The sequence below is a fragment of the Mauremys reevesii genome, linkage group 6, assembly GCF_016161935.1.
Source record: "Mauremys reevesii isolate NIE-2019 linkage group 6, ASM1616193v1, whole genome shotgun sequence".
NCBI lineage: Eukaryota > Metazoa > Chordata > Testudines > Geoemydidae > Mauremys > Mauremys reevesii.
The window spans coordinates 113,082,991-113,155,079 of NC_052628.1; the positions used below are offsets into that span (position 1 = coordinate 113,082,991).

The window sequence follows — 72,089 nt, forward strand, 5'->3', positions numbered from 1 at the left end:
GTTTTATAGAAAATACCAACACAACATTTAAATGTTAGGTAGTTGCTACCAAGTCTTCAGTAGAAGCTAGGTGCTCTGTTTGAAGAAAGAAAGAATGTTTTCCCAGTGTTAAGTTTGACTGAATAAACTCTGGGAACTTCTAAACCTGGAAAATTGACTTACCAATACAATTACAACATTGGTGATTATTTTATAATTTGACTGTTCCATCCACTCTTCAGCATTCAGACAGTTGAGTTAAATATTACATAATTTTGTAATTCTTTTTCTGCTTTGTATCATGTTATTTATTTCCGATGCCTGTGTGCATCGTTACCTGTACATAGCCTGTATTGAGATGAAATTGTAATAAATAGTAATCAGAATATATATATATATATATATATATATATATATATATATATATATATATACACACATAAAATAACACTTCATAAAAACAGAGGGGTATTTTTGTTGTCCACATGTGCTGTTTTCCTACGACTGCAAACACTGAGGGCCCAATCCTGTGATGGGCTGAGAGCCCCCAGTAACAATGGAGCACCTTCACCTCCCACTTGGGAGAGAGTGTTGAGGGTGCTCAGCACCTCGCAGGGGGTACTCCACACTTCTCAGGATCAGGCCCTATCACTGGAAATGCTCAGTATCCATCTACTTTCAAATTTAAACATGGAATAGATATTTTAAAGAGAGGAGGAAAATATCACTGACCTATATAAGTGTAACATCTATTGTGTCCCCTTTTTACACAAAAACTTCTGCACAAGCTGATTGTTCACAGATCTGTGTCATAGGAGAGCACTTAGCTCTTCAGAGATTTACAGAGTCTCATATCAGGGCACTTGGTTGGTAATTTGGGTTCTGATTGGTCACCCTGGACCGAGGGCCTTCGAGAGAAATTTGGGGCCCTGGTACATCACGTTCACTAGGGCCCCACCCCTCCCATTTCACCTCAGTTACAGATGTTTTGAGGGCCTCCCTGAGCGTGGGGCCTGGTACAATTGTCCTCCCCTTGTCCCCCTCTCATCAGCCCTGCTACACCACTACAGCCGGTGGGATATTAGCCATTGACTTCAGTCGGAGCTGGATCAAGCCCTATGGCTGTACTTCCTCGTGGTGTGAATCATCTTGCACAGAAGATGTTATTTGGGTTATCTGTTTGAATTACCCTGAGTTTTTCTTGCAGTAACTACTCGTGTGTACAGCCCCATTTAACTCAACGGACATAGAGCTAGGTTTGTGTGGTTTGCAGTGACTTTTTAAGCAATACACAAACTTTTCTTTTTGTTTAATGTTCGTGTGTGGAAAATTTTCATTGTTACAACCAATCCTAAATAGAACTACTTCATGTGTTTGTGAATCTATCCAAGTTTATAAGCGTTGGCAGGACTGGGGCCCTATGAGTTCACAGTATGATTTTCAGCAACTTTGTAAAATGCTGCATGTAACATTTTCAACCAGATCATCCCAAAGCATGATAGATCCCATAAGGCATCATGCTGCTACCTAGTTCATTTTTAATTGGCTTGAGGGCTCAGCAGCTCCATTAATTGCTCAGCACCCTGCAGGACTGGGTCCTATGTAACTTCCAATACAAATGTGGCGCTCATATAACATTGAATGTCACGGCAGGGTCATGGGCAGCCAGGCCTAGTAATCGGAGGCAGAGTCCGCAGTCATGAGACAGGAGTCAAGAGTCAGGATATCGGAAGATCAAAAGCAAGAGAGAAACTGGAGATCAGAACCACTCATCGGGAACCGGAGACAGGGCAGCTCAGGCTATTAGGGGGTCAGAGGCAGGCGACAAACTGGAGGTCAGGAACCACAAGTCAAGCCGGGTCTGGATGCCAGGAAATCAAGCAGCAAGAGCAGGAAGTGTGGGGTGAGGCGAGCCCAGTTGTTCAGACAGCTGCTGGTTTAAGTAGAGCCAATCAACTGTCCCGGGACTCCACCAATTGGACCTCAGGGGCAGAGCCTTACACTGGGGTGAGGCTTCATGGGTCCCAGGTAAGTCATTGTTAGCAGGCTACTGGGGGAGGGTTGGAGTGTGGTTGTTTCCATGAACTCTGTGTATGTGGGTTTGAGACCGATCAGTCATGATAATAAAACAGACCTTTTTGGGGGTGAGGGGAGATAGGTGGCAATGCAGTTTTGGCCAAATCCATTAAACATTGTTGTCGAGGTATGTCTGTAAATCCCAAGTACCTGACAAATCGTCTGAGAACACTGCAACTTGTATTTCACATCGCACAGTACATCCATTTCCCAGTAGACAAATACCCACATCACAAGAACCATTTGCATAAATGACACTGATCAAGATGCCATCAGCACAACTGACACAAATCAAAGCCTTTCTAGAAGTCTGACCAGACGTTCAATGAGCTATGGAAAACTATCACTGCAGAGGTGGTCCATCCAAGATAGGGGTCAGAGCTATTGACAAAGCAACAGAGGGATGCTTACAGTGGTGTTGTCCATGATCATCTTCTTCTGCAAGTAAACAGCCCAATCCAAAGCCCTCTGAAGTCACCAGGAGTCTTCCCATTAACTTCATTAGGCGTTGGACCAAACCCAAAGATATGTCCTCAATAGCCACAGCTGTCAGTCCTACAGTTTTCCTAAGCACTGTCACACAAACATTGTACAAACTCAACTGATCATACAGCTGACTTCTATTTAGAATAACCTGGACTCAGAAAATGTTCATTATAATGTCCTTTAATCCTAGCAGTCTACATTAGTATAACATAGATGAGTAACAATGGCAACTTTTCTACAAATGAATATGCAATAGATAGAGTGAATGGTAACAAATTCACATTTCCTAAAAGGCCTGTGATCTGTCCCTTTCTATAATTTCTAATACCAATTTTTAACATGTTAATTCAGTGAAAGTGTAATGCCAAATATATAATGCATGATGCAATGGTGTAGATCAAAGTGTTTCAGGAACATACATGGTATTCAGATCAATGGGGCGTTGGCTGAACAGCAGAGGGACTCAGTGTATTAAAGCATGGTACAATGCTGTGGTTGACTTGGAGTTTGAGTTTATTGGTGGTTATATTATAAAATTAGGAATGTATGCAAATTTAACATTTAAAGTTTAGATAAATGGAAAAATATACTTTAAAAAAAGAATTAAGTCAGACTATATATTGTAATCTCACTCAATAAAGTCAGTTGCTATTACTATTGCGTGTGCTTTCCAATTAAGAAATTTCAGTATCAGCAATACCTTTTAATTTTAATCAAAGTGATCACACAGTACATATTTAATATAAAAATATGCTAATTACATGGGGCATGAGCCAGTAAATTACCCAGTTAATTTCAATTGATTTATACTGGTTTAAGTACACTTACTTTAGGGTTTTGCACTGGTGTATCCAGACTGATTTGGAATAAATTTAGTTAAGCCGGTGAAACTTTCCTAAGAGAAAATCTGACTGAGGGAAAATCTGCTGCCATTTAAAATAAATCTGTAGTCTGGAAAAAAGAAAAACTGCAGAGTCCCAAACAGCATACAGCACACATTGTACAGCATACTTCGCATTCAGAGAAAATAACTTCTGACAGAGCTGGAATGAGAAGCCACTTGTGTAAACCCATCTCCATCAGCAAACATGGAGATTTATAGAGAGGGCTTGTCTACACTTACAGCTCTGCAGTGATGCAGCTGTGCCTCTCTAGGGCTTAGTGAAGACACAGCCTATGACAACGGGAAAGCTTCTGCCATTGGCTTAGGTACTCCACCTCCCTGAGAGGTGGTATCTGTGTCTGATGGGAGACACCCTACTGTCAACATAGCACTGTCTACACCGGGGGTTAGGTCGGTATAACTATGTCGCTCAGGGTGTGGATTTTGATCCAGGAGAGTCAGACCAGCATTCCAGAGAGCTCCTGCAGCAGCCTCAGACATGAACTGTTTAAACATTTTTTCTTCTATTTAATAATCCCCAGCTCTTTTCATCCCTTGATCTCAAAGCACTTTGCAAAGGTGGTTAGTATCATCCATGCTTTACAGATGGGGAAACTGAGGCGCAGACAGGTGAACTGATTTACACAAAGTCACTCCAATAGCTAACAACAGAAGCCAGACACCCTGAGTTCTTTTAGTCCAATGCTTTATCCACTAGGCCAGATTGTTCCATCCTACTCTACCTGGCCGTTAGTTCTAGCAAAGTCCACATTTCAATCCCTCCTTTCAAAACATTAAACAAATTAATCCCATGAGGCTTATCACCACCCTGGCACTAAATAGCATGGCCTCCCCTTTCTCCTTCTCACCATGAGAGGAGTTAATATGCTGGCATCTCCAGCCTGCTGCTTGTGCCAAGTCTGATAATGGGGGCTGTTTGCAGGGCTTTCCCCCCCAAAACCAAGCGACAGCTGTACAGGTCTGATCCCTGTCTCTGGATAGCTGGTGACTCAGAAGAATCCATTTAATTCCTTAATTATCCACACATTTGTCATTGCCAGTGATTTGTTTTATCTTTTTATTTTTGTTCCCGTCAGACTAAGGGAGAGAGCTTTGATTAATGACTGTCCATACATCCGGAGAGGCTGTGCGGGAGCAGCATCTATTTTCTTGCTTTGCCTCTAGGTGTGGCATGGCAATGGAAGCTTTCAAATATCCCAGTCCCTCCTGGATCACATGACAAATTTGCCAGGTAGATCTAAAAGACTGAAAACAAGGAGAAACTGGAACTACTAAACATCTACCCATGCCCTTTAAGCTGGGCTGGAGAGAGGATCGTTGGGCAAGACTCCTGGAATCAAACTAAAAGTAGTTCCATCAGGGTCTTGAGAGATCGTGGTAGTGATGGGTGCTCTCTCCTGGATGGCAATATTCTGCTTTCCTTCCAGCCAGTATGTCACCATGTCTCCTTTCCCCTACGGAGGAAAATAAGTCAAGGTGTAAAAATAATACCACCTAGCTCTTATATAGTGCTTTTCATTAGTAGATCTCAATGTGCTTTATAAAGGAGGTCAGTATCATTAGCCCATTGTACAGAAAGGGAAACTGAGGCCTGGAGAGACAAAATTACTTGCCAAGATCCCCCCAGTGGGCCTGTGGCAGAGCTAGAAATAGAACTCAGGTCCCCTGAGTCCCAGTCCAATGCTCTAGCCATTACTACTGTGTCTATTAATGATGGAAAAAACACTTCATCTCTGAGAAAGTGTCACTAATTTTAATTATGGGCCTGTCAACACTACAAATACAAATGAATCAGGGGATGCCATTATCACAGTCTTTTCTTCTCATCCACTTACAAGACAATGACAATCTGTAGTGTGGGTTGGATCTAATTGTGTTTTTACCATATCCCATTACTGAGCTCAAAGCCTTAGCTAAAGTCCTGAGGCCAGGCCAGACCTTTAGCCTGGTTGTGAGACATGGTTACAACATGGTTAGGTCCTACCCGCAGTACAAACTGTAATTGTGTTGTCATTGGGTCAGTGGGAAATTGTGTGGTAACTTGGTCCCAGGATTCAATTGTCCATGTGGTATAGATAGGCATGGGACTGTTTCAGAGCGAGGCCATGGAAATGAATTGTTTTTGCAAAACAAAACTGTGGGACACTTTGACATTTTCCTGCATGATTCACATGGCAGGATAATTAGCCAGACAGATATGGACCCAAAATGAAAAAAATGGGTTCTGGATTTCACACCCTTCAAAGTCCAGGGCCAAGAGTTTTCTATCAGCCCCTTTCCAGAGCGAGAGAAGCTGCCTGCAACGTTCAGTTTTGGATCTGGCTTCAGATTCCTCCCAAATGTTGTGATTATTCAAGGTCCATTTTCACCACAAAGAGAAAATCCCACCGAGAATGAAATTACTTCCCCAAATGGGAGCCGTTAGGATTGACAGATTCCAAACACAACGTTTGTGTTTGTTTATTGTTTATCGCTATTTTCAAGTCTCATGTTTGATTTGAAGCAGGCAGGCAGGGCGGCTTGCCAAGCCGTGACTCTGAGTGTGGCTCCCATGTTTGGGCCCTCGCTCCCAGAGTTGGCTGGGCCTGGGAGCAACTTATGTCACCCTGGAGCAAACTCTGCCGAGTGATCCTTCCATGGAACTCCATCCAGGAGGCACCGCTCAGACTCAGTAAAGCCCTTCTTTGAGCGAGGAAGGTATGAAGGGTTAAACCAATGGCATTCCAGAAGACAATTCACACTTCCCTCTCTGAAAAGCTGAGCACAAATGCTGTATATTTACCTTGACTTGCAAATTCCCACGACAGACTAATATGTACTCTCCAATCTGCTCCAACAGCTGGTACGTATTTGAACTGCATTGTATTTTAAGAGCTGGAAGGGGGGGAATTGCCATATTATTGTAACCATTTATCCACTGAAGACATAGCCAGCAATGAATAGCAACTAAACTTCCATCTGCCCCCGCCCCCACCGCCCGGCTGCATCATTATTATTGAATGACACCTAGCTCGTTTCATTTCTTGGCTGTCACTACCATGTTATTTGAAATGCTCACAGATTAACTGAAAGGTCCTTGGTCTCTTTGTAAGTCATCTCAGGACACATACGTGACTGTCAACAAACACTTCACATCACATCCTGTATCAGATATTATTTTTCGGCTCTTTATAGCTGCCTGGCTGGAGTTGCTTGACAAGTGACCCTTTCATCTCACAGGGACGAAATCCATATGGAGTTTTAGCCAGTGGCCACTGAACAGCCACTGCCTTCTTGGTGTGCACACTTTTGAATGAAGACTAAAGCTAAGAGAAATTTCCACCCACCCACTGCCTCCAAGCCTATAAATAAATAAAAAGAGCGGGGAGGTGCCATTTCCTGTAACTGTATAAATATTTCTACTGAATTATTCTGGCAACATGATCTTTTCTTTAACCAAGGAAGGATTTATACTCATGCAAAATGCTTATTGTCTCATCCATTGCAGGAGACTGGGAGCCAGGACTCATGGGTTCTATTTCCACTTCTGCTACTAATTCTCTGTGTGACATGGAACAAGACAATTAATTTACCTATTTGTAAAAATGGGAATGATTCGTGAGCTGGGGGTGGGGGGATTTTTCCACTGAAATGATTTTTTGACAGAAAAAAAAGTTTCGTTAAAATCAAAATTTTCCACAGCATTTTGATTCAGAAATCTCAGAACATTTCATTTAGATGGAAAAATGCTGAAATAAAATGTTTCCATAATTTCCAAATGAAAACTTTTCTGAACTATTTGCCCCACAAAAAGTTTTGATATTTTGACATTTCACCGATTTGGGACAGAAGCAAATGTTATGTCCACACAGGATGGAAATTCTGGATTTCACGGAAGTTAATACTTCTATCACTATGAGGTCCTCCAGGTTAGTTGCCTACAGTGTGTAAAGCTATTTGAAATCCTCAGATGACTATTCTGAAAGAAGCATGGAAAGATGAGAGGATTAAGGTTATAAGATGATAAGTTTTTTCTTAGCACACCGTGTTAGAGGTGCTGATAAAACATACAGAAGGAGAGGTGAGAGATAGGCAGAGATACATGACTGAAGAGAAGATGAAATGTGAGGAATAGAGGAAAAGATTTGGGAGTCAACAGCATGAAAGTGGTAGCTGAGCCTATGGTATCAAATGAGTTCACTCCAGGAGAGTGCAAAGGGAGAAGAGGAAGGGAGCAGACTGGGAGATCGGCAGAAGGCTAATGAGGTTGCACACATAACTGAGAGCATGAGTTGAAGACCATGGGGGTGAACAGATGTCACTGAGGGCACAATTTGTTCTGCAGAGTCTTCATACTAGTGATGATGAATGAGAAGGAAAGAACCCAGCTTGACTTTCAGATCCATAGGTTGAGTTTGTAAGGCTAGCAGTTAGGATGGGGAGGAAACACACTTTCAATTTGTAAACTGGGCAAATTTGATATGGACTCAGTAAGGCACAATGGACATATTAAACCCCAGCATGACAATTTTGAGAGTCACTTTTCAGAGCAGAACAGCTCTTTAAAATATATTGAAAAATTGCCCTGTTTTAATACATTTGAAAAGCACTGTAACCCCATTCAACAAAACTATGTAACCTTCTTTCTCTCATAGATTAGAGAACAAATATAAGTCTACCCCCCTCAGTTTTGGCTCATTCAGCTGTTTCTGGCCCCTGGAGCTCGGATCAAATCAGATTTCAGCTCCTGAGCCTTTAATTCTCAGCTCAGCTGAAGATAAAGCTTGCTAACCAAACTCGGGACTCTGTCAGTCCCTGGGAGGAGCTGAAAAAGAAAAACTCTGTCTGAAGATTTTCTCATGAAGATTTCTCCCTAATCATTCTGCTGGACGATAGAGTTTGCTTCCCCATGCAACAGACTTCCCCCAATGGAGACAGGTTGTCAAACTTTCTGCAGTCACTAGCAGTCTCTTAGACTCCCCATTTAAAGGGAAGTTACACTGAGGAGGGTGGGCCATAGAATATATTATAGTTCTGCAATGAGCTCCACTGAGTGCAGGGAAGGAGGAGGAACAATGAACATTCCCCTGCTAATCCTATGCCTCTCCAGGGCCAGATTGCAGCCTGTCCCATCTCCTGCAAGGAGCTCTGGACCCTTTGAGACCCCTCTCTTGGGCCTGGAGGAAGAGGAGAGGCTGCCACAAGGCAGTGGAGTCCCCTTTTTCACAAGAGGGGAAAGCCATGCATGTAGGTTCCCCTCTGTGTGTGGATCTTGGTTGCACAGTTGAGCCTTCAAGTCAAAAGCCTCCAGAGGTTGGGAGTTGCACCCTCTTAAGCCAGGGCTGGACTCAGAACTCAGCCCTTTGTTTCTCCACAACTCATTAAAATGTGCTAAGCGTTGCCCCAGCATTTGGCTTTTCTTTACCCTCACTGGTGGACTCCATCCTGGAAGCTGTGTTGACAGTGTCTCCAAACAAGCAGTACCGGGGCATTTTGGTTCCAACGACTCCCGCTACAACTGGCCCTATTGAAGGAAAGAAAGCCAAGTATTCTGGGAGATGTTTTTAACTCACACTCCGAATGGACCTTAGGCTTATGTAACCTCAGTGGTTGCACAGGGCCCAGCACCACACACAGCTCTGGTCTGGTGTCCCCAGTTCCCCATTTGTGGTCCAGTCTGGTTGCATTGCACCATGACAAGGTATAAATGCTGATACTGTCCTAATCATCCCCTGCATTTGACAAGCTGTGCTTCACCTCCGTCTCATAAGCAGGGGAGGGCTGGGATGGAGGGATCACAGGCAGGCAGGAGTTGCTATGGGTACACAGAAGGGTCTGGGGAGGAGGGCCTGGTCATAGATGAGCAGAGAGCTAGATGAGTCTGTGATGAGGTTTCTGCCCAACACTGGCATGTAAGGGGTTAAAAGAGACCTAAGGAGGCTGTGTGAGGAAGTGGCCAATAGGAGGGAGGCTGTGAGAAGCAGCCAATCTGGGCCCAGCAGGCCTATATAAGAAGGGCCACATAGCAGAGCAGAGTGAGTAACTGTCTGGAGCTCAAGGAGGGAAGAGTGTGTTCCTAGCTAGAGGAAGGAGTGCTAGTACCTTGGACAGAGCAGTGCCTGAAGGCTCTGAGGTGAGGGCAGAGCAGGTGCTGGGGACCCGGGAAGAGGCCCAGGAAAGCATAGCAGTCATAAGGGGAATTGAGGAGACGCAGCACGTGTTTGCCATTGACAGGGTCCCTGGGCTGGGACCTGGAGTAGTGGGTGGGCCTGGGACCCCCCACTTGCCACTGGGGAAATGGCTGGACTACTGACAGAGATACTTCCTCCCCAGAAAGGGGAAACATGGATGGTGACATGGCCAGAGGGCCGAGTCATGAAGAGGACACTGGTAGTTGGATTGAGGCAGATCTGCAGGCTGAGACAACGATGGGAGAGACACCATCAGGAGAGGGCATACTGGCTGGCGGAGCTAATCCCTATGAAGAGGCACCACTGTGGTAAGTGGACCCATGACAGGATCTCCACGGGAGCTGTTCACACTAGGCCCCACAAAAAAATACCTTAGGCTAGCCCTGCACACACTAAGCACCTGGAAAACAAGAGCAGGAACCAAGCTCATATATTGCTGACAATAGCAGAGGAGCTTTCTATTCCTAGGTATCTCTACTGAATCTTAGCTTTGGGTCTGTGATGTCAGCCCATTCTGCTTTAAATTGAGAAGGGTTTGCTCTGTTGTTGCGATAACAAGGGCTAATAGTCTTGTTGGGGCCGCATTCCACAGTGCTGAGCATCACAGCATGTGTGCTGGTCTAATCCAGACTCCTTATTGCCAACCAGGCATGCAGATGAGTGGGAAAATCAGATGGTGACCCAGATCAGGAAGCAGAGAAAGCATAAGTGTGGGGGCTGAGTCAAGGAAGTGAGAAAAGACTCTTTTGGGATCACGAACAAACTAACTGGGACTAGCAATGGCAACAAAATTACCATCCCCGGCCTGTATTAGCATCAGCTTTCTCTCTCCTTTTGTGAGACACAAGTGGGCTCTGCTCCTCCCAGTCTGGCTGGTGGGGCGCTCTTTGCAAAAGCATCCATGTCAGAGGGATGGTGAGGGCCCTTTAAAACTCAACAGTTGCCACTCAGCAGGAACTGCCTTGTCACAGGATCTTGGATTCTAAGGATAAGGTGATAGTGCATCTACCTGGGGCTATGAACGTTAAATTGGATGCTCAGCCCATGGCTGAAAATTCAGCTCACTCTTTACCTAAACATGACGCTATTACAAACATTTGCCAGATGGGAGCATAGCCACGTACCTGAGTGGATTCCTGCTCGTATCTTTAGCTGGGTGTTGGGTTTGTGCGGAATCCTAAATGTCTTGCACACGGCCACCAGGTCGAGAGCCATACTTGCTATTTCACTGGCATGACGAATACCGTTCTCTTTGGGCACCCCCGACACTACCATGTCTCAGAACAAAGATACAGCCTCATCAGCCTTCAACACGAGTCATTTTAAACAGGCATTTGCTAGAAGGATGCTGGCCTTAGCTAAAAAATCCCATTTCCCTTTCACACACTGGGTTAGCTCTAAGTTTAGGGCAAAAATCTCCAGAAACAAATCCAGGAGAGAAAACATAGTATAATATTTTGAGTGGTTAATTTCTAGAGCTGTGCAAAACTTTGGACTTCCCTCTTACCCCTCCCCACATTCAAGGACTCTGGAGAAGGGGCACAGGGCCTCACGGAGGGTATCAGCTCTTCTAGCTGATCACCAGGAAATGGCAAGGAACCCCAAATCCCTCAGGAGTCCTCTCCCATTCCTTATGAAACTGGCTCCTACACTAGGGCTAGCTCTGTGGCTAAGGAATCCATTTGAGTATTGTAGAAACCAAGTGCTAGCTAAGATGCTCGGGATCTCCAATGTGTGCAACAGCTGCTGCAGCAAGAGGTGTTTCATCACTTTCATTAACATTGAAGGGTTCAGAGTCCATTGCCTCCAAGATACTGGAAGATTTGGTGCAAGAGTAGTCTTTAAGTGGCAGCCACCCCTTGCAAGCCTACAATATGGGGGAAAGAATGAGTGGTGTCTTTTCTAAAGAACCCAGAGACAGAGCCTCCAGCCCCATACAGAGTAGGAAGGAGGATAAGGCTACCACACCCTGCTTGAGAAGACAGCAATGAAAACATTTGAGAGAGGGAGTCTTGGGCAAAAGGTGTGGGGTGGGGATGGGTTGTTGGCATTGGTTCATATCAGAGTCACACATTTCTGTAAAGCACAAGCCATCAAGTGAGCCAGCTGCAATTGGTCTGTTGTCAGCATCTAAGACTGTACCCTGCAGGTCACAGAAATCAAACACAGAAGGATTTGTTCATCTCCACCCACTTTTCTCCTTTCATCAGATTTAATGGAATACTATGGATATGTAGGGGGGGAAATGAACCTTCATCGTTAGGGTGGTGTTAGAACTCTCCCCTCTCAAAATGTAATTATTCTGGTCCTTAATTCGGTAATGAGCTATTCAGATCCCCTGGACTGGTTATTCTTATGCTTTGAGCCCTTCTTCTCCTAAGCCTCTTATGAAATCCCCACTTGCCCACAGCACAGGGAACTTACAGGCATCTCCTATCGTCTCCACCTTGTAGACATCATAGTTGTCTATGATTTCATCAAAGGTAGTGTAGAGTTTGTTTAAGAAGTCCACCACTTGGTAAGGTGTGCTGGTGCTGGATAGCTGAGTGAAGCCAACAATGTCACTGGTAAGGCACAACAAGAGAACATACACTGTCCAGTGAGGTGTTTGGCTACACACAGTCCAGTCAGGTGTTCTGGCTAAACATGAGCACAATGGCACATCTTCCCATGCAGTACTATATTCTCAGCTGAAGGTATTGACCCCTCCACTCCCCAACATCCAGCCCTGAATTTGTATTTTCATTCTGTTTGTTTTTAAGTCTCTCTTTCTGGCTGGGGATCTTCCTCTTTAAAACATTTGCTTAGGCTGAGAAGAGATCCCAACAGTACCAAAGACCGGACAGAGCTAAGTCCGCTCCACTTTCCAACGGAGTAGGCAATTTTCCACCTTCAACCAGGCTTTGTGGATAAAAGGTCCTTGGTTTTAGACTATGCACGCAAGAAAAAGTGGACGTAATATCCCACCTCTGTCATGGACTGAGCTGCTGGCTCTTTAAATTGTTGGACAGCGACTCACCACTGTACCTTTTACCATGCTGTTCAATGCCGAAAGCCAAATAAAGTCTGTGAAAACATGTTTGAGGTATGTATTGTTTTTCCCCCATAGGGATCGAGCCTGATGTCTTTACTTAGTCCAAACTTGGGCAATAAACATTTCTTTTAACTGCTAGAGGTGATGTATCACCGAGTGTTAGACTTGCAGCCACGTGATAGTCTCACTTTCCACTTCATTCATTTTAACATAAAAAATGGCAATTTTGTGACCTTTCACAGAAATTCACAAATTTGCCCTGAGGAAAATGTTGCCATTTTCCCACCAGTGATCACAGCTTTGAGAGAAATTATGTTCCGGGAACAAAGGTTTCATCCATTGCATTTTAACAGCACTCTTCCACAGGTGGAAATTTGCAAACCTCCATTATGGTCTCACTCAAATATAAAGTTTAATGTTTGTGTTTCATGGACATTATTTGCCTCCTCCCTAAAAGTGACCTGACCACAATTGTTTTGTGCAAGTAAATTATAGTCCTAAATCCACCCATTCCCACTTACCTGAAAAAGATAGTGGCAATTACGTAACTTTGGGCTTGTGAAGGTTTTCCTTGCCTCAGATCATCTGCTACTTGCTTGGGTAACATACCTATTTTAGAGCATAAAGCGAGATTGTCAACTATTATTGTAGGGTGAGAAATACATGAAAAGGATAAAATTAGCTTCATCTGATTTTTCCCCACTTAGATATAGAAAGCAAAAGAAATGTTTATGAATGTAAAATGCTTTGACATTGGAAAAAACGTAGCGATAAACGTAGGGATTTACAGCCTGCTAAATCCAGAGTAACTCACTGGAAATCAATGAAGTTACAGCAGTTTGACACCAGTGTAACTGATGTCAGAACTTACCCATATGTCCTGCTTGCTATGAATTCTAATTATTATTACAATTAGTGTTACTATTAGAGATAGGCTTGAATTGGAATCAAACATCCTTTCTGAATCCTAGTCTAGTTGGCTAGAAGAAAGCTTGGGAGCTAAACATTCCAAAGTCAGGGGAAATCTAGATGTAACCAGGCCCATCGCTGATTCTATCTTTCTTTACCTCTCTTTTGTTTTCCTGTCTTTTCTTTCCTGCCTTCTGTCTCCTCTTCTCCTGTGTATTTCATCTCTGGTCTTTTCTCTCTCTCTCATTTCTCTCTCCTTTTCCCCTTCTCTCCTTCCTGATTTCTCTCCCTTGTTGTCTCTGTCTGTCCTCTCATTCCCATCCTCCTGTGAATTCTATAGTGCACAATCTACGAAAGAACCCAACCCTTCTATGAGCTCCCCAGGATCCTCCAGCATGCCTGGAACCGCACAAGCTGAAATTCTCAGCAACAGAAGAGGGTCTCAGAACGTTGAGAAAGCTGGAATATTAACTAATCAATGTAAAAGTATTTATTTGGGTGGGGGGGTTACTATGAAGAAATGATACATATCTATTGACTCTTACATGGAGGAACTCTATTAAAGGATGACCTATTAAAAGGTAGTTTCTCCCATTGCTTGCCACTAGGAAAGCTAAATTTCAATTATTACTGCTCAGAATACCCTATATTTTCTGCAATATGATTGACTTACTATATAATAAACGATCAGTCTTCTGCTTTTCATGCATTAAGTCCTGGGTTCGTTCTGCAACTACTACTTCCAGGTGTTTGCTGTATTTCTCCATCTAAGCAGGACAAACAGATTCCATAACATAATCCATTCACTAAGGTGTTCATGTCTATAAATGGCAGGCAGTTCAGCATTTGGCTGATTCTGGTTTGGTAACATTTAGATGGGCACAGGTCAAAAGTTGGTCTCGATTATTTTTTTCTAGACCAAATTCTGTCCTTAGGTACATTCATGGCTCCCACAGGAAATCAGTAAGATCACATTCTTCTGAAGGCAGAATGTGCCCCATTGTTTTCAAATTCTACATAATTATTGGGAGTCACGTCCTGGATATCAGTGCACAGTACCAGTTGCAGAGACGCGCATTGAGACCCTCTGCAGGGATCACATAAGGACCTAAGTCTCAAGCCCCCACCAACTGATCACAGAGCTGCGTTAGGCCCTGCTGTGGCTTATGCACCCCTACTCTGAGTGGCAATAGATGGTGGAGCCACTAGCCGCATTCCCACCACCAAAGTCTTGTGCAATAGCACTCAAGATGCTTCTGGAGAGCTGTGCTCTTGATATATAGTAAACTGGGCTTCAACTGCTGCATTTTTAAGAAACAATGTTGTCACATTATTATTTATTTTTAATTCAGCCCCAAACGAAATTGAGAACTGAACTGAAGGAAAGGGGCTAGAATGGAAACTGGGACTCAAAGTTAACTGTAGCTTTCACAATAGCTCAAGCTACAGCTAATTCTACTAGAGGTCAATGGGTGATTGTTGTTCTTCTTCGCAAACAATGGGCGTGACATCAAAGGAGAAGACCATTCCAAGTGATTAGAAGGCAGCAGTTTCAGGTGGGTATGTTAACTCCTGCCTGGGTTGTTTTCTGGTTTGGTTAAGAATCTATTAAGCTTACCAGAGTCATCATCATGTCGACTGGACTAACTTTGTTAGGATTCATCTTGTACAATAACTTCTTGACTTGCTCAAATGTAGGCCTTTGGGTTGGGTTGGTTTTCCTGCACCTCCTGATTAGCTGAAACAGGGAAAGGGAGAGAGAAAGCAAATGGCCCTTAATCGTTCAAGGTACAGATAGGTTTTCCTTTGAGCCCTATAGCTTGGACCATTTTTGAACTTGGGGCCAGATCATCAACTGGCGTAAAATGGCATAGCTACATTGAAGTCTCTGGAGCTGCACTGATATACATCGACTGGTAATCTGGCCCATGTAATTCAATAGCATTAGTAAATGAATGCGCTACTGGGAGAAACACTGGACTGTTCAAAAGCCACGCTTGGTTTCTTCTGTCAAATACTTTTAAAAATTTGGGCCTGATTCTTATTTATACTAAGACCACTTTACACTGCCAGAGTGGTGGAAAGTGGCTTTAAAAATAAATAAATAAATGGAGATATCCTATCTCCTAGAACTGGAAGGGACCTTGAAAGGTCATCGAGTCCAGCCCCCTGCCTTCACTAGCAGGACCAAGTGCTGATTTTTGCCCCAGATTCCTATGTGGCCCCCTCAAGGACTGAACTCACAACCCTGGGTTTAGTAGGAATAAGGCTTATCTATTCACAGAAGTTGTACTGGTTTAACTTAACTCAGTTTAAAAACTGATTTTGTTAAATCAATGTAAAACCCAGTGTAGACACTCTTATTTCAGCTTAAGGGTAGCTTCGTTTCATTTAAGTTGACAAGCTAAGCTATGACACTCTTAAAGTGAACTAAGGGTATGTCTACACTTCCCACCGGATTGGCGGGCAGCGATCGATCCAGCAGGGGTCAATTTATTGCATCTAGTCTAGATATGATAAATCAATCCCTGAGCACTCTCCCATCGACTGCTGTACTTCACCGCCATGAGAGGTGCAGGCGGAGTCGACAGGGGAGCAGCAGCAGTCGAATCACTGCGGTGAAGACACTGCAGTAAGTCGATCTAAGTATGTCGACTTCAGCTATGTTATTCACATAGCTGAAGTTGTGTAACTTAGATCAAATGCTAACAATAAAGCTTCACTGATATTAAATATGTAGATGGACTTGACACTCGATAACAAAATTAAAAGCCATAAAATTCCAATGACTGAATATTGAAAACATTACCGCCCTGAAACTTTTGTGGGACAAACTGAAATTTTCCATTTGGCAGAATAATGGCTCCTTCATCGGGCTGGTAACACTGAAAGCTTACATCAGCATAGCTACATTTCTCAGGGGTGTGAAAAATACACACCTCTGAGAGATGTAACTACACCAACCTAACCCCTGGTGGAGACAGTGCTAGGTTGATGAAATAACTATTCCATCGAGCTAGCTACCACCTATCAGGGAGATGGATTAACTACAATGATGGGAGAACTTCTCCCGTTACTGGCGTGAGTGTGTACACTGAAGCACTGCAGCTGTGCCACGATAGCATTGTAAGTGTAGACATACCTGTAGTGGATATTAAAGCTAAAGAGCATTTTATGGTGCCTTCCTTAAAAAGTACAATCTTAACTCTGCATTTCCTGGGTTTCTGACTTAAAAATAATGTTTACATTTCTCCAAGGAATATTGCACTGAACCCATTGTCATGTGCCTGCAATCTGAAGTTCACCTCAATAAAGATTTTTTTGTGAGAGACTATATAACCTTATTTACCTCCACATAGTCTGTAGGGCATGGGCAGGAATTCTCAGACTTTCCTGAAATTAATTCTGTCAGAGGTAGGCACGAGGAATATTCCGCTGAATGAGAATCATCCTTGAGAAAACAATGTTGGAAGAAGAGAACAGGAATGGGGACAGCAATGAAAAGAAATCAATAATAATGATGTAAAGCACTGAATACACTAATCAAGGAAAGAGAGAATAGCTGGTAGGTTTCTCATCCACCATGTTGAAAATACACCCCTATTGTCATATGTTGGGGACATATTCTTGCCTATCACTTCCTGTACAGAAGCCTTCCTTTTTTCTCTCCATTGGAAAAGTTCCAGATCAGGGCTTTCATGTCTGAGTACAGAACTGGCCTACATCCCTCACTCTGCCACAGATGGCTGTCTCCAAACTCTCACTCAGCTGACAAGATCTGAGCTCATCCTATATCGAAGGAGAGCAGCTCTTGAAATGATTGAAAACATCAGACACAGCGAGATCCACAGCCCCTTATGAAGCTGGAAGGACCACATTGGGCCACTGGCATGAACAGTTAACAGTAGGAGAACCATAATCATAAGTGCAGGTCACTAGAGTTATTTTTAAGCAAAATTGTTTTATGAAGCCGGAGTTGTTATGCAGGTTTTTTTCAGGGCACCTTACGTTGATTTTGATGCACATCCTTTCTGCAAACAATTTGGCATAGATCATTTACCCTGAATCTATGTACAGACAACACCTTCTCCACGGATAGGGGTTCAGCAGCTACCCCAGAACTGTCCCCCCAGGTTTGGATCCTGTCAAGGTGCTTTGGGGGTATGAGGCTGTATTGTGGGAGGACTGGAAACTGAGCAGGCCAAAGGAGGGGTGGGCAGATCAAGGGTAAGACTAGGAGTGACATACCTCATCCCCACTCCAGCCCCACAGAGCATACCCAGAAAAAAAGAATAGAAGAGAAGCTGTCTTCCCTTTTCCACTGCATTCCTCTTGAACATCCCAGGGGCTGGTGGGGCCAGGAGGAATCTTACACTGGTAGCATGGCTCCACTGGAACTGGATTTAAACCCATGTAACCAAAATAAAGATCCAGCCCTGAGTAAGCACTGAAGATTTTGATCCATGATGGGAATATATACCGTTGTGAACACGGTACTGTGAGTCAAATCCTGCTCCCACTGAAGTCAACTGGAGTTTTGAGAATAACTTCAATGGCAGCAGGATCAAAATTATGAGGACCTTCACAAACAGCTCTTCAACTCTTACCTGCACAGGGTCACTTCTTGTTGCGATCTCTAATAAAATGATGGAATAACTGCAATATTACAGACAAATAATTGTAGTGAATATATTGCAAACGGAGCCATTTGAAGGACAGGATGACATTTTGGCACATTTTCTCTCTCACTTCCTGCTTTTTCTTTTTTTCCCCAGTCACTAATCTATCCTTATTTGGGCCAAATTCTCATGAAAATCAATGGACCTTTTGGATGCCTATGGACTGCAGGATTGGGCCCATGGCGTTTTGGCCAGTAATACACATGCTCACATGCTGGGAGGGCTTAGCACATGCTCATAGTGTCAAACACCAAGATGCCAAGCACTAGTGAACCTGGGTTAGCTGGACAGCCCTTGTACTACTACTTGTGCCATCTCTTTTGCAGGAACTCTCCTGCTGGATTGCTTGGGAACTCTGGTGCTACGGTGCCTCTATCTGATTTCACCTGTTGCCATTTATTTGCCAAGTTAGGATTATCTGCCATGTTAGGCAAAGACAGACTTTGTAGGCACTTGGGGTTTACAGGTTGTACTGTAACAGGTATCTCAGTAACCTTTTTAAGTTCACTGGAGTGTTCAGTTGCCTAAGACATGAACAATGTACCTATTGAAACTTTGTTTTAAGGAAAGGTCTTGGCAAGATGTGACTCCAAGAGGCAAGCTCAGCCACAAATTTACAGCCCAGTAGCCTAAAACTGCGCACTTTGCCCCTGCAGCGAGCAGCAATCTGAAAGCATGTAAAACTACGTCGGCATTACTGGGAAATGTGATGCTTTTTGGATGTGAGGCAGTGACAAAACAAAATGCATGAGACACTCCTGCAAAACAACTGCTTGCATGGAGCACCATAACTCCAGGAGCACTGAGTAGCCGTGTTAGTCTGTATCCACAAAAATAACAAGGAGTCCGGTGGCACCTTAAAGACTAACGGATTTATTTGGGCATAAGCTTCCATGGGTAAAAAACCTCACTTCTTCAGATGCACAAATCTTCACATCTGAAGAAGTGATGTGTTTTACACATGAAAGCTTATGCCCAAATAAATCTGTTAGTCCTTAAGGTGCCACCAGACTCCTTGTTGTTTTCAAGGAGCACTGAAGCTCAAGCACTCAATCACTCTGTAGCACAGAAATAGAACAGCATAGTTGGGTTCAGTCATTAGAAGGCCAAGTCATTTGGGGCCAGATTTGTAAAGGTAGTTAGGCACTTAAAAATGAAGAGAGGCAGCCAGTGGGATTTTCAAAAGCACCTAACTCCCACTGAAGTTAAAAATCTGGCTTGAAATGGCTAATGGTCATTAGCAGAGTCCTGGCAGGTCTCAGGACAATACATGTAAGATTCTGCATAAGACAGTAATACACATGAATCCAAGAGATAAACTAACAAGCTTCTCTGCAGAATATTTCCTTTTTGGTGCGTGTTTAGTGGTAATGGGGAAAAATTAATTGAAATTGTTTTATGTTAGTGTGCTTCCCCACACTGGCCCTGCAAGAGCTGAGTTAGGCCAGGTGAGCCCAATCAGCTAATTAGGGTACAAACAGGGGAGCTAGAGATGGAGGCAGCTAATTAGAGAGAAGTTCACCTGTGAGGGACAGGTGGGGCTTTTACAAAAGACAGGATGTTGGAAGCAGAGGAGATAGCAGGGAGAAGTCTATAGTTACTCCCTGGGAGAAAGGGTTGGGGGCTGTAGGGACAAGTTGCCTACAATTATTCCCTGGGAGGAGGGAGTGAAGAGACTTGCAAACCCAGAAGAGTGGGGAAGACTAGCAGGTGTGGAAGTGGCTTAGGGAAAGGCAGCAAGGTGCAGGGAACGGACCTTGGCTGCTGTGTAGAGGGTGCCTGAGCTGGAACCTGGAGTAGAGGGTGGGGAGGGTGCCTGAGCTGGAACCTGGAGTAGAGGGTGGGCCTAGGTTCTCCTGCTAGCTGCTGTGGGAGTGGCACTGTGATGCAGTGAAGCAGAAGAGTGGTCTGGAGAGCAGGAATCTTGATGCACTTCCCCTCCCCGCCCCCCGCCAACCCCCTTGAATGGGAAACCACAATAGTGACCTGGCTAGAGGGCTGAATCACGAAAAGGATGCTATAGTTCCTGTAGCGAGAGAGGGGCTGCAGAGGAGAAACCGACTGGGTGTAATTGCTGGAAGGGGAGTTGGCCTGACCAAGCTAATCCTCAAACCTGCCAAGAGGCAGCGTCATCCAGCGGTGAGTAGAGCAACCCTGTCACAGTTAGCAATGGCTTCATAAAAATGTCCCCAAACAGCCATCAGAAGGTATCGCAAAGTATTTACACGCCAGATATGCTAAACATTCATATGCCCCTTCATGCTTCGGCCACCATTCCAGAGGACATGCTTCCATGCTGATGACACTTGTTAAAAAAATGTGTTAATTAAATTTGAACTCCTTAGAGCAGGAGATATACAATTCTCTCCTTTTTTACCCACATTCTGCCATGTATTTCATGTTATAGCAGTCTCGGATGATGACCCAGAACATATTCTTCATTTTAAGAACACTTTCACTGCAGATTTCACAAAATGCAAAGTGTGAGATTTCTAAAGATAGTTACAGCACTCGACTCAAGGTTTAAGAATCTGAAATGCCTTCCAAAATCTGAGCAGGATGAGGTATGGAGCATGCTTTTGGAAGTCTTAAAAGAGCAACACTCCAGTGTGGAAACTACAGAACTCAAACCACCAAAAAAGAAAATCAACTTTCTGCTGGTGAGATGTGACTCAGATGATGAAAATGAACATGCGTTGGTCCACACTGCTTTGGATTGTTAGCAAGCAGAACCTGTCATCAGCATGGACACATGTCCCCTGGAAGGGTGGTCAAAGCATGAAGGGACATTAGAATCTTTAGTGCATTTGGCATGTAAATATCTCGCAGTGCCATGCGAACACCTGTTCTCACTTTCAGGTGACATTGTAAACAAGAAGCGGGCAGCATTACCTCCTGCAAATGTAAACAAACATGTTTGTCTGAGCGATTGGCTGAACAAGAAGTAGGACTGAGGGGACTTGTAGATCCTAAAATTTTACATTGTTTTGTTTTTGAGTGCAGTTATGTAACAAAAAAAATCTACATTTGTAAATTGCCTTTTCATGGTAAAGTGATTGCACTTGTATACAGTACTTGTATGTGGTGAATTGAAAAAATACTATTTTTTTTACAGTGCAAATACTTGTAATAAAAAATAAATATAAAGTGAGCACTGTACACTTCGCATTCTGTATTGTAATTGATAGCAATATATTTGTAAATGTAGAAAACATCCAAAATATTTAAATAAATGGTATTCTATTGTTTAACAGCGTGGTTAATGTTTTAATCGCGCAATAGTGTGGATAGCTTTCCTCCTCAGGGGGGTGCATTTGGCTGTTTAGTCTTTTATAAATTCTTTCTTGCTCAAATGCTCTGGCTGGGTCAGAAGACATGGAAATACAAAAGCAGATCTCCGTGCACTGAAGACACCACTGCCTTTGTTTCTTCACTACCCCTAATTATTCATTGTTTGTATTCCGGTAGCCCGTAGAAGGCCCAGCCAAGATCAGGGCCCCATTGTGCTAAGCACTGTACAAAGACTAGGTAAGAGACACTCTCTGCCACAGAGCTCTCACAGTCCAAAAAGACTAAATATTATTGTCCCACAATGGGATACATGACTTGCTCGAGGCTACACAGGAATTCTGTGCTAGAACAAGGGAGTAAACCTAGGTTTCCAGATACCTAATCCAGTGCCTTAACCACAGAACCATTCTTCTCCTTGCAACCCTCCTAGTGAACCCCTGTTCATGTTTGAATAGGAGGAGGGGCTGACTAGAACATGGCATGACAGAATCCCCTGGGCAGATGAGCGATTGTGAAGTATTGCCCTCTGGGTTCTCTCAGAAAGAAAGGCACAGAGCCACTCAAGAGTGCATTCTTTTCCTCTATGTAGCTGTTTTTTCCTCTCTATACAAAATATAGCCATCCAGTGTATTCAGCAAAAACACTCTGTTCTCATTCCATATGGAAATATACTATGGATGAGTTTTGCTGACACATTGGAAAACTGCTCTTATTTTAACTCTTAGTATATTGCCTTTAGCTAAGTAATATATTTCTTTTTCAACAGGGAAAACACAAGGGAGGAAGTGATTTAAAAAAAAAAACATAGACCCAGGGCTAGTTTTTTTATATATCCATTTACTCGGATTCAAATCCAGAATAGCTCCGTAAAAACAAATGGAGTTACTCTTGATTTACACCAGCATTACTGAGCTGAGATTTTGGCTTCCTATCTTGGAAGGGTAGATCCTGGCATCTAAGTTATCCTCTAAATAAGAATCAATTTTTAATCACAATCCTCCAAATTCACCCTGGTATAGCTTTGGAATTTAGCTAAATTATTACGAAAGACTATTTGATCACAGAGAGAAAGAGACAGGAAAGTTTATCACCTGTACACATCTGCCATGGACGTGGGGACAAAGTCTGACGATGAATGGGCCTCAGGAGCCAAGTAAATCTGCATCAAACGCTGCTGATATGTGCTAGCACCCTCCCAGTGATCCTCTTTTCTGTAGGACTGTAATCCATAGTCTTTCATGGAAGAAAGAAGGAAACAGGTACTCAGTAAGGGTTATGTTCACTCCTGAAACTCTTCCATTATTAAGTAGCAATATTAGTGGTTTAAGGGAGTTTGCTCTGTAGGCGGAGATGAGCCTTGGTTTAAAAAAATAGCACTATGTTGCTCTGATTTGTACCCAAATATAGTTGTGAATACTGAAGCTGCAGCTTGAATATTGGGAGAGATTGTCTGATGAGGTATGACTGCTTCTTGCTACCCCTGTGGTGGTGTTTCTGGCCCAGCGTATCCAGCCACAGTAGGAGCACTGCAGTGCAAGACAGAGCCAGCATACCTGCTTCTTTTCTGCACCTCCCTGCTGCCAGTGTAGGGGTGTGCCCAAAGAAAAGGGGGTGTGGTTGGGACATCCCTCAGCTGTGATGATCTCCAGCTGTGGTTCCAGTGTCTTGGACTACATAGATGCTAGGGTAAGTCAGAGCAGCTCTCAGACTCTTCCAATGTATGCTGGAGCCTACACAGAGGCCACAGCATTGGGGGACTGTAAAGGCGAAATTTCCACCAGCTTTGTACCCCATCTTCCAACGTGCTTCGTATGAAGCTCGTCTGGACCCCAGGATCTGACCCAGGGTCCGGGTGCTGAGCTGTGTTCAGAGAACAGAATGATAAAAATTCTGACTTCTATTTCCTAGATCCAGACAGCACTGAAATTTGCTATGTGGAGGCAGGGGTTCAGGTTTGTGGTTTTGGTTCAGACCAGTATCTAATTGGGACACTCCAAGGGTGCCATTCTTTAGACTGGAAGCCCAGCTTTTCACCTAGCTGTGAAAGGGCACTATGTTTACTGTCTGAAAGGAGGATTTGCCTTATGTCAAAGAATGGCATCAGGCAAAGAATTCATAGAGAATGTCATGGATACTGCTAGGTCTGATGACTGACCCCATCATTTGTGTCATATAACTGGTGCAATGGTGACATGTTAAATTGTAGGCTACACAGGATAATGTAATGGGATGTTTGCTCTGGCATAGTTTACTTTTAATGAAGGCTGCTGCAGTTAGCATTTCCACCTGAAACGTTGGTTCACAGTCCTGCTGGAGCAGGGAAGTCTGTGAAATCAACCTTCATTAGTAGGTTACTTGGCCATGTTTCAAATTTTCATCTCTCTTCATTACCTGAAATTTTACAGACCCAACGATCGTCTATCACACAGTTATTAGACTTTAAGCATCCATGATAGATTTTATGCTGGTGAAGATAAGCCATTCCTTGGGCAATGTCTCCAGCAAAGGAAAACCTGAAAGGCACAAAATCATTATTAACAGGTTAGTATTCCACTGAACCAGACACTCAGGAACGGATTAATCCAAAGACTATTGAAATGAGTGGAAAGACTCCCATTGACTGAAATGGCCTTTGGATCAGTCCCCAGGGACTCAATCCCGCAAAGTGCTGAGGACTCCCATGAGTTGCTGAATGCCCTCAGTTCCCATGCAGTTGAAAGGGAGTGGAGGTTTCTGGGTCCCTTGTAGGAATGCACAGCTTCTTGTGGACGTTCTCAGCAGTTTGCGGGATTGAACCATGTGCACAGATATTTACCAGATGAGCAAAGTACTCAACTTTTAGTTTGTATGGAGTGTTGACTCAGACCATTTATTTTCTTTGCTGTTGTATAGAAGCAAGGCAAACATAAAGCAGAGCTAGGAGGGATAAGGAACAATTTGCAATTATACGTGATGAAGTAGTTCATATGGGAGTTCCTTTGAAATCCTGAGCCAGTTTTGTGTACATCTGTTTTTATGGGTAACGCTAATGTTGCACTTTTAGTTGTACTAATCTGTTCATGGTTGGACTATCATGAATGTGGCTGTGCTGCTCTTTTACTCATCTTAAACCAGAACATCAAAGTGTACTAAGTACAGATGGCAGCTGTGGGGAAAAAGAGAAGGCTATATGCGAACCAAGGTTTAAAATGGTGTTGCAGCATACTAGAGATGGGATGAAAAGGTTTGGGCGTGACATGGGTAGTGCTAAATTCAGGGGTGTCAGGATGTCCAGGGGACAGGTTAAATCAGAAACTTGGATTATCTCTTAAGCAATTGGTCTCTCTCTTTCTCCTTGCATCTCAGAATCATGGTATCCTCTGATATACATCACAGCACTGTCGCGTCTACCAGTGACTTTATCTATAATTAACATCCCTCTTCAGGTGTCACCTGGTGATGCTACTTGTATCTTATTTCACAAGTTTTTTTTGTTTGTTTGTTTTTTACCTGAAGCCCCAGTTGAGAGGAATGTCTTCATTGAGCAGCACATCACTCAGGCTACCTTTTGGACAGTATTCTGTCACGATGGCAACATTTGGCACCTCTGTACAACCGCCGATGAATTTGCAGAGGTTGGGATGATCAAGTTCTCTGTGAAAATGAACAGGCATCACACCCTTTCTAAGCCTCCCCTCTACACCTTTTGGAACTGGAAACTTAGGGCTTTTTCAAATATGCATAGAAATATGTTCAACCAGGTTCAAAGAAATATTTTCAACACTGTTTGGGAGAGAAAAACACAAAAACAAGTAACAGGGCAGGTTCTGATCTCCATTGCACTGGTGTAAATGTGGACTGGCACCCAATGTGCAGGTTTCATTGTTTACCTCACTTGCTTTACTTCCTTGCGTATGGATTTGGACAAGGTGAATGTCTTCTTCCTTATTTTCTTGATGGCGACTGTTCTACCATCACTGCAACAAGAAAAAGACTTTTCTAAGTGCTGGAATCCCACATGGCGAGTCTGCAGTATTCTCTATATAGGAGCTTTGGCTCTCGAGGGAAAGTGCACGGATGTGGATTTTGTCAAAATCTGTATGGGAACCTGGGTCTGAATTTCATGATTAGGGCCTCTTTCTGTTATAGGCTGGGCTAGAACTCCGTGTTAAAGCAGCCTGGAAGTGTGGGCATATAAGGAATAAAAACCCAAAGATCCCTACAAATTGTGCAGCTCAGGTCAATTTATCTCTGTGTGTATTAGAATGTTCCCCAAGTCACATGTGTCTGATGAAGTGGGTATTCACCCACTAAAGCTTATGCGCCAATACTTCTGTTAGTCTATAAGGTGCCACGGGACTCTTTGTCACCTTTTACAGATCCAGACTAACAGCTACCCCTCTGATACTTCCCCTAGCAAAGAAGTGAAGTCATCCATTTTCTGCAGGGGAGCGCCAGACTAGTGTGGAGTAGATGGGAGTGGTGTGGGCAGGGAAAAGAACCAGTGGGGGCAGAGAAAGCTGCAAACCCCCAATAAAAGGGTGGGACAAAGTAGCAGGTGATTCCTTGAAGCCCTCCCTCCACCTGTAGCAACTTTGAATGCAGTCAGCTGGGGAGTAGCTCATGTTTACAGGGCTGCGGTTTTAAGGCAGCAGCCTGCCAGTCCAAGGTCTCCTCTGTGCTTCCATGTGGCACTCAGCTAAGTTGCGTAAGCATAACAGTGTAGCCACACAAAGCCAGCCAGAGCAGAGCCTTCCAGGGAGTGAGAGTACTGGGGAAGGGGACGACCCACCTAGGTAGGAGAAGCACAAAACAAGAAGGAAAGTAAAAGAAAATAAGGAGAGAGAACAAAAGAAGAATGGGTGGGGCAAGAAAGGAGACAGAGAAACTCTGCTGGACAAAGGAGAGATGGCAGCAACCTTCCTGGGACATGAGGGGACTTTGTGGCAATTGCAGTGTCCACCAATCTCTTGGAAGCTCCTACAAAAGACGTTTAGGAGCCAGGGATACATCTACCGTCTATGTGTACAGGTAGGTCACTACCAGGTAGGGGTGTATTCCAAACCAGTGAGCTAGAGAGGAAACGCGCCATTCACAGTCTTGCGAGCTGGTTTAAGGCCATAGATTATAATGGGCTGTTGTACAGTACATGATTTTCTGGGCCAGATTGCTTGCTTGTATTTTACTTAAATATTAGAGATGGGCCTGACTCAAAACCGTAGCTCCAACTAAACTTGAATGCTGTGGATGTTCAGAAGCAGAGTCAAGTTTGCAGCTAGGCTCCATGAGCATTGAAATCTCAGCAGGAGAAGGAAAAGGGGCATCCAAAAATAGAAACCATCAATGTGCATCTGAGAATATCCTTCAGCTTGAGTGTGTTAGGAAGGCCAAGTTAGTCCCCTAACGTTCCTGGCCCTGGCCCAAGCAGAGGAAAACTAACCCTCACATTATTTCCAGGTGATAATACAGCAAGAACTGAAAGTCTCCTTCTTGCATGGGTGTAACTACAATACACAACATAACACAAAGACTGACTGACATATAAGCCTACTATATCCCTGTCTGGGTGAAGTGCTGTTTCCTGGATGTGTTGACAGCTGCTGTGCAAGAACTCAGGGCAGTGATACAGCTGGCGTTGGAGTCGCTGGGTGCATGGGCTGCACTAATGATGCTGCCCATTGCCGTCCGTAGCATGCGATCTAGATAAAAAAAGCCATTGAGATGCACATTATATGCAGGTGCACCTGCAGAAGACTCCTGAATCATATAAACACAGGAAACTCTGCTGTCTCTGGCACCAGAGAGCAGGCTCATTTATGTTGCAGTAGGGATGCTTTAATTTAGGATTTGACTGTTAACATGTAACACGGTGGCTGTGGCTGACAGCCATAGCCAGTGGCCTCTCCCACTAACATCAGTAGCTGAAGGCAGTTCCTCTGCCTTCAAAACTATCAGCCCTCAATGGAACAGTTTCAAACACAGTGAGTGTCATTTTATGCAAGGGACATAGCCAATAAAGGAAGAGACAGTACAAAAAACCCCAAATTTCAAAACTTCTGATGTTACAAATCTATTTAGGACTCTGAAGAATTTAAAGTTTTTATCATGGAAAGTGATTCTGACATTAAAGGGAATTCAAAGCAAAGCAACAATCCAACTGGTTGAAAAAACTAGAATATCAACATTTTTCATGTCTTTGGGGTGGGGGGGAGGTGATGCTTTGAGCTAGACAAAAAGTAACAGAACTACATAGGGAGCAGATTTGACTGACTCATGAAAAAATGTGCACAGATTGGATCCTATGTTGATGAGAGCTGTAGAGATAGTTAAAGAGAGGGATTATAAGTACATATGAATTCTGCCCTACAATACCTGAACTAGAAATGAAGAGACCTGTTAGGTTTCCAGTTAATTTGCATGCCAATGCAGGAACGTTCTCTAGTGTTTCTTTACTAGCATTCTGTCAAGCTTCATTTTAAATGTGCCCGGGTGATGTATATTCCCTTCCTTGATTTCATTCTATTACTGTAACAGACTAATATTTTCTTGACGTGATGTTTGCACTCCAAGTATGTCTGTTAGACATATGGCCGGCCTCACTTAGATGTCATTCAGCCTCTCTCTGGATATATCTCCAACTCTTCAAATTTCCAAAAAATGTCAGTCTATCCTGCCACCTAGTTGCTTTTGTTTATCTTCCCTGAACTCTGTCTAGTGCTAATCGTTGTGGTCAAGGGTTACACAGAAATGAACTCAGTATCCCAGTTGAGGTCACCTCAGAGCTAGAGAGAGGGGCAGAGGCATAATGCCATGGAACAGGGACATATCAACTCAGCACTGCACTGGCATTTTGTTACACACACACACACACACACACACACACACACACACACACACACACACACACACACACACACACACAATATCTTGGCTGCTTTTAGTAAATTAGACTCCTGATATCTGTTCCTTAAGACCATGAAGATATCTCATTATACTAGTTAGAAATGAACACACAGCTCCAAGTATCCGTACTAAATTAATGCAATAAAGTCTTATCCCATTCACTTGTACTGAACATGATATTATATATTTAAAGCAGATGGGACCTTTTCAGCAATACCTTGTGGAGGCAGGACTACAATTATAGAGTCAGATCCTCAGCTAGCGTAAATCAATGAAGATCCAATGACTTCAGTAGAGCTACATTGACCTATACCAGCTGATGATCTGGCCCATATATTTCTCCAGCATATGATAGCAATAAATGACATGGTGAATTACATGCTGTACAGCGAATGTACAGGCTGTGACAAACTACAATAATGCTCCCATGTTAAAAAATGTCCGAGTGGAAAACAAATATAATTATGGTTTTAAACATTAGGTAAATTGAAGAAAACTCAAGTGATGATGAATTACTTCAGCTACGGATAACACACAGTGGGACAAATTAAGCACTTGGTTACATCTGTGCAAATCCAACATCGCTCCACTGAAGTCACTTAAAAAGAGTATGTCAGATTATAAAGCAACTAGGGCCACCGCCATCTGTTGTGCCCATTTTCACATATTTCCAGGGGGGATTTATGTATTTTTGATCTATTCCTTTGTCTTTTATTTGTAAATCACCATAAATTACAGGAAAAAAGCCCTCAAACCATATGTGAAAAAAAAAAACCACTGACCTTTACGCTATGTCTACACTACTACTTATGTTGGTATAACTTACGTCGCTCAGGGGTGTGAATAAGCCATATGCACACACACACCAGTGACATAAATTACACCGACCTAAGCACGATGTGGACAGCACTGTGTCAGCAGGAGGGTGCTGTCTCCTGTCCGCTTAAAGCAGCTACACTAGAAGCGCTGTAAGAGAGTTAGTGCAGCTGCACTGCTGTAAGCTCTCTAGTGCAGCCATAGCCAAAGTGTTCACATTAAAATAACATCCTCAAAGGAAAACTCCAGTGATCAGCTCACAGATGCTGTGGTGACCGGCACCTATCAAAGATAGATCCTCCTCCTTTAGGTCAGACCCTTATGGAATATGGGTATATTTCCGTGTGTGCTTCATTTACACAACAGGATGTACATTGATGATAAGAGCATCAAAATGACAGTCTTTACAAACCTTGTTTGATGCGGGAGAAGTCTATAATCCAGCTTTCATCCCAAAACATCTTTTGCTTCTGATATTGAAACCACTGCAGAAAGCATAACAGGCCAAATTCATTCCTGGGGCAACTCTATTGGCTTCGGTGGAGTTGCACTAGGGATGAGTGTAGCCAATAAATCATTAGTTGTATGGATATTTTCAAATATAAAATCCTACAGGTGTCTGAACAAGAATCACCATTTTAGCCTCCATCCTCTCTCAATGTCTTTTTGACTTACTTAGAAGTAACAGATCTGGATCTAACACCAAAATACAAACATCAGTAATTCTGAAGACTAAAGAACGTGACATTTTGTAGTGGACAGTCTGATAGTTTCAGTCCATGTTTGCATTTTTGTGCACTGCACTTAGAACCCAGCTCTTACCCCAGCGATGTGGTGAACATCATTTCACATCTTGGAAATATCCAGTGCGTAAACAAATTTTATTCCCCTCCAGATAAGCAGCAGTTACTGGTCATACAGGATGTGACAATCAAAATCAGGCCCCAGAATAGCAAATTAGATGGTACATTATTACACAAAGTACTGTCACTTGTATAACATTAGATTGGACACTGTCACTATTTTGTAAATAAGATGTATGTCTAATTGATGTACCAAAAAGTTGTCAAGTACAATAAACCCATTTTATACAAGCACATACTTGTCTGTAGATCAGAGTTGCAGGTTAGCTATGATATAATAATAGAAGACAATTTAAACACAAATATTAGATGGTCAGCATTTTGCCATCCATCTCATATTACCTTCAACAGCATGCATTGGATGGATGACAAGTAACAAAAACCCAGTCTACACAAGAGTGACATCTTGGGAAGTGGTGGCAGAATTTTGGGAGAGCTCTGGGCCTGATTCCAAGCCCAGAAAATCAATGGGAGTCTTTCCACTGATTTCAATTGGCCTATGCTTTCAGGAAAAGATGTATTTTAGTGTGCAAGGACCATAATCAAACAAAGATGATAGGACTGATTCAGTACCCACTGAATTAAATGGGATCCTTTCATTGACTTTAATGGGGGCTGGAGCAGACCATATGAGAGAGAGGATCATTGGAGCATTGTGCTCTTGCTGTATACTGAAAACTGGAAACAAGTGACCTTTTCAGCTCTGTTTGTAAAAACAAGTTTATACATTGACTAAGCAACAAGCAGCAGAGAATGCTAAATAGCAGCTACCTACAGAAGCTAGGTAGATGATACTTAGCATGCACTCCAGCATAAGAGGAAAAATAACAGAGTCCCTGCAAAACAAAGAATATCTGAGACAATAGGTAAATTAGATTTATTCTGGAGGACTCACAGCTAAAACATGCATAAGTGAGAAGGGGGCTAGCTGTTTCCCTAACTCATATGATGACTTTAAAGTTATCCACTGAAATCTGTAGGAGCTTGATTGAACTCCAGCCTGTCTTGCAAAGAAGTGGGAAATGCAGGGTGAAGTGGTCTGATGTGTATTATGTTGGAAGATCCTCAATAAAAATGTTTGAGTAACAAACCAACATTGAATCAACATATGGGGTCAGATCCTTCTGCTGGACCTGAGCAGTGCCTATTTGCACCACCATGAGAACTGGCCCATGGTAATGGGCTTAGGAAACCTCAAGATATTCATCCAACTGCAATAGTTCAAGGGGCCAATGCTGTACTCCACTGGACACATTTACATGGAACAATTTCCTTCCATGAAAATGCCCTTCAGAAAAGTAGTCACAACTCTCCACTGCCCATCTGGAGTCTCTCAACGCTCTTCCCAGAAATGTCTCTCTTGCCACTAGAAAAAGCTTGCAAGAACAAAGAGGTCTTGCATTGTAACCTAACTCCACCAGAGAGGTCCTTTGGGGCCATCTGCCTGTCCCAAGTCAGGGTAAAGGAGGAGGGTTGGGCGTGGGGCTAGCAACTCCACCCTGTAAAAATCAGCTTGCTACAGAAACGCCAACGCCAATAATAGAGTTAACTTTAGCCTGGAAAAAAAAAAAGAGAAGGGTCTTCTCATGATGCGCTGGGTGGTGGGTGGCCAAAGAGGAAGCCAAGCACCGATCACCCTTCTTGCAGCCAGGAGGGAGACCACATGGAACGGAGAATGGAAGGGAGGACCAATGAAAGAGAGAAAGAAGACGGAGCAGCAGAGCAGAGAGAAGAGGAGCAACAACCTGACCCTACTAGGCATTAGCAAGATGAACAAAGGTTGATAGCAAAAAAAAATGGGCTATACAACCCCAGGCTAGAGGATGATGGCCAGATAGAGAGAGGAGATAGATCTGTTGTTGTGACCTATACGGGGGGTGGGGGAATGAATGAATGAATGATTGTAACCTGAAAGGTAACAGATCTGGGCTGTGGCAATTTGAAGCAGGAAGCTAATTCCACAGTTTTATCTAATTATATGGCCTTCAACATGGTAGTATCTAAGTGTCTCCCAGGGCTGTGACTTTAGAGTTATTCTCACAAGAGCTCTGTGAAGTAGGTACTTCTTATCCCTATTTTACAAGTAGGGAACTGGTGACTTGCCCAAGTTCGCATAGGAAGTATATGATAGAACGAGGAACTCAATCCCAACCCACTGCCTTAACCGTATGATCATCTTTCTTCCCCTGAGCAAGAGCATCCTGACTTCATTCCCTTGCAATTAACCAGGGGGTGTTAGATTGGGTGCTCCAGATGTCTCAACCACAGCAGTGTGGCACGAGGAGAGAAGTGATCCCTGGCATAACAAAGAGCCAATGCACTTATAGGTTTATAGGTTAAAACCAAGCAAGTTATCCATAATGTACACAATCAATACCATGACTATACATCTGCAAATATTTCCCTGGCAACAGCTTGCTATAACGTTCAGAAATTAATTTATGTACCTTCAGGTACAGAGGAATCTATAGGAATGCAAACAATAGAAGGGCCTATTCTGCAGAAATACTTAGTAAAAGAATAAGTAAAAATAATACATCTTACATTTATCCAGCACTTTTCATCCCAAAGGATCACAAAGCATTTTCCTTATATTGATCTGTCCTTTTATGCACACACACACACACCTTTCTGTATTCCCCCCGTGAGTCTGTTATAACAATTAATAACTACTACTAAACAAAACCCAAGGACTGGAAATGGACTGGATCTCCTAAGTTGAGGAGAGGCTCCAGCTGGTGTTAGGATGCACAGTCAGGCACGCCAGGATCATTACAGAGGAGGTGTAATCCTAGCTGTCAGCCCCTTGTGAGCCATTCTCCAGCAACGTGGGGCTGCTCTGAACTATACCTGGGCTGGTGTAGAAAGGGCCCCAGAATCAAGCAGCAACTTTTCCTCCCATTTCTCTTCTTCCCCTTTGGAGCTACCTGGGGGATTCCATGTGTAGCAGAGAACCTGTTCTGATGCTTGTGAAGAGCTGTGTTGTAAACAATAAAATAATGGAGACACCACGATGGAAATAAAAGAGAGAGCAGATTTCATTTGACACTTACCACTATTGTCAGAATGAAGCCAGCACAGACTAAACATATTGGTAAAGCAATTGCTATCCTGGCATCAGCTGTGAGTGGGCATTCCCCACAGTCAGCTGGACATGTGGAACAGCTTTCATCTTCTTCACAAACACCATCTCCGCAGACTGGGCAAAAAGGGATGTAGAGAGCAAAATACTTGAAAATAGCTCTATCCACTCTTAGGACTCAATTCAGTAACAAATACATAGGGCTCCTGAGCTGGGGATCCCCAGGAGTGGCCACAGAATATCTGAAAGAACAGGTTTTGAGGGATTCTAGGATCTTTGTCCTGCAGTTGAAAGCTGTGGATTTTAAATGTAATCTAGGGACCCTTAAAATACACTGACCTTAGACTAACTGTGGACATCAGAGCTTTTGACATGTTGTTGCAGATGGAATCATAGATTATTAGGGTTGGAAGGGACCTCAAGAGATCATCTAGTCCAACCCCCTGCTCAAAGCAGAACCAATCCCCAAATGCCCCCCTCAAGGATTGAACTCACAACCCTGGGTTTAGCAGGCCAATGCTCAAACCACTGGTTGTTACCTTTTGTCTGTTTATTTCTTGTCACCTGTCTTGCCTGTTTAGACTGTATGTTCTTGAAGACAGGGACTGTCCCTTACTGTGAATACTCAGCCAGGGGCGGCTCTAGACATTTCACCGCCCCAAACACAGCGGCATGCCATGGGGGGGCGCTCTGCCGGTCGCCGGTCCCACGGCTCCGGTGGACCTCCCACAGGCGTGCCTGTGGAGGGTCCGCTGGTCCCGCGGCTTCGGTGGAGCCTGCCTGCCGCCCTCCCAGTGACCGGCAGAGTGCCCCCCGCGGCATGCCGCCCCAAGCACGCGCTTGGCGTGCTGGGGCCTGGAGCCGCCCCTGTACTCAGCCCAGCCCTTGGGAGACCCAGGAGTCAGGAGAACAGAAAGCCATCTTTGCCCCCTTTCCTTTCAATCAGCAGGACTGGTATTCAGTAGTATGAATAACTTCAAGCAAAATGAACAAACCAACCATGCTTGGAGGTGTTTCAAATGAAAGCTCATGAAAATTAGAACCAATATCAGATGTAATGTAATTTAAATGGAAGTTGCTCTGTTTGAACATCAGCAAATGATCACAAAATTGAAAAGTATCCTCGAAAGAGATGATCTTTACAGATGAGATGTCTGTTTTGTTTTGTAGGCAATAGATCCAATGGCAAATGGTAACTTCATTAAATAATCACTGTTTTCTCGTTTCATTTACTAAAACATAATCCCAGTGGGAATTTCTTTAGATATTTTAGTGTGAAAGTCAATGGCAAAACTCCCATTAATTCCAAGGGGGCCTGTATTTCACCCATGGATCTTCACTAGTAGAATGCTGTACCTCAGATTCTCAAGCAAGAGAAGACTTAGTGCCACTGAGATGAGCGAAAGCACAGATCTCCTAACTACCAAAATGTTCTGCCTGCTTCAGATCTATTCCATTGTAATCTGCGTTCCAGTACTATGCCCATCACAGAGGTCTCTGAATGCCTAACAATTATATTAAAATGAACACAAGAGCACTGCATTGGGCAGTGTTTTTGAGGTTTATATGAACAGTAGCACCAGGCTCAAGAATCACTTGTGTTTGCACGTTAGCTGTCATGCCTCAGTCTAGCCTGCTTCCTGTCTGATGACGAGTGTCCATATACTTCCTGTCTGATGACGAGTGTCCATATACTGGAAAGAGACCATGTGGTAGAACAGTTTTGCATCCCTATGACATCCCAACAAGCCTTGTAGTGCCTGAAGCTGCTGGTTCTGGTATTTGATTTCAGCTGTTTGACCAAGTGCAGCCTTTTACAGGGTTCTCATGTCCTACACAGGCAATGAGAAGCTGGAAAAACTTCAGAGATTTCAAGTGGTTTGAAAAAGAATTGTGGAACTATTTGATGGGATACATTCACTTGTAAAGGGGCTATGAGGGCTTTTGTTCTTCTAACCTACCAGTACAATTGGAGGGCTGAGTAATTCCTGTTTAAAATACGAGACGTCTTTATTTCATACTGTACCTACTGCAGGTAGAACAGTGGTTTTGGCTTCCAGAGCAACTTGCATTTTCCCAACCCTGATGTGTGCGATGAGAGAGGTCACCCCCACATGAACCAAAACGACCTGCCAAACAAACAGCCATTGCTTTAAAGTTCATACATTGGACTTTTTTAACACCAATAATCTAATCTCCTTTCCCCTAGATTTATTATTTCACCTTCTTCTTATTTGCAGGCAATGGAGGTCTCATAATCTTCCCATCAGCTCATGTCGCAACATGATCAATTGCTCCAAACCTCATTGGATATTGTTACCAGAATGGATGCTAAATGGCTACTCAAGACCTCTGTCTCTCCACAAGGGAGTCTGTAACTCCACCCAAACCTACTGCTGCACATGCAGTTCTGTTGACTAGGTCAGCCTCTGGGAGAGGCAAAGTCTATGTTCTTCCAAGACCTTTGGGGTGCAGATAGCCTCAGCTATTTCCATACATGTTTTTCAGACATGTTGGCAACCCTCACGGAGCTGCCACGAAGTGAGAGAAGTGAGACAAGCAGAAGTAGAATCCAGTCCTCTGGAAACAAGATGCTAGGTGCACTCAGTTCCCAGTAAAGTCAGTTGGAAGCTGAACGCACTCAGCACCTTGCAGTATCAGGCCTTTATCCTGCAGCCTTTATATGCACATAACTCCAAAATGAAATAAGTGGGAGGATTTCCTACCTAAGGACTGCGGGATCTGGCCTGCTAGAAGAAAGGTCTAGAGCATAGTATGCCGTAAATGTACTATACCTTGGCAGTCCAGTTCGTCTGACTCATTTTTCCAGCTGTAGATAAGGTATGAGTAAATATCTGGCCATCATCTGGAATCCACGGGCCACATATTCCACCTTTCCCCTTTACCAAACAGAGCAGTTATATCAATAGATAATAAAACAAGGAAAATTCCAGGCCTTAATACTCTTAAATTTAGTACTCTTTGGAGGCCTTGTGCTTTATTCCAATAACTAGCAATGTATTATTCATTATTAAATGCTCAATCATAAATGACACCATTGTGTGCTAAAATAAAACACAAACAAATGGAAAGGAGCACATGGATTGATAGTCCAGTTTAAAATTCCACAAAATTCTCACACACTTAAAGTCCATGAGCCATATTCTGTCCTCATCTAAATCTGGAGTAACTTTATTGAAGTTAATGGAGTTATTCTGTATTTACTTCACTATAACTAAAAGCAGAATTTTGTCCACAATTTTTTATTCTCTACATGGTAGATTCACTGTAGCTCTCTCTTCTTTATTTATTTATTTATTTATTTATGACAACTATGGGATATGGTGCTTATTCACGAAAGTTCTTATTTCCAGAGCGTTTCTCATTAAGATTGCATCAACTTTAATTTCCCAGCAGCTGCAGCCATAGAGAATTATAATGGCTGTCTGAGGATCATGGGTTTTTAAATGGCGTAATCCTTCTTGCTAAATTTCAGATATGTATTGAGGCATTTCTGTTCATGCACTTTAAAATACATTTCGCCAAAAAAAATGGATTGCTCATGCTTGCTGAGGTAAAACCAGGAGTAATGGTCTCAAGTTGCAGTGGGAGAGGTTTAGGTTGGATATTAGGAAAAACTTTTTCATTAGAAAGGTGGTGAAGCTCTGGAATGGGTTATCCAGGGAGGTTATGGAATCCCCTTCCTTAGAGGTTTTTAAGGTCAGGCTTGACAAAGCCCTGGCTGGGATGATTTAGGTGGGGATTGTTCCTGCTTTGAGCAGGGGGTTGGACTAGATGACCTCCTGAGGTCCCTTCCAACCCTGATATTCTATGATTCTATGATTCTACCTAAAAAGATGACACTGTATTGAAAGCCCCTGCTTAATGGAAAGAGCTTTATTTGTAACTATCCATTCACTAGCACAAGCCCACTTTCCTACAGCGGTTTTGCTCTATGGGGGCTATTTTATAGACGCTTGCCTTGTCTAAGCAGGAAAGCTCAAAAATATTTCAAACTTTAAAAGCAAGAGTCTGGGTGGTGCCTTTGTGCTAGAATCACTCACAGATCTCACCCTCCCCACAAGGATTTGGGGGTAGACCACCTCCACAACAGTGTACCCTCTCTCTTCCCACAGAGGGTGGTGTGTGGACACGGGAGTGATACTGAGGGAGGTGGCAGCCAGTGGGCAGACTGAGGGAGGACTGGGCATGCTGACAGGATGCATATTGTGCTGTGCAGTGCCAGTGGAGATTCCAGCCAAAAAATTACACCGCCACAGGCTGGATGATATTTCTGTAGCCCCCTTCCTTCAAGGGGAAGTCAGCTGGGGAATCCCTAATGGAGTGGCTCCAATAGAGCTGTGCTGACAAGGAGCAGGGCTACAGCTGCTGTGGAGGCACAGGGGCCTTGGTGCAGCTGGGTGGGATGAACATGATTTATGGGCTAGACATGTGCCTTCTTTCAGCAGGAGAGAATACATTTAAAACGTAATGAGTGGAATCTCGCAGAACTTCCTCTCCTTTCTGGTCCTATGGGTACTATCTGTCCCTCCATAAATACAAATAGACTAAATTGTTCTAACATATCATTCTGGAGCCACCATTTTAAATATGGTAAATATGCAAAGTGAAGAGGAACAGACTGTCCCACTCTGCAATTTAGCACAAACATCCACCTTGACTTCCGTGAGCCAGGATTTCACCCAGTCTGTTTGAGTACAAGTACCCTAACAGAGTCCAGAAGAAATGGATGGATTCTTCTTGCCGGGCAAAGTCAGCCTTCAGGAGCTTATTGTCTGGCCTTTGAATGCTTTTCCTACCTTGATCAAATATGATACAATCAGTTCCTATAGGGCCCAACCCTGCAAGTCACTGAGCAACTCCCACTGATGTAATGGAAAGTGCTGGATGGTCAGAACCTCTGAAAATCAGGCTGTTTCGGTCTCTAGCAGCCTGCTCCAAAGTCTGCTGAAATCAATGGCAGTCCTTCTATTGGCTTTAATGAACTTTGGATCCGGCCCTAATATGGACTTAGGGGCCTAATTTTAGGCCCTAGTTTTTCATTATGTTGTCCTGGCTATTAAAGTATCTCATCTAGCATGCAGAACAGACCCACCCGACGTACTAACCATGAAGGCCAAAGGGCAGGAGTGGATGTTGGCGTGATGGACACAGCAGTTCTCTCCGTTTGCATCTTTCCAGTTGGAAGGGCACTCTTGTTCTTCACAGAACTTCTTGGCTGCCGCAGCATTGCTAACCATTTTTTTAAATACAAAGAGAGGATTTTATATTCATTTCTCATTCCTAAAAATTTTTTAACGGGCATGTAATGAAGTCCTGATCTTTACACTGCACAGATATACACAGCAGGAGACACACTGCTATTTCTTTATATGGTTTTGCTGTGTGTGGAAATAGCCCCACAGCGATGGATTTCTGCTATCAACTGGGCCACCATCTGGTCCCAGGCAGAAAAGGTCTGGCAGCTGTTAATCCTCCAGCAGTTGCCGACTCCTCAACCTGGCCTTCCACCCTGACACTACCACCAGATGGGGAATCATGGCCACACAACCCCTGGCTCAGATCCTCATGCCACTTCTGATGATGTCCATCTCTACTTACAGTCTCTGCACCATCTCACATGAGTGATTGTCTCTCTGAACTTCAGGACATTCCATTGTAAACATTCTTTACTTCAAAACAATGTAACTGATTTTTTTCAAGTGTGGCTTACTTTGTAGATATGACTGAGACTTAAAATCTAAAGACTTTATATGGTGTACTGTTACTGGATTCAAAGCTCTATGAAAAAACCAACAGTTTTTATCCCATTGCAAACTGTATTAACTGACAAGTAATTTGTAGTGTTATAAAAGGAGAATACATTTTAAGGAAACAGAGTTAAGGTTCACCTAGGGTAAATTTTTCAAGAGTGGCTTAAGGGCAGACTTACAAAGGGGTTTAGGCACCTAAAGATGCAATTAGGTGGCTAGTAGGATTCATAAAAGTGCTGAAGCAGGAGAGGCACCTAACTCACATTGACTTCTCCTAGCTCCTAACTTGGAGTTAGGCACCTGACCTGTTTAGCACTTTTGAAAATCCCACTAGCCACCTATCTGCATCTTCAGGCACCTAAATACCTTTGAAAATCTGGTCCCTGGGCACTTTTTAACATTTTACTCCAAAACTCTAAGATCTCCATTCAGCAAAGCACTTAAGTACTTGCCTCATTCTGGGCCCAATCCAAAGCCCAGAAGTTGATAGAATGATTCCTATCCACTCTAATGGCCTTGGGATCAGGTAGTTAAAGCAAGGCAGCATCCCATTGATGCTAATGGGACTTACGTCCCTGCTTAAAGAGAGGCACATACTTAAGCATCTTGTTGAACTGGGTCCTAAGGGTCCTGTCTTTGTGTGTTTGATACCTGTGTGTATTATTAATGCATTCAGAGTGAGATTTTCAAGCATTCCTAAATCATTTATGAGCACAAGTCCCATTGGAAAGACTGTAGCAATAATCCTACTTCCAGCTACTGGAGAAAGTTTATTTTATGGCTATGTCATCACAATACTATAATTTACTGCTATGACATTATAGCTATAAATATATTTTGGAAAAATTTAAAAAAAGTTTTTCCATTACTATTACAGATCATTACTAAAGTTTATCCAAAAGCCCTCGGTACCCAAATGAATGAAATACAACTTTCTGATTAAAGCCACCTATACTGTCAAAATCCCGCCCCCCTTCCCCAACAATCTTGAATATCAGCTTTAAATTGTAAAGAACATGTAAAAAAAATTCTCTCTGAAGAACTACTCTCACAAATCGAACCTTGTAAAAATGAACGCATGGGAGGGCACAGGAACCTTTTCTGTGTAATCTGAATTTTTTAATTTACTGTCTTTTGTAACCCACCAAATACAAAAAAACAACATAGAAAATGGTGAAATGAGGTTAAGGCCCCAACCCTACATTGCTCTGCATGGATCACAGTACATGACTGGGGCCTAAATATGCATCTCAGTGATCCTATGTCACAAGCTGCTCAGCTTTTACACTTGTCATTCCAATGGCATCATGTTAATCCCTCGATTTTGCCTTATTATACACCGTTAGGTTTGTAGAAGTCTCTGTAAGTGTGTTGATATAGATACATTAGGAAAATTCTGGCTCCATTGAAGTAAATCAGAAATTTGTCATTGACTTCAGCAGTCACAGGCCTAGGTCCATACTGTAGTTAATGTGTGTGTTGGACATTAAAAATTATTAGTAGTATTATTATTCATATTGAGACCTATAGGCCACAACCAAGTTGGGTCCCAGTGTGCTAGACTCTAAACAAACATATCCCTGCCCCGGTGATCTCAGAATGCAAAAGGTAAGACATAACAGTGGGATGAAACAATCAGGATGGGTTGAGGACAGGAAAGATGAATAACAAATATAATAGCATGTGCACCACCCAACTATTCAGCAGCGGTGAGTATTATTATTATTAATACAAATTATTACTTGTATTACCATAGTATGTTTGAGCCCCAGTCATGGACCCAGGCCCCACTGTGCTAGGCACTGTACAAAGAACAAAAAGGTGGCCCCTGCTCCAGAGAACTTACAATATAAATACAAAACAAGAAACAACAGATGGACACAGAGAACACAAAGGGGAAGTACAAGTAAACAATGAGACAATATTGGTCAACAAGTTCGGCAGTGGTCTCATCACACCAGTGGCCTACCCAATCCCAGGAGCTTAATCCATTGACACCTTGTCTACACACAAACCTGCACCTGGAGGTGGTACCTGTGAGAAAGGAGTCTGTTTTGCACAGCATAGTGGTAAAAGTGATCTGAAGCAAAGACTGCATACGTTACATTGAAGAACTCCCCACTCACAGCCTTTTCTGGAGGTCTCTGGACCCAGGCCATCTCAAGACCTAGAAATAACACACAGTGATGGGTCAACATGTTTGGTTTCACCGACTACAGCTATGTGCAACTGGACAAATTGTTCTGGAGCAGAAATCCAATTGAAATGTAAATGTTTTCACAAATATTCTTCCTGTCATTACTGCTGGCCCATGTATCGTGTACAGGTAGTTCCAAAATAAGATCTATTGGAGAAGAAGTGTGTTTAGATTTTTTTCCCCTACCATGTGCAAGCTAACTAATCAGAGCACGTGGAAACTTAGGACCAAACCCTACTCACTTTTCTCAGGTGGGCCTGATGCTCTTCTGACTTGTATCAATTTCACTCCAGTGTAACTCAGCTGACTTCAGTGCAATTATTCCTGATTTACACTGTTTTCCAGCTAGCAACAGTTAAGAACATAAGAACGGCCATGCTGGGTCAGATCAAAGAACCATCTAGCCCAGTATCCTGTCTTCCGACAGTGGCCAATGCCAGGTACCCATCCCCTGTCATCCATTCCCAGCTTCTGGCAAACAGAGGCTAGAGAAACCATCCCTGCCCTTCCTGGCTGACAGCCATTGATGGACCTATCCTCCAGGAACGTATCTAGTTCTTTTTTGAACCCTGTTATAGTCTTGGCCTTCACAACATCCTCTGGCAAGGAATTCCACAGGCTGACTGTGCATTGTGTGAAAAAATACTTTCTTTTGTTTGTTTTAAACCTGCTGCCTTTTAGTTTCATTTGGTGACCCCTAGTTCTTGTGTTATGAGAAGGAGTAAATAACACGTCCTTATTTACTTTCTCCACATCAGTCATGATTTATAGACCTCTATTCTATCTCCCCTTAGTCCCTTTTCCAAGCTGAAAAATCCGTGTCTTATTAATCTCTTGGCTATGTCAAGCCATAAATACAGCCCTTCTTTCTCAGAGGGTATATTACTGAACAGAGTAGTAGGAATCATTAATACACACAGAGCTAATTCCTGAAAACCCTTACTCACATGAATAGTCCTTACTTAAGCAAGTAGTCTTCTTAAACAGGACTACTCATGTGAGTAAGGGTTACTATTCTGTAGTGATTGCCTTTTCCTTATAATCAGATGTGATTAGAACTTATTACACTGGAGTTTTCCTTTATCACAATATTCTTCTCTTGCCCACCGCTTGGTGATCTAAACGATTTGTTTCTGCGCATGGTTCCCTTTTCAGATATAAAAGGGTTAATTATAAAAGAAACAATCCTTTTGGGTCAACGGCATTAGAGGAACAATCATAACAAATCATTAATAATGAATATAAGAGAAGAGACAAAAGAAAGCTCACTTTATATATTATTCTAGCCAGATTTTCACAAATTATTAAAAGGTAAAATAATTGTTTAGGTTGAGAGTATTTCATGGCAGCTAGGTGAGAGGTCAAAATAAATTTCTTAGAGCAAAAGGCTTTATTTCCTTGAAAAGGATTCACAACAGCAGCAAATCCCTTTATTTAATTCTATTCACACATAGATACATATGCACACCAAAGAACTAGTGTTTGTTTCTAATTTATAGCAATGAGAGCCATAATATTTGTCTCTAGCTCAGTTTTCATCTGCATCTAGGACATTGGTTCTCAAACTTTTGTCCTGGTGACCTCTCTAACACAACAAGCCTCTGAGTGCGACCCCCCCTCCTTTATATATATATATAAAATACCATTATAAATGCTGGATGCAAAGCAGGGTTTGGGGTGGAGGCTGACAGCTTGCAACCCCCACCATGTAATAATCTTGCGACCCCCTGAGGGGTCCTGACCCCCAGTTTGAGAACCCTTGTTCTAGGAGCAGGTAAAGGTATTTTACAGAAACTGTACAAAGCTTAAAGATCATTCTAAAATTGGTTACAAAGGGCACATATTAGTTATTCATCAGGGTTGGGGAAAACAAAACTCTAGCTCCCCTCCCCTTCCTTCTCTTTGTTTCCTATTACATTCATTTTGCATTTTGGTTCACTGGTAACTTTGCTAATGCAATTGACTTTCTTGAAACAAACAGCTGTTTTAATCATGGATAACAGAGATGCTAAATACGCCAGGGTAGAGAATGTCGAGTTTATAGTCGATATTCTCTGAACTTCACCATTTAATCTGAACTTTGAGGCAATGTTAACACTATTATGTTACATTCTGAGCCTGAGCCTACAGTCTGTACACAGACTTCGATGGGAGTTTTACCAATTTTTTATAGGTTGTAGGATTGGGTCCTTTTATTTCTCTTTGCAGCAGTACGTCAAACATTGCATTTCATCCTAACCTTTTCCAGCATTTATATAACTGTTTATTTGCATTAATTATTTAGCTTCTTATTTCTGATTACTCCTAAACTTTAAAAAAAACACTTTGAGTTTCAAAGTTTCAAACAAGTAGCCTTTACGTTTCTGATTCTTTTGCCCTAGAAACTCATCTTTCAAAGTATTATACGTAGGTGTATAAAGATCTGAGATTCGTTATTTGTTTCTATTGAATAGAAGTTGGGGCCGGGGATGAAAATACATATGGAGACTGTTTAGCTTAGTGTTTAAATGAATCCCATCCAATCTGGAGCTGGCACAGTATAATTGAACCAAGTACTAAATACAATCTGGCTGCAATGCAGGGCTGTTTGTTTGCTTTGTTTTGTTTAGGCTGCTTTAGTTTTTTCTAATGTCAAACAAAATTCCTTGCTTGAAGACAATGATTTCATTCTTTTTTAATCATCCTAATTATGTTCCCTTTGGAACAGATATGCTCCAGACAAATATTTATTCTGAAGTGTATGTGTGCTGGCCACTTTCCTTGACTTAATTCATCTGGAAAGAGACGTTGCTGCTGACTGAAATATTTTCCACTAGGTTTGAGACCTGAGATGTATTAGGAATTATTCTGATTACTTAAATGTTCATGTTCTCATCCATTTTCCTAGCAGGCAGAGATGATCTTCCCTGAGCAACTGTGGGACACACTCACCTCCACAGTCCAGCATGTTATACTCATCTGGTTTTTCCAGGGGCCAGCAATCATAGTCACTGTTATCCAGGTCGTGCCACCCGTCCACTAATATCACCTGCCATGGAAAAAACATACCAAATAATCCGGTAAAACAGAGGAATTTGTGTCTACAAAATCTGTTCTCTTAATATAAGAAATCTCTCCAACTTTCTGGAACAAAGATCACAGCCAGGAATAACCTAAATGCTCAGAAACTAGATTACAGGTTCATTATATTCCCACATGCTCCCCCTCCGCCCCTCAAAATTATTTCCAAAACAATAAGAGAAACTCAGCTAATCCAGTTGTGCTTTGGGTTTAAACAGAGCTCAGCGTGTGTGCTTTTTAAATATCACGCTCCAGCCAAATCGTCTCTTCCTTTTATTTTTCATTTTAAATAATTTTTTAATAAAATACCTTTAATAAAATAAATATAAACATGTTTTATAACATAAGAGTTATACTGACTTTTTTTTAGAATCTATTTTTTCTTAATAGTATTTTATTAATGCAACTATGTTCTATTAATAAAAGTAGAATATATTAATCAACTGATGGGACTCAAAGCATATAGCAGAAAAACAGCAGGATCTATTATGAGTTATATTTCACTTTATATACTAGAATAGAATAGAGTAATATAGTCTGCTGTTTTTCTTGGTATTAGTAAAATAATATGATAGACCATGTTCTTCTAATGTATTCTGCTATTCTATATATTGGAAGAATAGAATAAAATACAATATGATATATTCTTCTCATATATTCTGCATATTAGTAAAACACTAAATAGAATAGAATATAGTCTTCAAATGCATTCTCTAATTATTGTTCCATACATTTAGTAGAATAGGATGCAACATATTCTCCTAATTATTTTCCTATATATTAGCAGAATAGAATATTTTCTTCTAACAGATTCTGCCATTAGTCTTCTGCCTAGGAGTGGAAGAGAGTAGAACCAATTGTTTCTATCTATATTAGTGAAATAGAATATATTAGGAACAAGCCGTAACTAGGAAGTATTAACAGCAACCACTGCAATAAAATATTATTAATTTCTTGACTATGCACCATATAGGAGCAGGATCTATGCAGTTTACCTACCAGTAAACTGAGGAGGCTTCGGAGCCCAGGAGCAGGTGTTTTGGCAGCTCCCATGGTCCCAAACAAGCATCAAGCCCAGTTAGCTTCAGGGCTGCTGCTGTTGCAGCTCAGCTGGGTTCTTCCCTCCCTACAGGTTTCCAGGGGTTTATCAGTGCTCTAGCTGCTGCAGTTATTTGTCTTCCCTCCTTTCCCCATCCCTTTGTGGAGTGGGAATCTCCCCCCTATCCCTAGCAAAGCACCTGGGAGGAGGCAGCAGGTTGTCATCTCAGCCACAGAACAGCTCCCCTCCAAATGCCCAGGCACTGAGGGAAGGGTTTTCCCTCCCCTCAGCACCGGGAAGGAACAGGAGTGTGAGGACTTTAGCCCCTCGCCCATGTTGCTTCTGACCCTCAGGTCTTCTCTGTTCCCTGTTAGGAAATTTCCCTGGAGGGCAGATAAGACAGTTGAAGAAAAATACAGGCTGGGTCTGGGGTAAAATGGATTCATAGATTCTAAGCACAGAAGGGACCAATCTGATCTAGTCTGATGTCCTGCATAACCCCAGTCATAGAATTCCACCCAGTTACCCCTGCATTCAGCCCGATAACGTGTGTTTGATTGCGAACACACTGCTTCTGCACATGCAGTATGCTATCTATTGATTTGGTGGGCCTAGGGCTATATTAAAGCTCACTTCTGCTGCACTCAGTTTCCCTCTGTGTTTCACTTTAAATTCTGACTGCAAGCCCAATAGCTCAGAATGAAATTTGGTCACCGAAGGGTTGGAAATTCTTAAGAGAAAGTTTGTGTAGGCAATCTCAGAATTCAAATTCATACCTGAGGGTGAAAAGAAAAAAGGGCCTTGAGAGAAATCTCAACAACATACTTCATACATAGTGCTATTTATCTTTAAAAAAATAGAGAGACTTGTATACAGTAGGATTGTTTATCCTATGTGTTTTGCTCCTTATTCTGGTTCTTTTCATTTGTCACTCAAAGCTGTTTGATTATCATTAGCAGAGCCAGCTCCTCTGCTGGTGTGAATCAGCAGAGAACCATTGACTTCATTTAGTGACACCAGTCACTACAATACTGTACTGTTGTCATTCAGATTGGTCCCTTTAAAGGGCCTCTGAATGATTCAATGGAAAAAGAAACTTATAGTGACTTGAATGGAATTACACTGATTCACACCAGCTGACCTCTATGCTGACATATTTATGTCTATGGGTTGTTTGTAAACTGCTTGCTATGTCTTTGGGTATTAACTAGTCATTATTTGTGGTGCGCAGCTGGTCACTTAGGTCACATGGCACTGCTTCAGTTTCCTAATTGGATGGCTAACTTTTAGAATCAAATAGAAGGTAATTAAAGAGATTTCAAGATTGATGTTTGAATAAGTCCCGTGTAAATCTTTGTGTAGACACATTCACATCAGTATTCATGAGACTCAATATTCTTGAACAAAGCAACATGCATATAAATATTTGCAAAAAAAATAACAAGGTTTATAAATATTGCTGAAGGAAGTTTGTGCTGTATTTTAACATACACATTGTGCTTCCTTAGAAGATTTATCTTAGAGGATTTAGTTGAAATATACCGGTAGATTCAAATTTAGGAATATTTATAATTCTACAGATACCAACATTTAGTCTGCAGCTTTCAGTGTTGAAGTCACATGTAAAAGAAAGGGTAATTAATAGTGTTTGGCTTGTTCTGTTACTCCCGCCTAGTGGCTTTAGGCCAGAACAACAGCACACAGAAAAGTACAGTTTTACTTGGGTATAGATTGAGCTTCCTGCTGCTTCAAATGCCATCACAAATGGAATGATTAGAACTTCAGCTTCAGGCAAATGATACGTGCCAGCATCAGCTGGACTGCTGTGGATTCAGCAAGGCTGTGTTTAGGGGTTGTACAGCATCCGTTGGAGAGAGACAGTGTGGTCCAGTGCATAGGGCACTGGACTGGTATTAGGAGACCTAAGGTAACATTTTTGTCACCTAAGTGATTTAGGAGCCCACAGTCCATTTTCCAGAGATTTTGATGCCTGTCTCATTGAAAGTCAACGGGGCTTAGGGAAATGGGATTGAGGGTCCTAAATCACTTACACCCTTTTGAAATGTGTGCCCCGGAACACTATTCCTGGCTGAGCCATTGGCCTTGTGCAAGTCAATGCAGCTCTCTGTGCCTCTATTTCCCCTCCCACCCTTTATCTGTCCTGTCGATTTAGATTGCAGATTGCTCTGGTCAAGGACCTTCTCTCACTATGGGCAATGCCTGGCAGAATGGTGTCCTTGTCTGGAACCTCTAGATGCAGTTGAAACACAAATAATAGTGACAGCTAGATTCACAAATGTGATTAGATTTCTTACATGTTTCTTGGCAGATACATATTTTAAAGACTTAATAGATTGGGGTAAATTGCATATTAAGTGGATAAATCGGGTCTTGATCCTGGGGGAGGGACATGGGGGGGGTCAAATGCCTCCCCCCCCAGATTGGCCTGCCGGGGGCAGGGAGGGAGAAGGGCTCTACCTTCTATCCCTGTGTCTCCCCCTCACACCTTAGGCTAAATTGGCTGCTTTCCCTGGCAGCCAGGCAGGGAGCAGGACAGAGCCTCATCTGCCTGAGGGAGCCTGGCTGGGAGGCAGTGGCGGCCCTCTCCCTGCCTGGGCTTGGCTGTGGGAAGCAGGGCCCCGGGCAGAGGCAGCCTGCTGCCACCCCAGCTGCCAGCGACAGAGGCCGAGCGAGCCAGAAACATGCTGGGGTGGTGGGGGGGGGAACTCTGGCTTGCTCACCCCTCTCCCTAGCAACTGGGGCGGCAGCGGGCAGCAGGCCACCCCCCATCTGGGTCCCGCTGCAGGGCCAGGGTCAGAGTGAGCTGGAGCCCCGCTCCCTCCCCCCAGCAGCTGAGCCCAGGCTGCCTCCCAGCCAAGCTCTCTCACCTCAGCCTGCAGGAGGTGCTGAACTTCTCACAGGATTAGGTACCAAGAGTACTGGGGGGATCGCAGCCATGCTCATGAACGCACTGTTCGCCCCAGATCCACAGGGGGACTTTAATCCTCACTTTTAAGTCCAAAATTTAGGTGCCACTGAGATCATCCAAACACCTGTTCAGTTGCCATCTCACTCTGGAGGCACCTAAATTTGGCCATGAAGGTCCCCTCAGTGTCTGTATTTCCATTGCCGGGCATGCACATAACACCTCAGTCAAGGCATCTGTCTCAGTCCTAAGCCCCAGTGACTATCTTCACCTGATTGAGGAACGCACTCCCCCATCTATCTCACCTGCAGGGCCAGTGTTCTCAAAACATGCCTAACTCCACACAAAGCAGCAGCAGCAGCTGCCCTCCCGAATAACCTTTAGCCCGACCATTAGCGCACTCACCTTGAATGTGGGAAACCCTGAGAATTCCTCCCTCTTCCTTATGGGCAGAAGGAATCTGAATATGGGTTTTCCACCTCTCAGGTGAGTGCCCTACCCACTGGACTACAAAGACATGCTCACTCTCTCTGCCCCACTCCATATTATTTCAGTATTTATAGACAGTGAACAGCTTCAACATATGAGACTGCAAGAGGCCCATATCAGACTATCCCAGAGCAGAGTGGTTCGGGCACTCAGCTGAGCGGTGGAAAACTCATGCTGAAATCTGTTCTCTTTAGGTAGAGGAGGGAAATGAACTGGCGTTTCCCACATCACCGGTGAGTGACCTAACCACTAGGTGAAAGTTATAAGGGAGAAGGAGGCATTTGTCACTACCTCTCCCCCACACCCTCTTATTTATTTTGTGCAGAGTTAGGCGTGAGCTGCCACCACTCATGCAAGAAACAATCTGACTCCAGGAGAGCATTCCCAGCTGTGGATCCCAACCAGAGATAGGTGCTTCCCTCCCACCCGGACTCAGGTGTGTAACTCCCTGAGAGGGGCAAGGTCTAGGGGACACCTTTCTCCTCAACCTCTGCGTTTGGCTAGGCTTAGACAGCTCGCCACCCAGCATGTGGCTTTAGTGGATCCCATTCTTCAGCCCTTATCTCTCTCTGTGCATTGTATAGGGAGCCTGGACACCTAACTCAGGCTGGGTGCCTAAAGGTTAGGCATTGGGATACTCCATCCAAAATCTGAAACGCCTTGGTGCTTGTGTGGATTTGGGCTTTGAACTTGCAGCTTATTTATTTCTCTCTCTCAAATGTGTGTGTATGGGGGTGGAGGGTTTCCCTGGGGATGCTCAAAGGAAAGAAGCAACCATAGCTTTAGAATTAGAAATAAGAACAAACCCACAAAGGCTCCCAGTTGTTTCAGGAGATCTGAAATCTTGGTTTTAGTTGATTAATGTTTGACGACAGTTTAACTCAACTGTAGCAGAAGGAACCGAGTACTTAATCAGGCTTGCAAACAGTACATGTTTTCCACAAAGGAATAAAGCTGACAGGCAGTAAGCCAACATGACAGCTCAAAATAAGGGTTTGTGAAGAGATAATTAAGGAAATTCAAGATTGTGGAAAACCTGAACTAAGCAAAACAAAGCAAAGAAGGTAAATATACAATACTGGCACCCAGGATATCATGTACATAAATATAATGTGTAGTTATAGACTTCAGAATGATTTAGACTTGCATCTGCATTGGCATGCTACACCAACAATTAACAACAACAATAACAATAATAATATCTAGCTCTGATCCAACACTTTTTTTGGCCATTGATCTCAAAGTGCTTCACAAAGAAGGTAAGTATCATTATCCCCATTTTCCAGATGGAGAACTGAGACACAGAGAGGTGAAACAACTTGCCCAAGGTCACCCATAAATCCAGTGGCAGAGCTAATCATAACTCAGATTAGTGCCCCATTGTGTTAGGCACTGTACAATATATGGTCAGAGAGTCCCAGCCCTGAAAAGCTTACAGTCTAAATATACAAGACAAACAAAAGGGTAGGAGAATACGATCCCACAGGGTGGCTGTGGCAGAGTCACAAATGGAGCCCGGATCTTCCAAAACCCACCCAAGTGTCTTAATCACAAGACTATTCTTCCTCTTCACCTCCAGTTTGGTAGATCAAATTCAGTCCTAGGTGGTGGCTGCTGGAGAGTATTTCAGTCTGGCAGCTCTTTGCTCCTGTACATATGTGACGCATGACCAGAAAGGGTAAAGCGTCTTGCAGGATGAATGACTCAAATTCAACCCTTAAGACATGGGGAAATACTGTTTGTGGTTTTGTGTATTTACATATATATGGGTGGTGGTGAACAATGTAATCAACAATCCCCATCTATGCTGTATTCTGTTAATTCAGAGATCAAAAGAACATCCTAACATTTAAATGAACTGTAAAAACAGGGTATCTCTGTATTCATCTCTCTTTGAAATGTGTATCCAATCACCTGCGAATGGTGGAAAAACAGGCAATTGCCTTATGTTAATTTGTATAGCTAATTACTGGTGATGGACTTACTTCAAAGTCACTCTGATTGCCCATTACAAGCTGAGGGACTCACGCCTGTCAGAGAAGGCCTGAAATTGTATAAAAGATCTTTGGGTCCTGATCCTGTCATCTCAGATCTGCTTGAGGCTTCATGCAGGGGAAGCTTAAGCCATAAGGCCTGAGATCCCAGTCCTAAACTGGAAAACCCCTAAATGATATTGGACATTGGACTATAACCTATGTACTAAATTCTAAAAACTCTTTGCAGCTACAAATCTCACCATCTCTGCTATGAATCTGATCCTCAAGAATCGAACTCGTGTCTATGTGTATATTGATCTTTTAACCATACTCTCTCTCTTTTCTTTTTAAATAAATTTTAGTTTAGCTAATAAGAATTGGCTGTAAGTGTATATTTAGGTAAGATCTGGAATATTTATTAACCTGGGAGGTAATGTGTCCAATCCTTTGGGATTGGTAGAACTTTTTTATATGGTGAATACGATTTTCAGTAATCTTCATCATACCTGACTTAGGTATCTGGGTGGAGGCCTAAGGCTGGGTTACTTTAAGGGAACTGTGTTGTAACCAGTGAGGTAATAAAGAAGCTGTTTTGTGCTGGCTTGGTAAATCTAAGGACATGGTTACACTTGCGGATGTAGAGTGCTGGGAGTTAAACCAGCCTTTGGAGACCACAGCAGGGAAAATGCCGCCGTGTGTTTACACAGTTACCCGCAAGCACAGTGGCATGGCCGCATTAGCAGCCCTTGCAATGCTACAAAGAGCAGTGCATTGTGGTAGCTATCCCAGTGTGCAAGTGGCTGCATTGTGCTTTTCAAATGGGGTGGGTTGGGGTGTGACAGGGAGTGCGTTTGTACTGGGGGGGGCGAGACAGTGTGTTTTGGGGTGCTGAGAGTGTGTCAGCATGCTGTCTTGTAAGTTCAGACAGCAGCAAACCCCTCTCCCGCCCTACCCCCCTACACACTCGCAACAGCAGCATTCCACACTAATGGTTGCTTTGTCCTGGAGCAGATAAGCATCCCGGTTGTCAGAAATGGAGCTTTGAAAGAGGATATCTGTGTGCCTGCAGCCGAGTACAAAACAATGACCAGAGTGGCCACTTGACTTCAAGGGATTATGGGACATTTCCAGAGGCCAATCACAGAGGAGTAATGCAACACTTTGTTCACAATGACGCCAGGCGTTTCAGCCTGGGCACAGCAAGCTTTATGCTTCTCATGGAGGTGGATTACCAGGAGTGCTCCAGCTGCAAAGTCCAGGCACGCTACGTGCCTTGCCAGTGTGGATGGGTCGGGAGTTAGGGTGCCCAGCGCTGCTTTAATGCGCTCTAACTTGCAAGTGTAGCCAAGCCCTAAGTACTGGAATATCCACCAGCTTTGGGGATTTGTCTGCCCCATTCTTTGCAGTTCACCCTAATTGAGTGACCTCAGCTGGCTGCCCAGGGAATCGGGTCACAACATAAAATAAATGTGTGACCTAAATCTATTCCCTCACCTACATCATAAAACTGTGACCACAGCTGGTACTATCTGGCATCCTTGTAGACAGTCTTAGCCAGGTACTGAATTTGCCAAGGATACTGAACTACTCTCTCACTGTTACAGCTGATTGCTCATATTAGTGAGGCATCATGTGGAAGTTGGTCCTGATGCTACAGTAGAGGACTTTAGTCTCCAGGATGGTCTATCCATTCCTTTGACACAGTATTTAACTCACTAAAAAAATTAGAAAAAAAAACCAACCAAACCCTGAATATTAATTTATAGTGTGAAATGCTGAGTAGGGAGAAGGAATGTCCTTAGGAAGAAACTTCGTCTGTAGGGAACACACATTGAAATTCCTCACTGGCATGGAAGGAATTAATTCCAGGATTTTCATGTCTTAACAAGAAATAGCTATGATTTTTGTCATTTTGGAGATCTTTAGATGTTGGTAGTTGGAATGATGGTAACCGTTAAGCTAATCTGACTGAGAATACTGACAGCCGAACACTCGTGCTCCATGGGAGGATAACAGATAGCAAGACTGCTCATAATCAGGAGTGGCAATGAGGCAGAAGGCATGGGGTGACATGAAAAGGGGAAAGGGGCATTGTTCTTACTAATCTGGTTGAAGATGTGTTTGCACCATGGTGTTGGTGCTGCAAAGACTAAGGCAGAAAGGTAGGTGAGTACTCACTGAGGGCCCATACTAAGCTGAGCTGCTGAGGATTTTCAGCTCCCATTGAGGCCAATGAGCACTTTACCTTTGACTTCAAAGGGAGCAGAGTGAGGCTCCTGAAAATCTTCAGTGGCTGCGGTACATTCTAGTAATAATCCAGTGCTGATTTTAAATCCACCTGCTTATCCAAATCCCTGATTTAAGAGTAGCATCCAGGATCAAATGTGTAACAGCTAATCATTATTCAGTGGCTGTTTCTGGAATTGTATAGCATATGAATAATTCCCAGTAGAAATATCAACAGTCATTTGAATTAAAAATTGGAACCCAGATCTCTGAAAAGACTCAATGTTAAATCATTAACATTCCTTCAGCATCTTTTTGTACTAGTAATAATTACCTAAATGATTAAACATGAACAGAAGAGTCACACTGGGCTCTGGAAATCCCAATCCATTCACAGAGTCTATATATGAAATACATCTAACCAGTATCTCATAACTAAGGCAGATCATTTGTTTTGGTAAATTGTAGGAAAATCATATAGTGTGTGTCAAGGCTGATTCCCCACTCTGGCACTTTGAGTGCAGAAGGTGGGGGCCCGCAAAGATTCTAAAAATTAATACTGGCCACTCCAGACTTGTATTAAACTCCCAAGGTTACAGCTTTTCTCTGACCTTGGCTGGGTAGATGCTGCCACCACCAAAGTGCAAAACCACTTTGAGAGCCCAGGAAGGCACACTTGGAAATTCCTTCCTGTGGGGTACCCCCAAGCCCTTTCTCTCTCTCTCACACACACACACACACACACACACACACACACACACACACACACACACACACACACACACACCCTCCGGGGAAGAGTTGAGAAACAAAAACAAAGGAAATCAGCTGTTGTCACCAGCTAATTAAACAACATGTGCACAAACCTCTTAGGACACAAAAACCCAATCCAGTTATTTAAAAAGGTAATTTTTATTAAAAACAAAAAGAAAGAAAATACCCCAGCAAGTCCAGGCCAGGAGAGGGCTGTCTGGGCCACTCCAGCTGTGGCCTGATCTGGTCTGGGCTGCGCCGTCCCAGCCGCAGCTTGGTCTGGGCCGCTCTGGAGTTAGGCCACGGCACCAGGGCTGGTGCAACCATTTAGGTGACCTAGTTGCCTAGGGCGCTAGGATTTGGGGGGCGGCATTTTCTTCGGCAGTGGCCGCGGCGGCCAGATCTTTGGTCGCCCCGGTCGCCACCGGCATTTAGGTGGGGGGAGCTGGGGCAGGGGAGGGGGCGCCTCAGGGCAGGGGGGGAGCTACTGTAGGGGGGGCACCTCAGGGCGATGGGGGGGAGCTGCCATGGGGGGGGCACCTCAGGGCAGGGGCTCGGGGACGGGGGAGGATGCAAGGTGGAAGTTTCGCCTAGGGCGCGAAACATCCTTGCACCGGCCCTGCATGGCACCCCGGCTGCGGCAGGTCTGGGCCACAGGCTGACTGAGTTGAGGCCAGGGGAGGGGCACCCCTCAAACAGCAGGTTTGGGGTTGGGCTAGGTGGGGACCGAGGGATGCCTGCATGGTGCTAAATAGGCTGCTGCATGGCCGTGCAGCTTACAGGGAACTTAGGTTGCCTGTTTTAATAGGGTTGCCAGGGCTAGCGTTAGACTTTCTGGGGCCTGGGTCTGAAGCCGAAGCCTGAGTCCCACTGCCCGGGGCTCAGGTTACAGGGCCTCTGTCCGGGGCTGAAGCCCTTGGGCTTTGGCTTTGGCCCAGGTTTGGGTGGGCTCAGGCTTCGGTCCCCGCTTCTGGGATTGTGTAGAAATTTTTGTTATCACATGGGGTCACAAGGCAGTGAAGTTTGAGAACTTCTGCTCTAAATGCTTTTGAGTGGTCTTGGAGTAGGCAAATAATATGGGTGATTTGGCATGAGGCACAGTCATTGTAGATCACTGATTGCATGCTTGCATGCTTTCAGCTGGATATTACATAGCCTTTCCCTGTGAAGCCATAATGCTAGATTTCTCTCAAACCTTATCTTCCGAAGGATTTCACTGCGGGCTAAGGGCACTCAGCACCTCCCTGGCCACCCTCAGAGCCTTGCATGATTGGTCCATATAGTGCGTGGATTCAATGGCAATTTGGCACATCGTAAGACTGGGATTTTCAAAGGTAATTAGGCATCCGAATAGCACTGGCAATTCAATGAAAGCTGAGCATCTAATTCCATTAAGTTTCTTTGAATTCTCCAGGCCAAATCATTAAGGACTTGATTCTGCAACTCCTTGTACTGAACTCCCATGGAAGAGAAAACAGAGAAACCGTAGAATGAAGCCGAAAGTTTTCAGGAACATTTAAGTGAATTTTGCAATTGCTTTTGTTGGTTAATTCTCTTAAAGGTGACCTGCAAAGGATTTTTTAAAATCATTGGCCTCATTCTCCCATTAGTTTTATCAGTTTTATTAAAGTCATCAAATGCATTGGAGTCAGTGGAGTCACACAGGCCTCAAATCTGCGAAAGGGAGTGGCGAATCAGGCCCTTTGGAGCGGGTACCTATTTTTGTTTCTTTATGATGAGAGGAAAGGCATTGTTTTTTTCTGCTTGTCTTTCACCTTAGAAATGTCAGGCATGTCCAGTCTAATCTTTCCAGGTTTTGCTGGAGGCCTTTTGGGGTGGTCTCAGAGATGTGCATTGTGAACTTACAAGGTAATTGAAGGGATGGGACTGTTGAAGCTTAAAAAACAAACAGATTCTTTCACCCAAGGGTCTATGAGGCACTGCAGTAAAATAGGTGTTAACAAAACCAAAGAATAAACAAATCAGCCACATCCTCTACTGAAGTAAATCAGCATAGCTCCTTTGAAGTCAGTGGAACTGCACCGATTTATACGAGGTGCAGATCTGGCTATAATTATCATAACACTGAAGGAGAAGAAAAACAATTAAATAGTAGAGCTTCCAGGACCCTGGGATAGATGAAGAGTGGAATCTTTTATTGAGCTCTCCGTGGACATCATTGTGCAAATCTAAATGACCACTGTAGATATACCAGTGATGAATGCTAGAGGAATAGCTAAAATAGACAGATTATAGAGAAAAGAGATATGGGAACAGTGTAGACATCCTCCTTATCTGCTATTTATGCAGAATAGTTCTGTAGGTTTCAGTGGTGTATTACAATCAGGAACCGACAATTACGTCAGCTAATGTAAACAGACATAGCTCCATTCAAGTCAATGGAGCTACACTTATTTACACCAGATGGTTCCAGCTCCCTCCCTTCATCGCATGTAAAATGAAGGCTCTGTATCTGCAAGCTGCTCTGCGTGGATGGGGGTCTGCACTTGTCAAGAGCCTCATTCATTTCAAGGAGGTTCCATGTGGCCATAAGAACCTGTCTTATAATAGCATTATAGCAAATAGAACTTTCATAAGTGCTGCATCAAAGAGAAAGTGATTTGAAACATGCCCTAGTTAGTCTCAGACACAGCCCAGCCTGAGATGAAAGGGAACCTCCTGTTCCAATGTACATATTCGAGTCCCCATGACCCACCCTGGCATGCCAATCATTTCTGGAGCTAGGGACTCTGGGAGCCATTCTGGCCAGTCAGCTAGCAGTGGCTGACCTTTCCCATCAGAGATGGAGTAAGTTTTCCAGCCTGCATGAGACACAACAAAGCCACCTACTGAGAAGATAGGATTCTGACTTTCCACAATCCTGTAAAACAAAATGTAACACATCCCCTTGTCGCTTTTATACTAGGTGATGATTCCATTCTGAGAAAGCTTCCTGTTAGGTAAAGCAGTGCATCTCTCTGCCAGGATGGGATTACTCCCGGTAATGTTTTTCAATAAGTACTGCAGTATAGCCATGGGGTCTCCATGGGGACTGCAGTGCCAGTGTGCTAGGCACTGCAAACACATAGCTAGAAGCAGGGGGCGGGGAGATCTTAAAGGCACAAATGGGAGTTAGGTGACTGACCCTTGTTGTCAATAGACTCCCATCTGTGCCTTTGAAAACCTCCCTCAACATCCCTGTCTCAGAGAGTTTACAGTCTGAAGAGGTCAGTGACCTAAAAAGGGCTTTTAGGGCCAGTTAGCCACTTGAAAGTGTAAACGAAATTCAAATGAATAAACAATGTTTAACTTTTTGGACACAAGAGTTGGATATTTGGTAGAAGGAGGAAAGGAACAGCTCAAACCACTGACAAAGCATATCCGCAAAGGAGAGCATTAATGATTACACTGGGGTCAATAATCACTGGAGAGAGAGAGACATCATCGGGCAGTGTAAAGGGTGGATTATAGGACAGTACCATTGTGATCTGATGGGAGATAAAAATCCCCTCTTAAGAGTTGAGTTATCAAATCACAGCCTCCTACTGACAGGGGTAAGGGCCTGATCCAGTGCTCATTGAAATCAGATGGAATCCTTCCACTGATTTCAGCAGAATTTGAATCAGCCCCTAAATGCAAATGCCCCTTCATCATAGGCTGTACCTTACCATCTCTAACCCAGACTTAATAATCATCCACAGCAAGTATTTGCATTTCAAGTTCAAGTCCTCCCTTCCTCCTTCACAGTCTGCCTCTGAGCCATTGCTTCTGCCATCAAAGTTATTGTCCAGGTCTCCTCTGGGGTGCTAGACCTGATAGGAAAAGAAATTGTAGACGAACAAATGGCATTTGCCTGCCATAGGAATGAATGTAGCATCCTCCAGGAAGCTGGGAGTCTTGGGTTTCAGTGAAATGCCAGATGCAGCTTTCTCAGAGAATTCCAGTGCCACTTTGGGTCACTAGAAAACCCATTCAGTGTTCGAAGCCAGAATGAGGCATACAGGATACAGAGGAGAAAAGACACATTAGGGCAAAGTATGGATTTAAATGGATACATTGGATCAAATTCATCCCTGAGGTAATGCCACTGAAATGAAGGGAGTTACATCAGGGATGAATTTGGTCAATTGGGGCTAACTAGCTTAATGCACCAAGACACAGAATTATCCCTCACGCCACATCTGGCACCTACAGTCAGATCTGCCCAAGTAGATTTCCCTAAAAGCAGGGGCAGCATGCCAGCTAAGTTACATTGTTCCTGTGCACTGCAGACATCTGCAGAACATCCTGCTTATGGGAGTGGATTGTCAGGATGGGAAGAATTTGGCCTCCATTGATGTTTGTCTTTCTTCCCTCCTTTATCTTTGGCAGCACTACTTCCTTCAGCTCAAGGTCACTAAGTCTAGGGAAGCCCTCCAAGTGCTTCTTCAGTATCCAAGACTGGGTTCATACCATTCTGCCTCACCTGCAGAGAAAAAGAGTGCAGTCAGCCGCTGTAACCTGAGTGGCTGCACAGTACTTTAACAGATACATCAGCAGAGCACACCTTTCCTTATCCAGCACTCTTAATCGAAAGGGAAAATCATGCTACAACAGTAAGAGTTACAGGGAAGAGCATTTGTGCTAAAGCACTAGCTAAGGTGGAGAGGTTGGGGGCATGGAGAAATGGTATGACCAGAGAGGGCTGTGCTCCAGCAATCCCCAGGTGGCATAATGACCTGTAGAAAGCTTTCACAGGCCAACGCTATTTAAATCAGCTCTTTCTAAATTAACCCAGTGGCTGACCCGAGGAGGACCAGGGGAGCTGGAAAGGTGGTATAAAGCTACCTCTGCCCACACCTCACCGTTGAGGCTGCTCCAGCACCCTAAAGAGTTAGCAGGCATTCACAGCAGTGCAATAGTGCTAGGACAATATAAAAGAGTTACAGAAGTAAATTGTCTCTGCAGCATAGGAAGGGAGGCATGCCGTGCTGAATTTATCTTTCCTCCCCCTTTAGAAAAGACACAACATATTGAATATAAAACCTTTCTGGGGGTTGTGTTCTTTGTGAGAAATTAAGCACCCTAAAGTTAAGGGGCCTGATTCTCTTTTCAGTTATACTGGTGTAAATCAGGAGTAATTCCACTGATGTCATTCTAGTATAAAATGAGGGTGTCTGAGAGGCGTATTGCCTGATTCTGCTCTGACTTTGGCGTCAGTATCAGAGGGGTAGCTGCGTTAGTCTGTATCCACAAAAACAATGAGGAGTCCGGTGGCACCTTACACTAGCCGATTTATTTGGGCATAGGGAATAGGCATAGGGAATAGGGACTGGGTATGGCTGGCTCACTACAAAAGCAATTTCCCCTCTCTTGGTATTGACACCTCCTCATCAATTATTGGGAGTGGACTACATCCACCCTGACTAAATTGGCCTTGTCAACACTGGTTCTCCACTTGTAAGGTAACTCCCTTCTCTTCATGTGCCAGTATATTTATGCCTGTAGCTGTAATTTTCACTCCATGCATCTGAAGTGGGTTTTTTACCTACAAAAGCCTATACCAAATAAATCTGTTAGTCTTTAAGGTGCCACCAGACTCCTCATTGTTACTTTGGTGTAATTTCACTGGCTCCAATGGTGTTACTGATGTTACTCCCCATTCCCCCCCTTCCCCCGCGCGCGCTCCCGAGCAATTCTAAATCAGGCCCATGGTATGCTTTTAACAGTAAAAATTACTTATTACATTGTAGCAAGCAGTAAAGAGCAGTGTTATCTAAATTTTCATGTATAAAACCCTCTTATTACAGGTTCATGTTATATTCCCCATATATCATGTACAGCACCGGTTGGAGTAAAGTCCATGAGTCAGCATAATCTGACATACCAGACTTGGAGGATCACAACACATGTTCTAAAAAAGCAGCAAACCTCAAAATTAAGCCAAGGCAACGTACTAAAAAGTAGAAGCAATGACCTTTAAGATACAATGTATATAGTGCTGCTTAAATATATTTTGTAGAGTACTTTAACCATTATAACAGCATGACTCATATTAAAGTTATGCAGATCTAAATTCCCCATTTCATTGTGCCAAAAGTCTATCCAACACATATGCTTATACTTAAATTTCAATATACAGATCTTATAACTCATTACCAGAGTGCTCCAAAATCCACATTAGAAAAATAAAATAATTACAGAACCAGTCTAATCGAATTACAAAATGGTTCCAAAGGAATCGTCTGTGTTAAAGTATGTCATGGACTGAATTGAACTTATCTAACAGTTGTCACCTAATATTTGTCAGATAACTTGGACTGTAAGATCTTTGGGCCATGAACACTGGGTCAAATCCATGCATGGAATAATTTCACAGGCTTGATTTTCTCTTTATCTGTCAAGCAATCCATATTTGTAGCATGGTATAGGTGACTAATAATAATATTAAATACAAAAAACATCCTTCTTAAAACCAGATTTAAGAAAGGATGTAAAGATACAGTTGCTTTCCATTCCGAATGAACAGGGAATACCTTTACCTGCGAAGATCTACAGTTCAGACTTACAAGCATTCAAAAGGAGAGTACCATGCAGGTACAGAAATGCTCCCTATATAGAACCGGGACCCACCCTGACAACAAAACTACATAAGTAGTGGTAAGTTTCTTAAAGGAACCGTTTTTCTATTGACAGTTTAATAGTTGAATCAACCAGCTGGCCTGACCTACTCACTAAAACCCACAAGCAGCTTCCCTTTTGTGGAAACTTTATTTTACATACCTACACATTAACATTCCATTGTTGAATCAACTGTTTTGTCATCCTTCTCCTTCCCATTCCCTCTGCTGCCATATTGTGTCTTGTGTTATCTGTCCATGGGAGCAAGATTAGGCCATGATCCTATAAGATGGACAATTAGCTGGTTGGATCAATTAGCTTGCCCAGCCTGGTCCGGGTACTGATGGGAATTGCGACATGAATGCTGATCCATTCCCAGTTAAGGGGCTGTGGAAAATTTCTGTGTGACACAACCCTGGAGCAAGGGAGGTGATAGAGGGGGCAGTGTGACCCTAAGGGTCTCTTGTAAGTGTGGTGCAGCTATTCACCACCCCTTCTTAGGTTTGCCAGGCGTTCGGTGTGAAAAATCGGGACGGGTGTGTGCGGGGGGGTAATAGGCACCTGTATATGACAAAGCCCCAAATACTGGGACTGTTCCTCTAAAATCGGGACATCTGGTCACTCTACCTGCACTCCAACCCCCTGCCCCAGCCCAGTGAAAGTGAGTGAGGGTGGGGAAGAGCGAGCAACGGAGGGATGGGGGCTGGAGTCAGTGGAGGCGGGGCCTCAGAGAAGGGGCGGAGCAGAGGTGGGGCCTCAGGGGCAGGGACAGGGCAAGGGTGTTCAGTTTTGTCTAATTAGAAAGTTGGCAACCCTACTCCTTCTATAGGGCTGTGCCTAAAGCTATGACCTAGCCCTATATATTTTTTGTCAACCTGTTTGTGCTTCTAACTCCTTTAAGTGTTTTTGAAAATCCCACCGTTAACTATGGCTCTGTTGCAGGGCTGCAAAGTGGTTGGCTGCACTGGCTGAGGTGAAAAGATTGCTTACGTAAAAACGATTGGTTCTAGTACCTATACATGAGCCCAATTCAACCACCAGTTTGAACTGGCATTTTCAAAGTAGCACTTGTAGCCATCAGGGGAGGCCTTCCTTGGTGCTTCTTCCATGGATCCTACAGTCTCATAGTTAAGGGCTTTGACAAAGCCAAACTGCCAAATTATAATGAAAATTGTATTAATTATTGATTATTTGTATTATGGCAGCACCTAAAGGCCCCACTCAGGACCAGGCCTCATTGTACAGCACCTAGCATACTTGCAAAGTCTCTGCCCTGAAGAAGTTAGTCTAATCTGAGCCAAGTTGCAATAAGTCTCAATGACAAACAGAGGGGATGGAGGGAGGCAGGAGAAGAGTACTGAAAATAAGATTGCACAGCTATATTGGCTATTGCATAATTTGTGGTCCCTGATGTTTTGTCTTGGGGATTTGGGATTTTTTAATTGGCTATCCCCGGCTGATCTAGTACCAACCTGACATTAGCTGGATGATTTCTTGTAGGTGTCACTGCAGAGGCAGAACGTGAGGATCTGAAGGAGGTGGTCCTGGTCTAGTGTAGTAATTCAGATATGGGGCAGTATGGAAGAAAGTACAGAGATAGCTCTGGGAGAAGTTGACAAATGGATGGACTGTTGAAGGAGCAGAGGAAACAGGCAATAAGGGAAAACATGTGAATAAGCAAGGAAGGGCAGAGGTGTAAAGGGCCTTGAAGCGATCGGGAAGTTTCAGCTCGACTCACTGAAGATAAGAGGCAGTGGAGGGATTCAAAGAGGGGAGTGTGGTCAGAGCAAGACCCAAAGGAAGATGATACTAGCTGCCATGTGCGGAGTGGCCTTGAGGGGAGTGATAAAGGCCAGAGAAAAGAAGGGTTCAGTAATCAGATGGGAGAAGGTGAGGCCCTGAACTAGAGTATTAATGTTGTGGATAGAAAAGAAAGACTGAATTTAAGAAATGCCCTGGAGGAGGAAGAAACAGGAATTGTACTATGCCTGGATGCATTGGGCAAGGGAAAAAGGGATCATGCAGCTTATGGGCCTGAGTGGTGGTGCTGAGACTAGTGGTGGTGCTGAGACCAGTGACAGAACATGAAAGAAAGGCAGGGCAAGGGAAGGAACATAAGTTCAGTTTGGGTCACATTAAGTTTAAATTACAGCAGGACATCTGGCAGGAGATTGCAGAGAGAAGATGAAATGGAGACAAGTCTGGAGTTAAGCCTGCTTGTAGAAATGTATGTTAGACTGCATGGGGTATTCAGTACAGCAAAAACTTTCAAGTAACCTTTTACAAAATCGTTTTCTCCTCTGTGAAATGCTCTGGCACTTCCTGGTTTATCAAAGAGATTCCAAAATGCATCATTCTGTGTCATGCTGACTTTATTCGTTCTGGGACACTTAAAGACTTCAAAAAAGTTAGCCCTTGTTGCTGTGTTGAATTATGGAGGGTTGTAGTCAGCCAGCTCTCTGCCTGCGCTTGGCTGCTATCTTTGTCCCTTCAGAACACCCACTCCTGAGCAAGCTCACTGTTCCCTGCAGTAGTTGGGCTCATTCCTGGAGTCCTTTCTGAGTCTGATTATCTCCTGTCCTTGGCACTGCTCCACTGGGCACTGGAGAGCAGATATCCAGAGCCTCCTCTCAGGGCTGCAATGTCTGTCTGCTGAAAACCAAGAGCGCGGAGGGGAAAAGAGGAGGGAAGGAAAGGCCAATCACTGCCTTGGGCTAGGTTCCTCTGGAAACTGGGCTCTATCGCAGTCTTTAACAGCCTCTCTTCTTGGGCCAACTTTTCTTCCTTGCTCTGTGGCCAGCTTCAACTTTTTAAGCTCCCTTCCTCCAGGCAGAACATGCTCTGCAGGCACAGCTAACTGGCACTGCCTGAGTGCAGGGATGCTTGCTGTCAGTGGGAAAGGAGGTGTGCCCCATCACAAGGACACACAGCACACCTTTCTATCACTAGCATTAACTCAATTGTCTTTGTTAATTTTGCTTTTACCTTCCATTCAGATTTGGTTGAATACCAGAACAAAATATTTGTTGAATAAATTATTCATCGACTAGTATTTGTCCATCTCTAATGTCCTTTTCTCTGTAGGACAGTACCACATTTTTAAATCATTTCTCAGCCTGGCTTCATGAATTCAACTTAAATCTTGCATTAGCAATTTCAGTTGTGGCTGAGATTTCCCATGCACCAAGAGTCTCATAACTGTATTCCCCACAGCAAATGCAGACACATCCCTCAAGTATGGGGAGACAAATTCACTGCTGGGCCTTCAAACTTCTGTGGACAGAGACCTCAGAAGAAGGCCAAAGAAATAGTTCACTGGGAGCAGAGACGTTCCGATGGGGTAAAGTGGCCACAATCTCCACTCCACTTTAATGCAGCCTATAGCAGCCAATGTAGCCCACAAAAATCCCTTGGCGTGCCTAGGAATGGAGGGCCACCAAGGAGGAGATGGGAGGTATCGATTCAGTGCAACCTTCAACAGCATCTTTGGACAAGCTCCTAGGATGAGGGAGAGGAAACTATTGCATTTTTGCTAGTGTGGAAAACCCAGGGAGAGTGGGGAGCTGGAAGCAACCTGGCCTGCCTTGTGACTGGATGAGTCACCCCATCCCAGAGGCTGCAGGGAGGTCAGTCTGAGGTTGAATTTACAACTCATGCTCCTGAGACATTAAAGGGAATAGTGTACAGAAACACCACACCACACATGTATAGAGGGACTGGAGAGGTTGATGCTAAGGCTGATATCAAAACTAGCACTTGGAATTTGCAGTCTTTTCCGCATGCTTAGTGAAGTCTCAAGCACAGTGTTGCATTAGCTCTTTGCTAAGACCATTATCCAAGGCATAGTGGGTAAAATACATTTCATAATGGTTGATCTTGCTTCAAAATAAAATCTTTGCCCAATTTTTTCATAATGGGGGGGTGCCTAAAATCAGGCCCCTATATGTTCACTCATAGTCAATGAGATGTTTGTCAGGGGGAACTGCTGGACACGCATCCCTTTTGAAAATCAGGTGACTTGCTCAGGTATCTCAATATGTGGATTTAGGAGATTAATTTGAGGCGTCCAGATTGTAAGAGCTTGGCATTTTATCTTTCAGTAACTAATTCTCATTTCTAATTAAACTTCCTATGTTGCGATCAGCAGCTGGCCTTTTAAAAACTCTAGTCAGAAAATTTCATGCCCTATCTGTTCTGGAGATCCTTGGGTTCTGTCGATATATGGTATAGAGAAGGACTGGGTTCAGTGGAAGCCAGGTCACTGCAAATCTGTGTCTGTACAGATTAAAGCATTGCTATGAACCTGTGCCGTATAAAGATAATGTTTTAGCTCTGATTTTTTTTCAGGTGGATGGTGAATTTTCAAGTGTTGCTATCTGTCAGATGAAAAGATTTGGGAGGGTTGCTGCAGGTGGAACCATCGCCATATAAAATGTACAGTTCCTCATAAAGGTATTTATATGCTTATATTTGTTTAATCACTAGTGATAATGAGAGAGAAAGAGTTGGAATTTTTAGTGACAGTATTAACCAATATCAGTACTAATTCCGGGGAATGGCTATCCCCATTTACTAATGCACTTTGAAGAATTCTTGACGTGTACAATCTCTGCAGAGACTTGCCCGAAGTTTGAAATGACAGCATTTATTCTTAGCATAGAAAATGCAATAAAAAAATGTTCTATGGCAATGTAGCATCCTTTTATCCGCAATCACAAAGTAATCCCTTTGACATGACTGCATAGGGCAGTTACTGTGTAATCCTATGAAAACTTCTCGAGCTATGATAAATAGCGCCCTACCAAAATCACGGTCCATTTTGGTAAATTTCATGGTCAAAGGGTTTTAAAAATCTTAAATTTCATGGTTTCAGCTGGTTGGGGGTGGGGGAGAAGGGGCAGTGACCACAGCACTCCCCCCTCTCCAACCACTGCACCCTGGGTTGTCACCCACCCATAAGGCCAGCCCTTCCTGCCCCAAAAAGTGATTATTCCCACCCCCAATACCATGACACCTTCACATCTGTGCTGCTGTTGGTGGCAGTGCTGCCTTCACAGCTGGGAGTCCAGCCAGCAGCCACTGCTCTCCAGCCACCCAGCTCTGAAGGTAGTGCAGAAGTAAGGGTGGCAATACTGCAGCCCCACCCCTCAAAGAGTGAGTTTTCATGGGGGAGACCAGATTTCACAGTCCATGAATTTGGTAGGGCCCTAATGATAAATTTGCAAATTACTGCACAAAAGACATACAGTACTGTAAGTTTACCCTACCCAGAATGTAACACTTTTCTTTTAGTCTGTGGCACTCAGCGGGATGCTAAATGTCAGTCTTGTGCCTGGATAAGGCAAGAAATACAGTTTGCAGTCTATGCTCCATTCTCACCTTGGTCTTTATGTGAAGTTCCCATTTGCATCAATGGGGAATCTACATACAAAAAAGGGGTAGGCTATGGATCACAGCTTTTCAAGAACTTGACTAGGGAGTTTCAGCTGGAATAGGGGTTACTAGGGAACTAATTTGGTTCAGCTGGCCCCAATTGCTGGTGACCTTTTTAAACCCTCCTGGCACCAGTGAATAGGTGCGGACTGACTGAGAGGAGGATCAGCCAGACCCTGTGTGACTAGGACTGAGTCAGCTGAGGAGAAGCAGGTACTTTGCCACAGAGTATATAAGGAATCTTAGAATATCAGGGTTGGAAGAGACCTCAGGAGGTCATCTAGTTCAACCCCCTGCTTGAAGCAGGACCAATCCCCAGATAGATTTTTGCCCCAGATCCCTAAATGGCCCCCTCAAGGATTAAACTCACAATGCTGGGTTTAGCAGGCCAATGCTCAAACCACTGAGCTCTCTCTCCCCCCTTAGGAGGTAATTGTTTATGCACTACATACATTATTTAATGGAGATGTTCTCACCAGGGTTATGTGCTGTGTTCTCTACAGGGCCCTATATCCAGATACCAATGGTCTTTAAAGAGCTGTGCATGGAGGGATTTCTTACATGGAGCTGGGCTGACCGATGAGAAGAGAGCCTGCAGTGAATAAGATGGGTTGAGGAGGTATGATGCTTGAGAATGTCTCTGAATTCAGTGAGCCTGATTCTCATCTATACTAAGGCCACACTATACCATGCTGGTAGTTTAAAGGGAACCTAAAGTGAGCACAAACATAGCTCTCATCCATCTCTAAAGGCCCCTTTACACTGCCAGAATAGCAAAAGGGACCTTAGCGTAAATGACAATCAGGACAAATATGTGGATTCATGTTACACACTCCTTCTAAGGGCTTCCTGACCAAAGGGTCACCCTGCTAAAGTGAGCAGGGACAAGCATACTAGTCACAGCAGCTGTGTGTGGATATGTGACTTGCAAGAGGGGCTGCAGTATTGTGACACATGCTGTCACCTCCTAGTAATGAAACCCAGAGTGCCTTATAGCATCCAGTTGCCAGCTACCAAGCAGTGGACTGTTCCAGCAGCTGCGGATCACTGGGGTACAGCAGCACTCAAGCCACGCCCCTCTGTGCTGGAGGGGAGGATCAGCTCCAAAATACCTGAGGATTCTCCCAGGCTGGAGACTTCCTCCTGTGGGCCATTTAACCTGACTTTATGGCCTCTTTGCATCACAGGTGCAACACAGAGGCCACAGCTAGGCCAATGCACTGGCCATATGCTTTTAGCTCTTCTAAACTGCAGTTCTGAAGACTATTTGGGAAACTTCCCATTCCTAGCAATCTCTCCTTTATTTAAAAGAGGTTCAAAAACAAATGCTGATTCCACATTTCCTAGGCCTTCCTTTCTTTGGAAGGCAGCAAGGTCTAGTCTGGTGATTCAAGAACAGAACCGTGAGTCAGGAGACTTGAAAACTAGCCCCGGGTCTGCCATATACTTGGTGAATCTGGGTAACTCACTGAATTTCTCTGTGCTTCAGATTTCCCCATCTATAAAATAAGAATAAAAATACCCACCGGTATAAAGATCTTCAGATGAGGCAACACAAAAAATGATTGGGTTGCCCTAGTCACATGGATTAGAGCGAAGATGACATAGCATGCAAAATACAGTAATGCATATTTGAGCAGAGAAACATTTTGCAAGGGGTACTGAATCTTTAGAACTCAGCACCATGCCTATTAAACAACCCTCTGGAGGGAAAGCTGAACAAGCCCCTGGAAGCAGCCCTGCACTCGACTACATGCAGAGACTTTTAAAATAAATCTGTCACTGAAATGATTAGAGCTTCCCCGGAGAGCACTGAGTCACTTCTTTGGGCTGGGGCTTGCTGTACTCTGCCTCTGATCTGACAAGAAAGGTATTGGAGCAGCAGTGCAACATGCTGTTACCTCAAAGCTCATGAAAAGTTGTGCTGGGATCTAAAAAGGTACATTTCCTGTTGTAACAAGAACTACTTGTAAAAGTTTGGTACATGTTAGTTTCTTGTCCCATGATCTATTAACAGTGATACAATAATAAAAAGCACTGATTTGTATATATAAAATATACAGAGAGCGCGCACGCCAGATTCTCCTCAGACATGGCCAGAATCTCCTCAGCCAGTGTAAATTGGTGCAGCTGCATTATAAAAATCTGACCCATGTTTTTTATTTCTTAAATTTCTACTGTCTAGAGAAAAGGTCCTTATCCTTTGCTCTGGGCACCTTTGCCACAAATTACAAATATAATCAAAATAAAACCAGCAGCCAACCCATAATAAGAAAATTCAGCCAACAAAACTCCCCACTCCTGCAAACATCAGCCTTCTCAATCTCCATCTTTAAAGGCACACGTAAATAGATGCCTCTTGTAAGGATGTGGACAAATTGGAGAAAGTCCAGAGAAGAGCAACAAAATGAGTAAAGGGCTAAAAAACATGACCTATGAGGGAAGGCTGAAAAAAATTGGTTTGTTTAGTCTGTAGAGGAGAAGACTGAGAAGGGGGACATAACAGTTTTCAAGTACATAAAAGGTTGTTACAAGGAGGAGGGAGAAAAATTGTTCTCCTTAACTTCTGTGGATAGGACAAGAAGCAATGGGCTTAAATTGCAGCAAGGGAGGGTTAAGGTTGGACATTAGGAAAAACATTCTGTCATGATGGTTAAGCACTGGAATAAATTGCTCAGGGACAGGGGCGGCAGGTTTGTATAATTTTTGGTGGTGCCCAGAATGGGTCCAAGTCCCGCCCCCTCCCCAGGCTAAGGCTCTGGGAGGAAGTTTGAGTGTTGGAGGGGTGGGGGCTCTGGGCTGGAATAGGGGGTTGAGGTGTAGGAGGGGGTGCAGGAAGGGTTTGGGGTGCTGGGTGCGGGCTCTGGGAGGGGGGTTGGGTGCTGAGTGTGGGCTCTGGGCTGGGACCAAGGGGTTGGGTTGTGGGAGGGAGGTGCAGGGCGTGGGGTTGGGCTGGGGATGAGGCATTTGGGGTGCAACAGACAGGCTGCCCCAGGGCTGGGGGTCAGAGAGGAGGACTCCCCCTAGCCCTCTCCCTGCAGGCAGCAGTGAGCTCTGTGGGGTGGGGGACCCTCTCCAGCCCATCCGGCATGACACTCACCCAAGCTCCCCCAGGCTGCTGCTCAGGAGGTCCAGCTAGGACAAGCCATCCCCACCCTTGGAGTTGACTCGGATTTCCCTCTTGGGGCGGGGGTGCCATGCGCTTCCTCCCCTCTCCCTCTGCAGGCGCAGCAGCCGCCTCAGCCTGCCCCCAGCGCCGCTCTCTTGTAGCCGGATGCGGCAGCGGCTGGTGAGGGAGCACAGCGCAGAGCTGCAGGGGGAAGCCGTCCACTGCCCAGAGCAGGCAGGGAAGCTTGGGGGAGGGGGTGCCCTGGGGTGGCAGGCAGGAGAAACCCGGCCCTGAATATTGGTGGAGCTGGGCCCTGAATTTTCTGGAGCCCGGGCACCACAGGCCCATATAACTCACCGACCCTGCCCAGGGAGGTTGTGGACTCTCCATCATTGGAGATTTTTAAGAGCAGGTTAGATGAACACTGTCAGGGATGGTCTTCTCTAGATAATACTTAGTCTTGCCATGAATGCATGGGACTGGACTAGATGACCTCTCGAGGTCCCTTCCAGTCCTGTGATTCTGTGCTGTGATAGAGTGCAGGGAGTTAGCAGGTGAGCCTGCACACTGACACCCATTAGTTTCCCTGAGAAAGCTGACTGGAGTTATTTAAAGATAAGTATCTAAAGGGACCATTAGCTGCGTGAGCTAATGAGCTAATTAGCCCATCAACTCAAGACTGATAAAGAGGCACAGGAAGGAAGTGCCAAAGGGAGAGGAACATGGCTTGCTGAGGCTTCAGTGAGGTGAGACCTCTGCTCCTCTCTCAGGTCCTGAGGAGAGGGCTGAATGCATAGGGGGTATTGTAAATAGTGCTGTTGCACAGGACTGTGGCGGGAACTCCAATAAATGGCACAGTGGATACACAGCCAGTGCAGTGTGAACTGGTTTCTGTGGGATTAAAAGGCAGGAGTGAACTGTGATGGGTGAGACCCCTTGGGGAGCCACTTGATGTGCTGAGATACCACTGAGTCTGCCTGTTCTGCCAGCATGGGCCCCCTTTAACCTGTCTTGCTGAGCCTGTTAAGTTTCCTAGGACATTTCCAGAATACACATTATAGTGTTCTCCTAGTTCAACCAGCTTATTAAAGGCTTTGTGTTCAGAGGCTCCCCAAATGTCTATTTTGTATAAAGTCCATTTTTGTACTAAGACTTTCATATGGTCAGATTTTTCCTCTGATCTCAAAAGGGGTAGAGTCACGTGGGAAGAAGGAACTTGAATCCTTCTTACTGGGCAACTGACACAGAACGAAAAATGAACATTTTAACAGTAAGTGCTGGCAATGCTGTCTTTTTGCTACTGTGGAGCAGTCAGACCTTTTTGCCCCATCCTTTTGGAATAAGAGCCACCCTGGACTAGTGGCTACAGCCCTGCCTCGGTGTGTGTGTGTGTACGTACACGCAGGCCCACGTGTGTGAAGTGGACATTCCAGTTGAAAATTGTTAATGGATTCCACAGGGCTAAAGAACCCACTGAGGAGGGAAACTGAAGCAAGAATGTATCACAGTGATGGAGTGGTAAAGAACCCTCCAGCCAAACTAAAAGCTCCAATCTTCCTAGGCTAACAATGTCCAGAAAAAATGGAAGTCCATAAACCTGCACCCAGGCTTTTCCAGTTCAGTCCTCCCTTGAGGATCTTCTGCCTTCAGTAGGGTACAGCAATACCCACTAAGCTAGACGAGATCATGCTATCCCTCTTCTGTGAGCTCCGGCCCTGGTGTCCCAGACCGATGAAGCAGTCCTTTGCTCTGCCAGCAGAATATCCTCCTCCCACTTCTCCATCCTCGCAGGGCCATTTCTCAGGCTCTTCCCCTCTTCAGGGTACTCCAAGAAACCCTCCAGGTGCCAGCCCCAGCCCTGTCTGTCTCAGGGCTTAGTCAACATAAACTTCCCCCTTCTGGGGGGGTCCTCAGCTTTCAATCTAGAAACTTCTTCCCAGTCCCTTCCCTGTGCAGTCCTCTTCCAAAACCCCTTTTATATGCATCTTTCATTTTAATTAAATGGACGATAAGTATCTAAGTGTCCTAAGCAGCTTTGGAAATCTCAGTGATTGTGCAATTATTATTTATTTGACCCATGCCAGTGAAGCAAGAACTAATGTAGCAGAAAATATTCTTAGGACAGACAAACTAAAAAGCTAGTATAATTTAATTCAAAATAACATCCAGATGATGACACATTTTACTAGAGTTGGCTGAAAATTTTCCATCAAAATGTTTGAGGAAAAATGGCTTTTTGACAAAATGGAAATGTTCATGGGAACACTTCTAGTTTAACCTGAAACATTTCAGGTTTTTTGGCTAAACAATATTTGTTCTCCCAGGTTTTGCTTGCCAAAATGTTTTGGGGATTTTTGTGGGGTTTTTTTTCTGATGACACCCTAGCCTTTTTTTTTAAAACACAAAAATATAGCCATTTTCATTGAAATTTTTAATAGGCAACAAAGTCCCCAACCGGCTCTAATTTTTCAATATAGTTCAATGTAAAAGACTACAACTGTATGTCATATGAAAGTTAGTATGATTCCATTCAAAAGTCATTTGTTGTATATGACACTTATTTGTGTAATTCAGTTCAAATAAGTATGCAGTTTTATGTAATAAACAATGTTGTATTTAAAATAGGTCATGTTTGGGGGGGCGTGGTCGGTTTGCTTTTGTTTTTGTTTTTTTACTGATTAACAAAAAAAGCTAACCTCCGCTACGGAGGTCTAAAAATGCGGTGGCATTTTGTGAAATCACTCCAGTTCTTCATGGACAAATGTTCATATCCCAGAAACTGCCAACTAACTGGAACTAACAAGGTTGTTGATGGGAGGTCAAGGACTGAATAGTTCATGGAGAGTGAACAATTCTCTCCCCTCTGAGAGGTGGACCCTCCGGGTCAGACCTGAGGTACATTGGTGGGAAAGGTTTGCATTGCCACAGCCCGTGCTCTACCTTTTCCATGGTTTGGCTGTACCTGAAATGAACATTTTCAGTCTGACCCCTCTCACATCCATTAAAATCTCTTCTTTAGTATCCTAGTCAGAAAGGGGGAACTCGTACCTTGCCAGCCAAATTGGCTTAAGACTGCTTTAAGGCAGCCTAAGAGGGACTGAGGATCTGCCCCATTATCTCTGATATATTCAAACTAGAATGTACAAAAAGGCCAAACTTGTCCATTTTGATGAACTTAACACAGCAGCTTTTCCCTTGGTATTCACCAGCAGATGGCAGACTCGCATAACATATTAGTACAAAGGGTGCTATGTGGCCTATTGAAAACCCTCCTTCTCCAACAACACTTTAAGAGTGGGACTGTAAATCTCTGTTTCACAGTTTCCTTGCTGAAAA

The 72,089-nt window shown here is 43.7% G+C and overlaps 1 protein-coding gene across 1 annotated transcript; it reads right to left on the reverse strand.

Moving 5' to 3' along the window:
* Positions 1 to 2,722: 2,722 nt before the first annotated feature.
* On the reverse strand, positions 2,723 to 38,831 carry LOC120407255 (atrial natriuretic peptide receptor 2-like). Its single transcript, XM_039542767.1, has 21 exons — positions 38,794 to 38,831; positions 38,301 to 38,424; positions 35,967 to 36,071; positions 35,198 to 35,300; positions 33,143 to 33,288; positions 29,639 to 29,711; positions 27,059 to 27,206; positions 25,398 to 25,484; positions 25,018 to 25,161; positions 23,920 to 24,041; positions 22,620 to 22,761; positions 18,166 to 18,214; positions 16,908 to 17,009; positions 15,177 to 15,296; positions 14,232 to 14,325; positions 13,171 to 13,258; positions 12,040 to 12,179; positions 10,740 to 10,892; positions 8,850 to 8,948; positions 6,228 to 6,319; positions 2,723 to 4,899 (listed from the first exon to the last, which is right to left on the reverse strand). The coding sequence occupies exons 1-21, from the start codon at positions 38,805 to 38,807 to the stop codon at positions 4,738 to 4,740; spliced, it is 2,307 nt and encodes a 768-aa protein (XP_039398701.1). The 5' UTR covers positions 38,808 to 38,831; the 3' UTR covers positions 2,723 to 4,737.
* Between the last annotated feature and the right edge of the window lie 33,258 nt (positions 38,832 to 72,089).

Coding starts and splice junctions, on each gene's coding strand:
- LOC120407255 (XM_039542767.1), bottom strand. Junction 18,215..22,619: donor TCCATGGCAGATGTGTACAG/GTGATAAACTTT, acceptor GTAATATTGCAG/TTATTCCATCATTTTATTAG. Junction 12,180..13,170: donor ATTGCCACTATCTTTTTCAG/GTAAGTGGGAAT, acceptor GTGCCTTACCAG/TGACATTGTTGGCTTCACTC.